Here is a 61,703-nt window from a genome sequence, read left to right as displayed (position 1 = left end):
AGCAGGAATCTAATCATGGACCAGGACTTCCTCAGTGCTATGTGTCCTCTAAACAGAGTGTGAAATTCCCCTGACGGCCCTATCTCAGAAAGCTTAGTCCAAGCATAACATGAGACTGCACCACTGTGTCAGCAGGGGTGGCAGGGTGGGATGGGACAGGGCAGAGCCATGCCAAAGAAACACCAAAATGCTGTAATGGAGGTAAACTGTTAGACAGTTGTGTAGTCTCTCTTGGTAGAGTTGAACTATTTTATGTTGTATTTTAGATAGAGCAGATTAGCAAAAATCCTTCACGGCTAAGTGTTACTTTGGTGTGGGTGAATGAAGGGACATTTTTATGGAGATGGCAGAATCCTCTTGGTGTTTTTTTTTCCAGCTCTCCCTTTAGTCATTGCAATCATTTGAGAAAATAAGGCTTAATTGCAGAATTGTCACAACTACAAAGATGACACTTTATCAGAACCTGATATTACTGTGCTACTACAATGAGTTATTAGTCCCTAATTAGTTGGGTTTGCTGACAAATACATGATGTGAACTATCATTGTGTTATTGGCATCTGAAACAGTTTTATCCTGTTAGCTAGAAGAAAGTATTGCTGTCAAGTGTGTAAGCCTGATTTTCCCACATTAGCACTACATGGTAGAAACTGAGTTATTTTCATTCCAAGGTGCAAATTAGCTAGTGTGTGAAGAATGCTGTTTATCCCATTTATGTAGAGATTTAGAGTGTAGTTAAAAAAAGACAGTGATATTTCTAGACTTCCTTTTCTACTGCTCTTCTTGCGAGTAATTAATATAACTATTTGTACATGTATCACGTTATCGAGAGTGTGATTTTTTTCAAAAATGCCCAATTCATGTCTGCTGCCATTACAATTAGTGGGAATCTTATTGGAAATTATAACAGTCAGCACAGAACACTTTTCTCTATTCCATTGGTTTTCTAGCCCATGAACAATACTAGCCAATGTCTTTCCTTTTCTCCCCATGTTCTCATTTCTAGTCTAAAATCTGGAAGCAGACATCCCCTCCAGTGGTCACTTATGATATTTTTAATAAGATCTCCATCTTGTCCTCTCACCTGTGTGACCTTTGTCATTGTGCAATGGGATGTCACCAATTCTGCTGTGTATGGATCTTCTGCAAGGAGAGATACAAGCCTTCTCTTTTGGGTGCATGTTTTTATCGAGAGTCTTGGTAGGATAAGACTAAGCTGGAGGAAGAAAAGCAGCAGTGAAGCCTACTGCACAGACTTAGTGAAGCTTTTACATTCTTTATTTCTGAGGAGAGATTTGAGCAGAGGAAGTGGCTGTGATTTTCTAGGGATCGAGATGCTGAAGAAAGGCTTACTGACTTGGAGAGTACTGGATTCAAATCACATTGATGCAGTATGGAGCTCATTAGACGATCTGAGCACAAGACATATTGTAAACATATTTAATTGCAGGATGGTGTAATCACTGTGGAGAATCCTTTCTATAGAGCTTGTTTCTTCTGTCTAGATTGAATCCTCTGTAGGAATTATTTACACAGAGACTTACTTAGTACAAGTGGTACAATTGCTTTCCAAGAAGTTCCTTTAATATAGAAGTTCCCTTCACACACTTCATGCAAGCAGCTTAACCTCTCATTGCTACCAGTGTGTGATATTAACAACAAACTTGGGTAGTTCATTCTTGAGCTTTTGCAAATCACTTCAGAAAAATTTGCATCAAAATTTTTTCAGATTTAAGTCTTGGCACAGCCCGCTGAAGTGCAGTGTACTCTGAAAAGACATGTAATTTAGCAAGATATGTTCTTAAAGACAGGTAGGAATCAAACATAGCTGATAGAACAGGCATAGTGTATAAATAGAAATGGAGTGACCATTCTCAGCAGCAGCCCTGCTCACCTTTTTGTAGCTCACGTGTCTGTTTTGGCATCCTTTGGCATCCAAACCTTTTTTTTCAGAAAGGATGTCTCCTCATGAAGCAGAAGAATTCTCTCATCAGAAAATAGCGTGAACTGTACTAGGGAGGAGAGAATTTTGAACACTTATGGTTTTTCTGACTAAAAAAATAGCATGGGCTTGATTAGCTAGTTAAGCTTGAGTACATAGGTAGCCACCCCATGATATTGGCATATATGCATGGGGACAGTGGAAGTGACACAGGACCTATGGAAGAGTTGCTGTCTTCTGGAGTGGCAACTGAAATATCCTTGGTGATTTTAAAGTGCATTCGATGCAGTTCAGCAACTGAATTGCTTACCTATGACTAAACAAGTGATAAGGACTCAATTTGGTTACCTGGATGTAGATATCTAGTGCTATTTCAGATGCCTTAGGGGACTTGGGGCATCCACAGAGTGTCACACATACAACAGCATCATGTTTCATATCTGACAGCCCTGCGCAGCTGCTGCACATTCTTCTGGAGCTGAGTGTAGAGGCCAGGTGAGATATTGCATATTAAATAGCACTAGGTATCTGCGTGTAAGCAACTAAATAGGGCCAAAGGTGTGCAAGAAGCTGGAAGAAAGGATATCTAAAACTAAAAAAAAAAAGTTTGTACAAAAATCCCTTACACAATTTACCATGAGTTGTAAAGCATACTTGGATGGATGGGTGGTTTTTTTTTTTTTTATACCTGTGGCTTGGCTTTCTGATTACAGAATTATCGTTTTTTTTTTCTACTCTCAGCATTAGTTCAGACTTTATGGAGACCTTTAGGATGTGGAAAAAATATATATGGTTTGCTTGTATTACCTTATTTTGTCCTGCTTCAGTACTTACTACACAGGCTAGAACAGTGTCCATACCACATCACAGAGAGATGAGCTAAAAAATTCCTGGAAATTTTATTTAATATGGAAAACTGTTTCTGAACAGGTGTGATTGTAGGGTTTACAGGTAGTGGAAGGAGATAAAGGGAGGGGTGGAGGCAAGACAAGAGAGGGATGATTTAAGAACCGTCTGCAGTAAATAAACCTCTTCATTGAGTAGTGATGCTTGTTGGACCAGTTCATCAAACTGTCTTGAAAATATCAGAGCCTCTTTTTCCTGAGTAAGGGAGGAACATAGGAATTTGGATTCAGGCTGTGATGTGCAAGAGCAGGTGCACGCGGGATACCTTCTCCTCTTTGTAAGTACCTCCCAGAACTAGAAAACTGGAATTACAGAACTTACCTTTCTTTAAATAAAGCCTATTCAGTGACCGATCCAGTCTCATACTAGGCTCCAGGATAGAGTTTAATGACTGAGACTTCCTGAAGTTTCCTTCAGGATGACCATCTAGAGGTGTTCTCTAGAAGCAAATAAATGACAAGGAAGAGGAATACATTCAGGACCTGGACTAAAACAAAAGCCATAAGTAAGGTTCTAAACATCAGACTGCATTGTAAGAGCTCCTTAAGAAGAGATGAGGATGGTTGTAGGTACCCAAACCTCCTCTAGCTCCTGCTAAGTACTGCTGGATGCCGTTATCGGATTAGGACAGGGTAAGATGGAAAGGGTGAAGTCACATAGGCAGATTTAAATACATCTTGATGCACAAGATGTGTGTGGTTTTTGTTGCTCTTTCCAATTTCTGGAAGAAGTATCATATCTGAGCAGGCAGGCACTAACTGCAGCTGCTCCAAGAAGGGAAAATAAAAACCTGCTTGCAAACTGGAATGAGAAACTTAACATAAATAATTTCTGTATGTGCTGTCAATTTGCTCATTTATCAAAAATTATTATTACATAATCAAAGTACCTATTTTTTTTTTTTTTTTAATTCTGTGTTTGATTTTCATACTTTTGTTAGACTGCTGTTCTGACTTTCCACCATTAGACAGCACTGGATTGAATATATTGATTGTTCCTTCTAAGCAGCTGTTTCAAATGCATCAGAATTCCTTCTCTTGGGTTTTTCAGATAAATACAGATTCTAATCAATTTGCTTAAACTCATTCTATACTACTTCAGACTTTGTCTTCATGAATCCAATACTTTTGTTTAAAAAAAAAGTCTCAAATATGTTGCTTAGAAATTTCACCAAACTATTTCTAAAAACAATTAACATGCTAGGAAATGAAATACAGTACTTCCAAACCAAAGTACAAATAGTACAAATGACATTACAGAAACTCTTTAATTGATTAATACAGAATACTGAAGCTATTGTCTGCTACTCTGCAGTTAGACTATTTTGTGATGTGCATTTACAAAGCAACAGGAACTAGCGTCACTATGTTGGTATGTTGTTTGACTGTGGCATAGCTCTTTTTCCTAATTAATTAAAATTGTTGAGGGACAATATATTGCTTCAGCCAAGAATTTTCCCAAAGCAAGGACTTAATTTCTGTGAAAATTTACATGCAGGTTAGAGAAAACAATTATCTTAAAAATGGGCGTAGGACTAAATACATGTATGTACAACCAAACTTTTGCCTACCAATTTGAAAGTCTCTTTGCTGTGTGACACAACACAGTATTATATATGATACAGTCCAAATGGCAAAGGCAGCAGTTGTGTATTCTAGCAGGCTGTAAATATAGTTCCATAAATACAGTCTATTATTGTCCCATTTTCTTAGGCAATAGTCACCCTATAATAATGAAATAGAAAATTTTTAACATCATCAGGTGATGTTAAGATCTCTGAAAACACTCAGCTACAGAATTGATTAATAGTTTAGAGGTGCCAGATAGATAGGAAATAAATTAATGTTTAACAATTGACCCTTTGGAATCAGCCAGCCTTCTCTTTGCTGCAACGTAGCGTTGCCAGCAGGTTGAGGGAGGTGATTAGAACTGCTGAGGCTGCACCTGGAATACTGCATCCAGTACAAGAGAGGCACAGACATACTGGAGAGAGTCCAGCAAAGCGCCACAAAGAACATGAAGGGACTGGAACATGTCTCACATGAGGAAAGTTTGAGGGAGTCAGGACTATTCAGCCTCGAGAAGAGAAGGCTTAGGGGAGATCCATCCATGTGCATAAATACCTGAACGGAAGATGTTAATGAGGCTGGAGCCAGGCTCTTTTCAGTGGTGCACAGTGACAGGAGCAGAGGCAACAGGCACAGACTGAAGCACAGGAAACACTTTTCCCTCTAAGCATCAGGAAACACTTTTTCACTTTTAGGGTGACCAAGCCCTGGCACAGGTTGTACAGAGAGGTTATGGAGTCTCCATCCTGGGAGATATTCAAAAGCTGCCTGGGCTTGGTCCTGGGCAACCAGCTGTAGGTGACCCTCCTTGATCAGGCGGTCACGGGGGCTGGACCAAATGACCTCTAACTTAAGCCATTCTGTGATTCTCTGTGGGCACAGCACCACTGGTGTCATCTTTTTATATATTTTTTTTTTTTTTTTTTCTGGAAAGCTTCCAGGCAACAGCTCTGCTGTATTCTTTCATCTGGTGAAACACAATGGAAATGACAGCAAAATGATCCCTCAGAGAGGTAATGCTTATCAGCTAAATGGAAAGCCGAACAAGTTCAGTATGAATATTCTGTTTAAGGTCTAGTCTATCTGAGTGAAGATGCATGATGTTTTTGCAGTATGCTGCTTCCAAGTACTCGCTCACTATTTTGAATCCCCTTAAGAGGACTGACCTTGGGATGTGCAGATCTCCAGTCTAGTCACTGTATTGTGCAGAACATAAATGTGAAGGGAGAAGGTAGCAGCATCTGTGTCTTGCAGATGGAAGTGCCTCCATGGTACTATCACTGAGCAAAACATCTCATAGGCACTACCTGTCATCTGACAGGACTCTTACTTGGTCAAGCTGTCTGCTGTAAACCCCATTTTTGGAGCCTCACTCTCCTTTATTTACAGACTGTAGTTACCCACTTTAGCACCAAACCTTAGAACACGACACCCGATTTTATATGACTTAGTCCTTCAAAATTCAGGAAAAAAACACTAAAGAAATTGTAAATGTGTAATATATATGTATGCTGTATATATATATGTATGTACATACATGTAAAGGGTAAACTTTTATTATGACCGATATGAATTGCAATATTTTAAACTATTTAGCATGCCTTTATGACCAGATTTACTGCATATACAATTAATATAATTGTATTCCTTTAGACTGTCGCCTTCAAAACGTAGTGTGCGTAAGAAGGCAATTTTGTTACTATATATCTCATATTTTGCACTGAAAAATCTAATGCAAAACATTCTTATGGACATATTTTTATTAAACATGAAATAAAACACATCCATCAATATTTTCAGCAGCTCTTAGATCGAATTTTGTATTTTTCCCTATAAATTAAAAAAGTTTACTAGTTAAACTACATTAATACACAGGCTACAGAACACTTTTCAGAATGAAGACTATAGCCCTAAATTTGCGCAAATTTGAATATCTTTTAGTCTTTTATTTTGATGTGCCAAAATTTAATTAACAATATGACTTCTGAAAGAGGAAAGACGAAACAAGAAAAGACAAATCTTCATAAAGGAGTAAGGCCACTGTGGCTAACTCTGTGTTACCAGAGTCAATACAGTAGTCACTTTCAATTTTCTAGTTGTCTTGAGGTTTGAAGTTGGTTCCACTAAGGCAAAAACATTTTTGGATGTCCAGAATGACCAGATGTCTTAGCTGCAAGACCAGTTCTTTTGAATGGACTTTTCAGATCGCCTTACTTCAGAGCGAGGTGACTCATAGCATCAGACACCTCTGTTGTGGCTTGTGCTGATGTACTAGCTGGTATAATGTTCAGGTAAATATCGTACTGTTGGTCCATGCCGAGGTAACTGTCGCTCATGAGATAGAGTGTGTAAATACACCTAAAATGTAAAAAGCAGAATCATTAGTTTGGAAATGAGGTCTTGACTACTTAGAAAAGATAATCATTACGAGAACTTAATTTGTAAATTTGTCATACTTTCCAGGAGTCTCTGGAGTATAAAAAGCAACAGAAACAGTATTTCGATTTCTGACATATCCAGTTCTTTTCAGGGCGATGAGTTCTTTTTTATCGACTTCTCCCAATATCAAAAACCATCCTTCATCTTTAACTTTGGGGAATCGAGGAGCCACTGCTTTACTGTCTTGCTTTCCCTGTTGGTGAAAAGAAACAGCTTAGTAAAACTAGAAATCACCTTTCCAAAATGCCATTCTTCCTTGAATGAAAAGCACCTCAGCACCACATTGTTGTGAATTGTTACATAAGACTATAATTTACCCACTAAATCTTACTAAAAGATTTTAATTTCTTTGCAGATTAAGGGTTTTTTAAAAAAATAAAATCACGGTCCCCATAAAAAACCCAGAATACGAGATATTATTCCACTTATTTTGTAAGCTATTAAAACTTGAATGGAAATACTGTTCCCTTTTTGTAATTTCATCTAATGTATTCCAAATGCTATTCTCTGCAGAAAGGTTAATTGAAAACCTTGTGTCTTTAAATAATGCTAAACAGTATTGTTCAAGATTAATATAAAGACAAAAACAGCACTTGAAGTCTTCATTTGAGGTTGATATAGCAAAAGGAAAGATTATTTCAGTGATTCTTTAAGATGGTGAATTTACTGCTGAAAGCTGAAGATATAGTGATGCACACTCAATCAGCATTCATTTTGTGTTCTGTAGATGGAAAGGTTTTACTGAAGATTTATACAGAAGAAAAAGTACCACCATAGCAATGAAGCTTCAGAAACAGTTTGATTCAGCTGTTTCTTACAAAAGAGGAACCTAGGAGAGGTTTATAAAACAGTGATCACTGCATGAAATGCTCCTGCTCCCTTCTTTTTGGTGGCTTCTGGTTAGGTAAGTCTCTGTCAGTACCTGGCCCAGCAAATAGAATGACTTATGGAGGAGCTTTGACCCTTTTTCATTCCTAAAAATGAGACTGTTTTCCCTTGAAGCTAGGGTGAACTTGCTGTACTCGGGAAAAAAAGTATTTTGTGAAAGAATACATTTCAAATGTAAGTCTTTAACTAATGTAAGTTAACTTCAGGATTTACAACAGAACATATCTATCTCCTTTATTATTTTTATCAAAATGAAGTTGTCTTAAGAGTCTCAGAACTAACATCGAAAACTGTTCTCTGCTTGTATCCTGAACTCTTTTTTTGTATCTGAACAAAAATGCTGGTAATTAACACTCTTAGTTGTTTGAAATGTTAGAGAAATTCATTAGCAAAATTATAATCATGGTGGTCCATATGCCACTCATAGTATTCAAATTATAAAAAAATGCATCTATAAGTCAATGATAGCTACAGTGTCAGCAGTGCCTGATTTGAATGCAGGAGGCATGGTCTTAACTCCTCCAAGAGCTGACAAACAGGTACAGTGGGTTACTGCTGCTCCAGGCAGAGCAGCTGGAAACCTGTGCTGGTGGTTCTGGTTTGGCACATGAAGATGGGCCCAGTGAGGTAACCAGCCCAAGAGGAAATGGGATCTGCTTTAACTGGGCAAAGGAGCGGGACTGGAATTTAAGTGTGGAAAAGAATTGTATGTAGAAGTTGTTCTAGGAGCTGTTCAAGAAAGCTTCACATGTAAAATATGAGGAAAATATCCTTAGTAAAGGCCTGAGGATGTGCTACAAGTAGAAACATAGGTACGGGTCTGGTATGCAGTTTGGAGCTACATGGGAATATAATAGGGAAGCTTATAAACTGGTTTGGGGAAGCAGGATAGGCAAGAGTATGAGTGGGAGGAGTTTGTGGCTGGTGGGTACTTAAGTACTGCCTGTGAAGTTATAATCTCTAATGTCACTGCTTATAGTACCCAAGCAAATGAACTTTACGAGTTTCTGGTTTGTAAAAAATAATGAGATCTTCTTCATTAACTTCAATTGGTCTAGGATTTTACCTTAAGAGTCTATTTACTATCCTACTGCAACCTGAAAAAAACCATTTGCTTCATTACTAACACAGAAAAGGCTTTGAAAGTGTTTATAATTTACATAATATTTAAACCATGAAACCTCCTGTTATGCAGTATAAAGGATTATTGATAATGTAAATTATTGGAAACTTGTGCACTTGGAAAGGGAATGATAAATTAATCTACCTGATACCCCATCTGGAGTCTCTGCAGATTTATTTGGAGCACATACTCTTGATCAGCATGTAATTTGATCCATCTTTTGTCATCTCGCATGTCAGTTGTCAAAGAAGGAACAGGCACTTCGTTCTGTGGCTGAACTGAGTCATCCCAACAGCCTTTAATGCTCAGGCTGACGTTTAGAATTGGCAAACGGCATAAGAAATTCCAAGCCTGTAGAAAAACAGATCCCTGTGGGTTACAAGACAATCTATACAACTCAGACCATTGTCACTGTAACAATAACAATTCAATGTGCAGTCTATGTATTTATTTAATATTAATAACATTTTATTATGTACTAGAAGATCATATACAATCGTATGACTCTCAGAATCATATGATACTTTTCATTAACCTCTTACTCTACTTTCTTCTAAGCAAATAAAACAGATGTGAAACTCCTCAAGCATGTTATACATGCCTCAATAAGATTACTGATGTCTGAACACAGGAAAAATTCCTTACCACTCCCGATTAGAGTATTTTTTCCCTATAAGCCACTTAAAAACTAGTATAATTAAGTTTTAAATTAAACTTCCTTAGCGTAATCCATAAAGAACAAGTCACTGTAGTGCTAATTAGCAATGGGCAAACCTCAGAGAGTTCAGAGGATCAGTTCAGATAATTAACCAAAAGTTCAGCTGCAGATCCAAAAGTTATGCCTAGGTTTTTTTTTTTTTTTTAAGGTTTTCTTGCATCAGTCTTCATGAACTCTCCTTATAGTCTTCCTGAGGAATCTTAAGTCTCTGTGGTTTCTCATGAACTGCAACAGGCCCTCAACTTTCTCTCATCCTTGTACAGAGAACTGTTGTTAGCAGCATGTAATCGGTGTAACTGAATATGACACACTCCTCAACCTTAAAGAGGCATCCTGAAAATGCAGCCCTATGTGTTTCTCATTTCAGTCTCTATCAGACAAGGAAAAGCAGCTCTGAGAAGCTGTGACAAAAATGGAGGGGAATAATGTAGGCTTTCATCTAGTAAAATCCAAACGTTCACTCTATAAAATTTGTTAGGAAGAAAAAATGGAAAAATGGGCTATGGAATGGAGGCAATGATTTGTGGTCTCATTGTGGCTGAAAAAGATAGATCAGTCTGGCCTTGGAAGGAAAAAACCAAAAAATGAAGAACCATGCTCTGCCCTGCCCTCCTTCCCCTCCATCCCCAAAAGTGAATAGGAATCAGCACTTCACCCATGATTTCAAAAAACACATATGAAAAGCTAGAGGGTAGGAAGAAGGAGGAAAGAAGACTATTGAACTTGGTGAAGAACCAGCAGATGTCAAAATGGGAACTTGTGGGAACAAAGAGAGTAGGCATAGTTGCATGGGCAATACTGGCATGGAACAGAAATGTTTCATCTGGAAAAAGACTAAAGTATATTTTATTTTTCATGTATTGGGTTTGACCCTCTTGTGTTTCAACAGAACCTATTTTCATTTAGATTGTGCTTCATGTGTCTCTGATTACTTTTTACTGTGCTGGAAGGCACAGAGCCCTAATAAAAGCTCTGTTTGTTTTTGAGAGACATCATTGCCATGATTCATACTGACAATAATGGTATATGTTAATACGTAATTAGGGATACAGCAGCTAAGGGAAGCAGACCTAAGATCGCACTGCTGTCGGAAAAGGTGGAGCTGCCGCTCTCTCCAACATCCTCCCTGCCAGTTAGCTGTCCCCCCCTTCATCCGCTAGATGTTGGCACTACCATGCTGTGATTGTGCAACTAGATGGACGAGCTTGCTAATCATTTTGGTGACAGCATGAACTTAGATCAGCTTAAAGCTGATTGTGGAAGCATATTCTCTAATCCTGTGAGCACTCTGAAAAAGCATGAGCCTTCAGTGCCACTGAAAGAAGTGGTCCAGCCTCCTCCCCTTCTGGCACAAGCATTCACATGGCCACTTGGCTACAGGCCATTTTGACTGTCAGCAAGAGGGTTGATGTGATCCCTCCTCCCCTCGTCCCCAGATGCTCGTTCCCATCTCCTCGCCCGAGCCATCCACAGCATTTGTGCAGCTGTGCTGTGAGCTAGGTCAGGAGAGGTGAAAATGGTACGAGGAGGGCAGGACTGCCCATTTCGGCTGCTGTGCAGACTTATGTTGGATTAAAATGGCTGCATTACCAGAGCCTGGCTGAACTAAATGAGAAAACTGATTTAGACTAAAGACTAATCTCTCTCTCTCTTCCCTCTTCTGTGTGCTGCATGAACAGCTGTGTCTGTTCAATGGAGAAGGTGGGGAGGGCCAGCTGTGAGCGCTCAGGAACTGCAGTGTAAAAGCAGGGCACAATGATAAGTGCACTGATGTTCTTAATAGCGCCTTAGCTAAGAAAGGATGGAAAAATTGTAACAGAAAATAAACAGCTAGAAAGAACATTAAGGGAAAAGATACCCCTCTTTGTCCCAGCTCTGAAAGGGAAAAAGGGGGAAAAAACCCGCACTACCTTGAAGGAGGAGAAAAACCACCACAGATAGTCTTAATTAATTACTTGTTGCCAAGATGTCACTACATTTACCACACAAGACACTACTGAAATCACCTCCAGCGGGTCACACTGGATGAGACAACTTCAGCAGTAATTTCTGTTGAATGTGAAGGTTTTTAAGACAAAGCTTACTGTAGGAACTGTACAGACCTACTGTGTGAGACTCCGTGCACCGAAGCAGGGTAGGTACTTCTGTTGCGTTCAGTAGAGACACCCTAATATATACCAACCTGGTGATCACCCCTCTGGTTATACTTTAGATATCCTTTACATGGAAAACTTCTATGTGTACTATCTTATAGGACACAGCCTGTTACAATTATGTAAGAACAAAGTTTAATTTGAACAGAGATCATAATGTATTAACTCCTTTAGTGGCGTTACCTGTCGCTCTGTTGAAGACTATGATTTGGTCTGGTTTTTACTGTACAACCCCAACATATTCTATTTGTCAAAGGCTGTCATGTCTTCATGTAGCTTTTACAGTGCAAACAGAAAAAAGTACCTCTGAGTAACTTTCTAATTAGATAAGAAAGTAGTTGTAATATGTCATTCTCCAGGCCTTGTGTATTTGAAAATTAAAGGCAAAGTTGTACTGCTTGATCATCGATACAGCAAGGACAGCAGACTGCATTTTATCATCCATGGAGAAAATGAAGACATACTTTCCAGAGTAAAAGCAGCTAGTACTACAGCAGGGATATTTTTTTCAGTCTTACGGTTTCTTTTTTCTCTTTCAAGAATATAAATATCAGCTTAGTATTTTAAAAGGTCACTACTGCCCAAGTGACTTAGAAACTGAAAAAGACTTGAAATATTTTTTGGTTTCTAAGAGATATGATTGAGAATATGAAAGAAATATGATTCAGAATGAATACTGAAACAAACATGGAGCTTAGGCCAAAGATCAGAGTTACAGTCTAAATAGTTTTTGAATTCAGACTGTTAGCATTTAAAGCCCCGTTAACTTTCAATGACATTTAGGATTATAACTAACTTTCGGAAAATTAAACTCAGGCTCCCACGTCTCTTAGGTATTTCTTGATAATTTTACTGTGTCTTTTGCTGTATAGGATAACATAAGCACATATTACCTCCTTTTAAATATATCAATGTGCCTAATGTGTGCATGTATATATACTATATATACATTTACCTACCAAACCCATAGATTCAAATCATAGTCACATGAGAAATTCTTCATGGACCTTTGATACCATCATTAGCATTTTTGCCAATAACCTGTCTCTCCAGGACTCAGCCTAATATTCCAAAGCCATGAGCAGCTTCAAGAGATGCTATTTAAAAATTAATTACCAGTCTGCTTAAAAGACATTTTCTTCTTTCTAAATGTGAAATTTCTTCCTTTTCCTGTCTGCCTCAAATTTATTTGAAGCTCAAGCTGTTTTTACCAGTTTCATGCTAGTAACAGTAAGATACAGGTTCAATATATTGTGAAAGAGATGTAAAAGGTCTGTTAGGAAAATAATGTTTTTGGCAGTTTAGTGGTGTACTTACTACTTTATTTCACTTTGTTCAGGTCTGGTGCCAGAATGCTAGGCTTAAACTCTGTAATTGTATTTTCTTTTGCTATAGGAAATACATCATAAAGATGCATTTTTTATTGAAGAATTTTTCTCTTGGTTAGCCCCTAAGTGTGGAATGAAAGACTTTACATATGAAGGCACTCAACAGGCAGTTTCAATATGGATTTTAATTCTCTACGAGGTATTTCTATAGTTTTTTTTCTGAAAAAAATGTTGTAAAGAATATAAAATGTTGGTATAAATGTTTCACATTTGCAATGACCTGCATAATACAGTCATGGCTTTGCTATACCCAATATGGCCATTTGCAACTCATGGAAATGAAACTTTCTCCTTGTATGATTCTAAGACATTATGTTTTTCCCTCTTATATGCATCTGTATTTACAAACAGACATATAGAGGTATAGAGTCACAGTGTGAACGTACGCACCACATACACACAAGCTATTTTTGAAGAAACTGCTAAGACATTTCAATACCAGCCAAACATATTTATCTGAGGATTAATCTTCATCTATTGAATCAGATGAGAACACTGCCATGCATACAATTATTTAATTAGCAGCCAAATCCTCTGCCAGTCAGCAGCCGTTCCAGGCATACTGATGGGGCAGTAGATGCAAATCTCACAGTAGTACTGCTTTTTCTCATTACTACTGCAATTAGCACTTAAATTGATGCTTTAAACATACTAATTTCTGGAATAATTCAGGATTTGTATGTTACCTGGGATCGCCTCACTGCAGAGACGACACCAGATTGCTACGCAAATTGAAGCACTTTTGAGCCAAATAACCATCATCATATCAGACAGAGCCAATTTGCATTTGCTTTTAAAGATAACAGAATGGCAATTTATGCAAATAAATTAAGTAAGTTTACTTCTGAGTTCTCCCTGAACTAATTATAACAATGTTCTAATTTTTTATCACATCTAAAAGTTGGACTGAAATCAATGTGTATTATGTTAGAAATCTGTTGTTAAAGGAAGGCTTGTTTTGATGTCAATACATTTTCTTAATTCAAAATTTTGATGTTAATTTAGTTACAAATGCAGATGTCTGTTATAGACATTTAAGTACTTTTCTTCTTGTTTGCATACCAGTAAAAGGTTTAACTGAAGCTGAACAGCCAAACACAGGACATATTGCTGTCCTTTTAAATATTCAAATACAACACATTTGAAGTATAGCTTTTGAAGTTTTCATCTTTCATACATTTATTTGAAATCAATAGGCTTAGCATGTAATGAATGCTATGGAATATAGCTGTCCTTTGCTTGAACAGCTTAAATATCGAACTGAAAATAAGACTCCAGCTTAACATTTTGGAATAGTATTTTTTTCTTCCTCCTGTGAAGTATGAAATGTTCATCTACTTTTTCAAATAGAAAAATGAGTGCTGGATCTTTTACAAAGAGAATTCTCAGAAAAAAATGATGTTTGACAGACCACTTCAGAAACCAGCTCCAATGACATTTGCAATGCATATAATTCTTAGTGCATAGCTGGCTATGATAAGGTGGATAACACTCAGCAGATTGAATGCCCTAGAGAAACATCTTTAGAGCAGCAATGTGGTAATATCAGCCATAAACCAGACTCTGTTACTGGTTAGAAGGGAATAAGTGAAAATAATATTAAGAAAACAGGCAGAGAAGAACCTCTGAAGAGTTAGCAGTACCTTGAAATTAGAGCAATGAATGTGTTGCACTTCATGCAGAATATCACATGATATTTGCAGAAGGGAGGTGACGAGAGTATGTCTTTTCCCAACTACTTGTCCTTTCCAATCACACTGATAATGATGATGGATAGAAAGTATTACCTGTGAAATGTGTGCTGTTTGCAATTCACTGTCCACAATGGAAGCAAAAACATTCTCTTTTCCTTCGCAGGCAGCCATTAGTTCGGGAAGACACTCAATAGGTCCTTGGTAACCTCCGTGCGCACTCTTCCTTTTGCCTTGGCTCCACTTTCTGATATGGAAAGCAAAACATATGCCCAGGGAGGGAAAGCAAACATTTGTTTTCAGTTGTTTTGGTGGTAAAACTTGATACTGGTTTCTGTTATTAAATGCTGGTCATTTATTTTTGGGTAGCATTAATTACTGCATCATCTAGGCAGCTATAGAGCTTAGCATTAGCCATGATATTAAGATATTAACATATTTTTATTATATATTAATATATATAAATGTATTTTTATAATGGATTAAAATAAAGAGATAATATACAGAGTTAGATTTGCTAGGACTTGGAACCCTTCCAGTGATCTCTTGTTAATTTGTCTGGAATCATGGTTCTGAAAATAATCTGTGGGGGTTAATTAATAAATTAATATTGAAAACAGAAACAGAAAGTCCATTTGGGAAAGCATCACTGTGAAGGAATAAGTTCTGCTTCTGGTGCATTAATGAGCATTCTTGGGCACAACAATGACATTCAAACACAATCAGCAGTCAGAGGTGGAATGAAATTGCAAACCTGTGAATGCTTAGAAGAATTACATACCGAAAAAGGTAAAGGTGTTGTAGCTCTATATTGGGCAAAGTAAGCAGGGAAGAGTCATGTATCCATCTACCCTGAACCACCATTTGCACCAGATTGGTTATATTCAGAGCAGTCACCAGCCAGCCATGATGTGCTGCAACATCCAGCATTGCCTTATCAAAGGAGAAATAAATATATAAAAAGACAGTTGAAGTATAATTGTGTACCTGGTTGATACAAGCAAGAACATTTATTAATGTTTAACATATACAGAATTTCTAGGCCTTCAACACAGGAATTTAGTTCAACCTCTACTGATGGCAGTAGGCACCTTTTGAATTAACCTTGAAAAAAGATGGATTAAATCCTCCATCATCATCATCATCAACTCATATTCTTGAAAAGGTAATTTACAGCATGTTTTGGGGCTAAGAGCAGAAGGTGGGATCTTTTCCTTACAAATAACTTCTCTTTTACATAATCCAACTCAGAATGAAAGGAATAAATCTCAAAGTTTACTGTAAAGGAAGAAGTAACTGCAGTATTGGTTTATATTTTGACATGAGAGCTTTGCCAGAATTGCATCATTATTCAAAAATCCTTGAGCTATTTAAGAACAACAACATATTTACATTTGTTCAACAATTAATACTAATGTCACTTACCAGTAGCAGTTATTATTCCCATTTAAACCTAAGGACTTAAAAAAATCTCTTGAATTGAACTAGATAAAACCCCTAAAATTTAGCTTAATGAGCATTCTCGAGGTTTTGTTCAACACTGACACCTAACTTGAAATCTTGAAGAAAGATTACAAAATAGCTAATAGTTTACCTAGGGTGAATAAGAGCAGTGAGAAATAACTTGGATTTCACCCTTTGCATTGTAAACAGTTGATTGTCTTGAGAATGAGGGATGCTTGGATGTCTCTCCTTTGGCATCTCTATCTTGAATCTGAAAAGCTTTCTCAAAGTACATAAAAAACCTCCAAGCAAACAAAACCCCCTGTCCAGCTACACACCACACTTCAAAGTGTTAGCCATCATCCTGCCTTCCATGTCTGGTGAGTTTCGGTTCCATTTCTACTTACTATGTTTTAGACAATACAAGTAAAATGTATACTATAAGTATCACTAGCATAAAGATCTAAATCTGCAAAATTCATTATGGATTGTGCATTACGAGTGGCCGTACTGACATGTAAAAATTGTTATGCTTGCTTTTTTCCTGACTGGACTTACATTCTGTTTGGGTAGTCTCAAAGAGAATTTAAGAGTTCTTCCAAAGGAGAAAGGACCAAACACGAACTTTTGGTTTAAACTTTTTTTTTTTTTTTTAATAGTAAATGTAGCTATTTGAATAGATGGTATACTTTTCACCCTGTCTAGAGTACATTAAAACAACTACTACAATTTATAGAAGCATTTCAGCTGGAAGACAATTATGCTATAATATTTTAGTTGTCTTGCTTATTTTCTTGCTTAATACATTCACAATCACAGTAAAATGTGTGTCTTCATACTACAACACTCTAATTCAGTAGAAAATAATGTATATAAAAGCTGTTTGCCATGTAGGAATTTTGGAGCTTGATTAAAATACTAGAAAATGTTTTTTAGGAAAGCAAGAAAAGTCTGGTATATTGAACAGTTTCAACACTTCTTTAAATACCATCTTCCTGAGATTAGGAAAGTTGCAGTTTGATTTTAGGACTAGGCTTAAGATGTTTCCAAGGGTTTTTCTTTTAAAGACAAATGATATTGTTTGATACTTCCTCAGACAGCAGATACCTGCATCATTTTAGCTTATTTTTCAGCCACTAGTGTAATGAGGAGAAGCTGTCTATGTAAGTCTTTACATTTAATCAAATGTTTTACAGACAAACAAAAGGCAGCATTTACTTAAGGCAAACTAAACAGTGAAATCTTCTTTAAACAAAGGAGTTGTTTACACACGCAGAGCTATTTCAATTAAATTACACTGATTCTGGAGAAATACTGAGTTTAAAGACACAAGTCAGTTTCAGTCCTGGCCAGTCACACAGTTTATTTTAGCAGTTTGCAATGCAATTTCAACAGGTTTTATTCCAGATGGGGGTGATAAGATCAGTGACACTTAGAAAAATATTTAAAGTGTTACCCTGTATTACACAAATGTTGTCTCATTTCTCATGCATTGTGGATAAAGTGCGTTTCACCTAATAAAGATCTAGATTTAACATTTAACTTGTCTTTTTTGATGGAAGAGCCATAGCACCCTGAAACACTCAAATAACATTCCTAGTGACCCTAGAAATAGTACCTCACAGCACAACATTAATGGTTTTCTTTTTCTGTCTTTTCACTTGGCTTGCCAAGGTGATTTCCAGCTGTGATTCTGTTTACCCAATAGATAATAAAATTATGTTAGAAGTCCCATTTGAAAGGAGCAGCTTCATGGCCTGTAGATTTATGTGTTGCTTCACAGGACTTTTAGTCAGATAAAGAGGGAATTGTTCTCAGCATCTATCAGAGCAAAGTTTGTCTTTTAAACTTGCTTACAGGGCAAGTTGCTCTTTACCTGTTTCAACATTTTAAAATACATTGAAGCCTAAACATAGAGTACAGTCCGTGTCTCTGAGCACGTTGCTCAGACAGTATGGTATCTCCTGTTCTCTACTACCTGATTCCTGTTCTTTCCTTTCTGCTATTCTGACATAGGCTGAAGCATCATGTTCCTCAATGACGAGACTGCTGCATATACGTGAAGAATAATGGGTGCATAGGTATCCTGCCTTTTCCATGAGCAGCAGGAAGAATAACAGTATGTTGTATTTTTAGTCAGCATGAAGCAGTGGTATTTTCACAAAATGCTTCTGAGGATACATGCATAACACTGTTTTCATTGTTTTCTTTCTTTCTTTCTTTTTTTCTTTTTAAAATCTATTCCTCTACCCCCACCCCTTTTAGCAGAGGCTTGAAAAGGGTAAAGGAAGAGAGAAGACGTAGGAGAAAGATAAATCTAAACCAAGCTATACACTGAAATTAACTGGAGGATCCTTTCACATAGAAAATCTCCTAGAAATTGACAGAGGCCTACAGATAGATATCCTGTAGGGAGCAAGGAAAGCCTGTGTGTGTGAGACTCTGTGTTCCACATTGTTATAAAGAATCCACATGGCAAATCCTCTTTTCCTCCTTATTTTCTGCTTCTTCACCCATAGAATTTATTCACAGCATCTCTATCTGGATGTGAAATCCAAGACAGTGACATTGTGAAAAAGTCAGAACAATGGTAAAGTTGGCTTGTTTTATCTGCTGCCTTGGAAACTTGCACATGTTTTATTTTCTGCTGTGCAAAACACACAGATGCTTGATACTTATGGTTATTGAAATTCCTTTAAACACTCATGGTAACAAACTGAGTCATTCCCCTGTCTCCAGATTAGCTACAGAAAATGTATCAACAAAATAAAGAAAATAATATAAAAGACAAAAGGAAAAATGGTAAGTATTTAATATTCATGTTATCTGATGAATAACATTTAGTCTCTCTAGCTTCTCCAGTTGATACTTGTTTGGTTTGTTGTTATTGTTTTTAAATACAAACCAGTATAACTTTTTAGAAATTTGTGGCTTCTTAACTTTAACTTTCATTTGGCAAATATAGCAAAAATATTTCTAAATATCTTATAGTTGATAAGATTGGCACAGATTATTATTCTAAACTGAGAAATGGCACAGATTTGTTATCTGCCTTTCTAGTCTTAGAATTTCATGCCAACACAGGATAATTTTATCACTGAGAAAAAAATTACAAGAGGACAGTGAGTGCAAGAAGTGAAAAAACGAAACTATAAAGATTCTTTTACTTCCAGAAAAAACATACATGTATTTTTTGGTAAACCAACAAGCTGAAAAAAAAATAAAAAGCCCTAACCCCATCACTTTTTAACCTGAAATAGAAAAGACGGTGTAAATAGATGAAGTCAAGGGAAATATTGCTTGTTATAATGAAAAATATGTTTACCATCATCTTATTTGGGCCTCTTTCTGCACTTATGAGAATAAAAGCAGTGGCCTATACTGAGATGGGTTTTAATGAAAGAATCAGGCGTTAGCTTTTAAGCCTTTCAAGTGTTACACTTGGACAACCACAAAGTAATAACAGCAATTATTGACACATCCTTTAACATTTTGTCTATCATTATCAAAAATAGCTTGGCTTGTACCAACATGGGAAGCAACAAGCTATGAACCATGGCAGGTGCAGGACAAAAATGCTGATGCTCAACAGCTGATTGATGTAGGTGTACCTGTCAGGTATGGCAAAGATTTTCATTTTGATGACATTCAAAATTGAATGTCAAAATGCTTGGATAAAAATCTTGCTATTTTTTTCTTCATTCCAGGGGCACATTAATATGAAACCGCCAGCATCTATTATCAGGTTTCCCTCTTCTTATTTTCAGGAGCAGTGGTTATCCTTAAGTACTTAATTAAACTGATCAAATTGTACCTTTTGGTCTAACAGGCACCTGAGATTTTACAGTCTGTCTCTTTTTAGCCAAAGTTACTACTAATGCTTGGAATTTAAGTTATGGGTTATAATTCCCTAGCTTGAGGGCAAGCAAAGATGGAGGCAGGATGTGGGAGAGGTGAGTGTGTGGCACACTCACTGATAGCAAAACATTGCTTTTCTCTAGTGTTCTTAAGCACTCTGAATATGTGCTGAAAATAACAGATACTAAATTGTTCCATAACGAACATATCCCACTCACTCCCCACCCATTTAGGAGATTTGTCTAGCAACTGAAATATCCTGATTGCAAAATCTTTTATTTTAGAAACTTTTTGCAAAGTTTTAACACTATTTTTGATATTACTTTCACAACCTTCATCTGAAAGCCAGATATTCTGGATCACTCTTCTATGACTGGGTAGGTGGCAGGGGAACAGAGACTGTACAACTATCAAAATTTCTGATCCACTCAAATGACTTAAATAGCTTTTTCCTTTAAGATGAGTTATTGAAGTGTTAAAATGAAACAGCTCGCATCTTATTAATAAAGACTTCATACTGCTTGGAATAATTTCCCCTTCTTTTCGAAGTTACCTGTCATATAACTCTGAATATACTAAGCATTTCTACTTAAATCCTGTAAATATAAATGTAAACATTGTAAATATTAATGTCAATGTTTTGTGCCTAAATTACATTTAAGGAAAGTAGCAATGAAGCTAAATGAACAATAATAACTGGTCTGGACAGAGTATAGCTAAGGAGACTATGGTAACATCAGAAGTGCCACTGGAGCTGAGAATTGCATCTATGATTACTCAGCTAGAAGTTGACTGCCTACATTGGTGCCATTGGTGGTAATGACTTGGTGGATGGGGGCTGAAACTTCAGGAGTACTCAGGCTGAGTTACATGGCTCAAAGTGATCCATGCTTAGAAGATTAATTTTATTTTTTGTATCCGTGGTTCATAGACTATGACACTTTCTTGAGCATCTTCATTTGGGAAGCTGAAGGTTGGTACCCTAATGTATACAGCCCTCTATGCAGAACAACATATGCAGAACAGCATTCACCTTAGACTTGAAAGTTTATGTAAAGTAAATCCAACGCATTCTTGGCCAGACATATGAGTCTCATTCTGCAGTGGTGCTTTGAGGAAGGAAACAATAATTTAAAACAAGTAAACTGTAAGACTAAAATACTTTAAAGAAGTGTTAATGCACAGTTACAGCCAAAAAGCAGAGTTAAGGCTGGTTGGATTTTGTACCTATTTTTGTATCTGAATTTATTGTGTATAGTATTCCAATATCAAATAACCAAAATATCCCCACTCTTGCCTTCACTGCATGCTAATATAAGTTCCGTTGTCTAGGATTAGACTTCTGTTAGAAATACTAGTTTAAATCTATAGATCTATTAAGATCATTAGAATGGTGCCTAATTACAGCTGTTCAGGACTGCAGAGCTTATATGACAATTATTTATAGATAATAATACACAAAAGTACCCATTTTCCTGAAAACTATGAATTCAGAAAAATAATAAATCTTTTTTGCACATGCTTCAAATGTAGGAAGCCTTCCAATATGTAATATTATATTATGATCCACATGTGACTTGAGATCACAGTAAATATGTATATCAAGTAAAATATTTTTCCAGATGTTAAAGCATGCCGTGTACTATAAGTTTCATGTTTTTATATAAATCATGATTATGATGCTTCACTTATATACCCCAGAAACAACAATGGAGTTGAAAAGTTGGAATTTATTTGAAGAAGTCTTACAGAGGATTTAAATTCACTACTTTTTGTATGTTATATATCGGTAAAACAGGTATCTACAGAACCTTTGCACTTCAGAGATCTAGTCCAAGACTGCTTTTTAGAAATGTATTAATTTGGGGAGGGGGAGGAGTTCTTTCAGATCAATTAATCAGACTCATCCAACTGTATAGTTTCAGCCTACAGACCACCCCCTCCTTGTACTTCATCAGAGGTATAGTGAATAAGATGTAATTAACCCTGTTTAGGAGGCACTGCTTTTATACTGCTCTCTGCATCCTCCTTCCCTTCCCTTTTTAACAAGCATATTCAGCTCCTTCTTCCATATACTCTGCTACCACCTGCGAGAAACTAATTCTTCGTTCTCCCATCATCGTAAAGGTCTCACTGACGTATGCAAATTCCGACCTTCCTAGCTGCTTTGTAAGATTCTTACCCCTGTATTCTTCCTTTAGCCTCCATAGTAACATTATCAATACCATCAGAACCAGGGAAAGGACAAATCATTTACTGTTCACATTTAGTGGAATGCAACCCTGGGGTTCTTACTGTTTTTTTTTTTTTTTTTTTTTTATAGTATTAGAGAGATAAAAGGAGCTATGGAATGTGATACCAGCAACACTAACTCGGCAGGGCATAATCCAGCACATTAAGGACTTGTTGAGTCCCAATATTAAATTTATTTTCAAATTATTAATTAATAAATTGATATTTTCTACCATGCTAGTGAACTGTAAATACAATAAAAAGTTTTTTATAAAAATCTCTTGGCAAGAAATCCCAGTTTGCTAACATAAACAATGTCTTAAAAACAGCATTTGTTCTGAATCTTACACAGATCTACCAAACCCATGAAAAATATACAGCATTCTTCTCATAATAAATCTGCCCTCTTTAGAGTTTAAAGTCAGTTAAAAAGTAGTAATGTAATATTTTGTCAATAATTAAAATTTTTTTCGTGCATTCACAAGAATCCTTTTCAACAGCAACAGTTATTCCCAGTAACTTTCTCCTGAACTTTTAGCCCCATAAGGTTAGCATTCAGGAAGCTCAGCTGCTTTCTAACAAACTTAATTAATCAAAAAGTCATTTCCGAGCTGTAACTATGAGTAAAAGTGCTTCAAGTGTGCTAGCAAGCCTACAAGTTAATCAAAATGCTAATGCAGTACAAATTAAAGTTGTGATTAACATTTCACAGTAGCTGCTTAAGTGAATTGATCACACAAATGGGTTAAGCATTACTCATTTCCTCCAGCCCCAACTGGGAAAAGGTTTGTCATGGGTGGGGGAGGGATTCTATATAGGCAGCACCAAATCATCATTAAACTGTCACCAAGATGTTTCCATACACCATTTCACCAATTATCCACAGTCACCAAAAACCCCAACACCACTGCCACAACGGTAACACTCCCTTCTCCCACATATACCCCTATAAAACACAGGCAGGCAGCAATTCCACCTCAACCTTTCCTACGCCCAGGTACTTTCACTACACAGCTATCCACTGCTGCTTAGTATCTATAAATGAGCATTACTGTCCAGCTATATGTGCTACAAATTTCTTTGATCATTCTATTATTTCCACTCTCTTAATGTGGAATAACAGCCATCCAACCACGAAAGCAGCCAGTATTTAAGTAAGATTGCAGATGTGGTGCTGTCACTGGTATATTGCTGGATACACAAAGAATACCTGTAGTAGCTAAAGAGATAAGGCCTCTGCTCCTCACTTGTTTCTGAATAATCCTCTGTGTTCTCAAGTTAATTTGATTTTCTTTCCCTCTTTCAGGAAAGCTGCCCATTTATTTATAGTTGCCAATGTGCCCATTAAACAAAGCAATTTTCTCTTTCACTGGGCAATTCTGGACCAATCTTACACACGCAACTGTCAAACAGGCCAGTGATGGGCACACCTGCACTAAGGAAAGACAACCCAGGAGCTCAAAATGCACTTTAAGAACTTCTCCATTTCCTCGTAGGCAGGAAAACAAATGATCCAAGGGATAGTTCTAGTGGCTGTTATGAACTGAGGAGGTCCCAGAGCTGAGGGACATTCTCATTCTTCTAGTCCAGGAACAACAGCTTGGGCACCTCTGCTGTTTGCAGCTGTGCTGATATGGCCAGAAAGTACCTTCTGAGTGAGAAGCAGTAGACACAGCCGCCACCATCAGCCAGAACAGCCTGCAGTTTCATAGACTAAGCATTTTGTACGTAACCTAGCTCTTAAAAGACAGCTGAATTGGGCAGCATGTTTGTGCAGTATTTGGTGACTCTGAACATATACCACAAAGATGATTCTCCTGAGCAGAACTGTAGCAAAAGCTGCAATTTAAATGAGCAGAAATAACCTATTTACTTGAACTATTTCAGAAAAGGTGAAGCGGTGCTATGTATGTAAACGTACATGTAAGGAAATGCAGTGCTTAACCCAAAGAGTTTTTTCTTTTCTGTCAAAATTAGATTCTCTGGAGGAGTACCACCATGGGGAAAGGCAGGCCATCAGTGACAGCATTACAAGGTCCTTGTTTCAGGGATGTGCATGTTTCTCATGCAAACTAGTCTTTATTCTGCAGTTTGGAATCTGACTTTATGTCCATCTTCTCTCAGTGCTACCCTACTGAGATGCGTTTAACACATCCATAGGTAAACACTCCTCAAAGGTTATGGCTCAGCTCCATGGCAGATCTACTCCTGGCAATATTAAAATATTTTATCAACGATTATACTACAAGTGGAGGCTTGTGGCCAATCCCAATGCAAAGCCAGCCACTGTCACATTATTTCTGAGAAGAGACTGCCCTGCTGAATCTGAAACTGACAGTATTACTGCCTCAATTATCCATTCCAATTAATGCAAATATAGGCGATAGAACAGCAGAGGAAGAACTGATCGCTGAATACACAGTCACAAAATAAAAGGCTTGATAAAAGAAGTAAAACAGAGATTAGATTTAGTCTGTTTCACATATTCTTAAATCAGAGATAGGAAAAAAGGTGGGGTATTTTCTTTCCAATAATAATTATAGTCTATAAAATATTAGACAAATAATTTCATTAGAATTTTTATTATTTGATGTTCTTCTGCAAGAAGTGGAGAAGTGTTTGATTTTGAGCAGCTAATGCAGAGCTCAGCACCATCTTACTGACACATCCACCTCGTCTCAGTAAAAATAATGCAGTGCTAGGCTTGAAGGGAATATGCAGTCCACTGTAATTGTATTAAAGGCAAGAGAGGCAAATAAAAACTAAATGACTTGGCCGAGGCGACACAAGAAGCCATGGGAACCTTCTGTGTTTTTTTTTATCTATGAGAGCCTGTCACTGATAACAAACTAGTTAGTTTTTGACTTGAGCTTTTCAATGTAGAGCTGGGACATTCCTTCAGTCTAGTCAAGGCCTCAGTGGCCATTCATTACAGAGATGGGTGTGGGCGCAGACAGGCGTTCACGTTCCAGAAGGTTACATATTGCTATGCCCCATATTTCTGCAGTAAAAGGGAAAGAATTCTGTAGTGCATCCTAGGTATACAGATACAAAATTTTATCTTACTATAATGAACTCCATCTATACCTAACAAATGCTAATTACAGGAAAACTGGAAGAAATACATTGTGTTACATTTTCTATGTTAACGATCACATTCCTCTACTGAGCCAGTACCACAACTCCTCAAATTCTGCTAAACGCTTATGACTTCTGTCTTTCATCATGAGTATAGATGAACAGAATTCTAACATGAACTCAAAACTTTTAAGTCATCTCAAGAAAATTAATTTAAGAGTGGTTGTATAATTACCTTATTAGAAGAGTGGAATCTTACCAGAAATCCATCAGCTACATTTATCTATCTGATGCTGTTAACATCGTTTTCTGATGGATCATTAACACTACTCAGCCTAAAGCCACTACTGAAAGAGGCCCAGAGGATGTTGGAGGAATGGGTGGGAGGACGCAACGGGTGGGATGTGAAAGGAAGTATGGGAGAGAAGGCTGACTCAGGTGAAAGACAGCACAGAAGAGTGGTGAAGTTCAGTGGCCTGCGATGGTAAGAGGCTTGCTTATGTGTCGTGGCTAGAGATGGAAAATCTGCTCTGCAGGGGACCTGGGATGGAGGCCTGCTGTATGTACCAAGATACAACCATTTGTAAAAGCTCTTTGAAAGATTTTCCTTTCTGGCAACAGAAAAGCAGTGCTGATATGGAAAGGCTGTCATTCACATGCTCACCAGCAAAAATAACAGTTTATGTTCAGGTCACAATTTGAAGGTTAGCTATACAACATTTACAGCTAAAGTGCTTTGTAAGTAAATAAACAAAAGTCCAACATAACTCAAAAACCAGTTCCTGTCTCACTGCTGAATTTTACGTTTGGTGGTGTGCGAGCGTGTGTTCACACACAGAGAGAACATCATCCACTGAATATGTTTATCAATGGATCCTTCCATGGTTCAGTTCCTTTTCTCACAACTAACATATTTTTTTTTCCACCTCTGTTGACCCAGGGTTCATCAGCAGGTCAGTGCTAAGGAAAAAGGTAACAACCAGTACTGAAAGTGTAACCCTGTCTATTGCTTAGATTCTGGGAACTTTAACCTCTGTTTGGAAAGCGTGACTAATAAGATGGAACAAATATTCTCCCAAGAGATGTAAACCATGCACCAACTTCAAAATACAAAAATGCTTGCATGTTCTTTCTTTTTTTTAAAAAAAAGAGAGGAAATTTTCTTTTTTTTTTTTTTTTTTTTAAAGATGCCTGTATATGTAACATTATGCAGTAAGGCCAGAGTGCTGAGGCACAGTATGGAATGGTGTTCTTCTGAACTCTACTTCAGTTTAAAGGAACTGTTGAATATTTTAGGGTTTTTTCTTCTGAGTGATTATTGTTCTGAAATACCTATTATGCAGTAAAATGATTAGAAATACATTTCTTAACATAGTAGGATAAATATTGAGCAAAATAATTATTGAAAAGAATCTTTAGCTTTTCCAAATATGTAATTAACCCCCCAAATACTAATTCCACAGATGTCTAAATGAACTTTAAGTATGTGTTTTCTTAGAAACTACAGTGAATTTTCTCACTTGAGCAAGTGATGTTGTTCTCTGTTAATAGCTGTGTATTATGAATAATAACTGTTCATATATTGAAGCTTTCAGCACCACGATTTTATTGATTTGAAATATTTGGAGTAGACTTGCATGCAGGCACTGCTGGTTGCCAAGTTTAAGACTGCGTAGCAATAACATCCGTGGTGTTATTTGCGTCTTACTTTCCTTTTCTTCATTATAGTTTTGCTTTGTTCAAAATCAGTATTACAAACTTGCAGTTTTTTGCTAGTGTAAGGTTGAGACCCACCCATATCACTGGACAATGAATTGCCCATGGTATTTTGTCTGTCTAGAGCATTGCTTCATACTTTCTTACAGAGTGGTTTTACAAACTGGTAGGCTTCACACAGCAATGTTTGCAGTTACCGTATTTGCCAACAGGCTTCAAACAAGGTCATTCTGATAGCTGATGTGTTGATCACTGAAGATATTAAAATTTGAGTAAACAAAAACTGTAGGAAGAAAGAATTACTGTCCCTCTTTTACAGATACAAAACCGAGGAAGATAAAAAGAATAATTTGTTAAAGGCTACCTGATCTTCAGGACCCTGTGAATGAGTCCTTGTCCAGTTTTGCTAAAGAGAATATTATTCCTTTCCAGCAGAATCAGAGGGGTGACTGTTCTCTGCGTCAACTAGAGCTCACCCTTCCTGCTGTAACTGTAACTGCACTTTCAGATACCGCAGCCCTCTATTCCAAACTCAAATTGCTGCTTCAAAATTCTTTTAAGGCATGCAGCTGTGCATGTGATCACTTGTCAGCAGTACTCTCCATAGTCAGTTTAGTTTCTGGGGGTTGCAACTCCAGTACAATGGCAAGTCACAAGCCTCCAGATTGAATTTAAGATCTGTGTGTAAAAGCATGCTCTTTGACTCTGTGATAACTGGGAAATAGAAGACATCTTTTCACAAGCTAGAGAAAAACCCAGTACCTTGTCCCAAATCACATTTCGAAACATGTTTTATTTATGCTTGTCAGTGACTACAGTGCTTTTGGCTGCTATAAAAGTAGAAGTACCCATGGGAGAGAGGTTCTTGGGGGTCAGCATAACAATCTGCAGGGAGCACACCCATGCAGGAATGACTTATGTGTGACATACCACAATACACAGATAGAAAGCTGTTGCATATGAAAGAGATGAGCCCTATAGCAACAGACGCCTCCAACCAGAGTACCAGATTTTTACCAGAAGTTTACCTCCAGTTCTGTAAAGTGGGCATCTTTATGGGCATCTAGGTCCTCCCTAAAAAGAGTGGTGTCACACTGTGTGGTACCAGTTCTCCACAAGACTGCAAGAAATCTTCATATTTTTCTATATTCAAAATACTACAACACACTGACAACGAATAGTAAAACAACAAGAGATAAATATTGAAATGCATTACTATACCTGACATATTCTAATTGCTTGGTCCAGCACTGTCTTTGTATCAGTTGCATAATCTGGACAAGGCAGCATGGCATGACTGAAGTGGGCTTGCAGCAGGAGGTGTGTTTTTGTGTGTGAACTGTCAAATGAATGGGGATTGACTTCAATTGGAAGATGTTTTGCCAGTTCACTGTTCATCTGATCTTCATTGTGTCTCACAGGCAGATCTGTGTACTCCTCAGCATTCTTAAAAAAAAAATATTAATCATTGTAATTAACCTCAGAATAGTCATTCTTCCTTATTGAGACATTAAAAGTATATGCATTTAATTTACTAAAGTTAGATTTCATTGTTAAAATAGCAGCATTTCAATGTTTAGAAAGCATACTCATTTATCAAAATCACGTGTGTGGGAAAAAACAGCTAGTAAAATATCCCCAAATATTCACACAATTGTAGGTATTGATTTTTTTTTTTTTTCACATAGCTGATTGTAACACTAGAGAACAAGAAAAGAAAAGCAGTGAAATAAATACATTCATTGGATGCACTCAGTACTTGAGATCACCTTCAACAGATACCCCACCCTGGATGGCTCACAAAACCATTGTAAGTTTGGCTATAAAGAAGTCAATAATTCACATTTTCAGTTTTCAGGATTTCTACTTTTCTCTTTGCATTCAAAACACAGTGAGTTTGAAATAGCTCTACAGTTCTTTTGAAATATATTTTCAGTATTTTGAGCAGTCAGTGTCTAAGCAACAGATGATCAGCGATCAAAGCAAAGAGCAAAATTGTAAGTAGCTACTGAAAACTATCCTCTGTGCTCCAGAGTGGGACTAATACCATTCATGCCAAAATGAAAACTAAGAACTTTCTCACTGTTGCAAAAGGGAGCTGCACACCAAGAGGTAATCTAAGTGCAGTTATGAGTAGCAACATCCTTGGGGCTGAGAGGAACAAGTGTGACTATTCTAAGAGCCAGAGCAGAGATGTTCATTCTCCTGCTAGGGAAATCCACTGTCTCTAAAGAAAGAAAATTCAACAGAAGTATCCTAAGAACTATAATTTAGGCTGAAGAGTCAGTTCTGTGACTTAATTGGTAATTCTTTTTCCTCCACAAAATCCTCTTGTGCATGTATGCGTACATATTCTTGTTTGGAATGAGAATGATCTTTCTAAAGTATAAAACTTGCAAGTTAGAGTTTTATAATATGTGATATCTTTTCCATCTGTAATTTAAGAAAGTGTATTTCTTTCATCATGAAACAAAAAGTCATTTGGGTAGCCCGAAGGGCAATGTCTTCTGAACTATGGGCATAGCAGAGACCACTAAATTAAAGTGTTCAGGGTTTTGTATTCCTCTTAAACTATAGATTTGATATTATGCATTTTAGTCTTCAATCTCTAGTCAGACTTTCTGCAAATCCAAACTAGTGAAATATTCACAACAGTAACCGATGCAGAGTGAGGTAAAGAAAAATGGCAATTTTAGAACATCTAATAGAAGCACCTAATTGACTTGCAAAGTACCATATCCACTCATTAACATCCTAACAAATAGAATCTTCCTGACAATTCCTAAAAGCAGTTATATAGCTGTTTTTCACCCCCTTGAAAACTGACAGCACAAAATTTTCTATTTTCTTTAATGGCACAATGAAACTACACCTAAACCGTGATATAAATGTAAAAGGAAAGGTATTAGACAATTCAAGATTTGGAAAGAAAATCAGAATGTCATTAATTTATTTCATATCTCGACTGCAGATTAGAAGTGAAGACTGACTAAAGACAACTGCTGCTTAATCCTGGATGTCTGCTAGATCTCTTGTGAAAACTGTGGTCATTTATTCTCTGAACTTAAGGTCACAATCTTTTTAAGCCCTATAGAAGGCTGCATGTTTGCTTCACTCTTTTTATTTAACTGGCTTCTCCTTCAAAGATATTTTAAAGAATATTTACCAAGGAGATTTTTTACTTAGTTTTGCTTTGCAGTTTAAAGTAGCAGAAAGAAGAAGGGTCAGCCAAGTCACTCCAGACCAACTGGTACTCCTGAAAACGCGTTTTCCCTAATTCTTGCCCAGCACATGTTTTATTTACCTCCAAAACACTCCTCTTATTTTAAACAACTTGCCTACTTAATTTCCTGTTTGTGATCATTGACTGTAAGTAAGTGAGGTTCATTTTCTTATCTGCATCATGTAGGTAATTAAAGGAAATTGAGAATGGGTAGTGAAGCTTTTATACAACTGAGAATGAAGCTGAATGGAGGGCACCGAGGTCAGCAGAGTCCATTATATTTTTATGCGAGAGGCCAGTATGTCTGCCCTGTCCTTGTTTGCTTAGTGTAGGCTGGACAGACTACTAACTGCAAATCTGTTTCTCTGATTTGCCCAGCTGTCCTTGAATAAAGACATCTTCCATTGCAAAATGTTAAATGACAGTGATTGACAACTCTGTGATGAACTTTGCTTGTAACCCCCTGCTACTGTTTTCAGGTTGCACAAGAAAAGACAGAATAAAGAAACATCCTTTGTAATCACCTCAAATGGGCCCTGCTGTTCACTCAATATTTTTTCATTTTGGTTTTCCTTTTCATTGTGAATCTCAATCTGTTCTGCAAAGGCTATAGCTTCAACTATTCCACACAACTTATAATACATATTATTTGAGTACAGTGTATCTGTATACCGTTCTTACTTCCATGGGTGAGGAAACAGATCAAATTATGTACCAATCATTAATCTTCATTCTAAAGTCAAGAAACTTAATACAAACTTTATAGTTAAACCACAAAGCACTGCTGTGCATTTTTCACTTTCCCTTTTTGTTTTGTTAAATCAGGACTATTGCAGCCCATGTGCAAATGATATGTTTACAAGCATATGTCTGAATAATATATTTACAAGTTAAGCATAACTTGGAGTATACCAGGAGACAACCATGAATTTTAGCTGTGGGTTCTGCAATCGTGCATTTAGTAGTTGTGTCCCATCTCTCTTTTCTACAGGTCTGTGATGGACTTTCCCAATAACGTCTTCTTTTGGGCATTAGAGGCTGCTGCATCATTTCAAGGGTGTAAGATTCCTCTCAAACCGACATTTCAACCCACATGCAATGCAGGGTCATATAGGAGACGGTAAGTTGCTTTGCCAGTGAGGAATGTCACCTGTAGACCTGCATAAACTTGATAGTTACATTTTACAAGGCCAAAGGGCTATTCCGATAATTGAATTCTGTTTCCTGCATTAATACCAGCTACAGAATCATCTTAGAGTCCTGTCTGCAACATCGTGTTCCAGATATGCAACTTATCATTGCCCTTTATTTGACTTGTTAGAATTGTTCTAAAAGTAAATAACTCACCCCATTTTAAAATATATGTTTTGCAGTTTTCTGGTACTATGAGGTCTTTGAGAAGTCAAACTCAACTAAAATTTAAATACAGTATCCAGCATGGTGAGTACTATGCACCACAGTGTCCATAGGGTTAAAAAAAAATCAGATTTTCTTTCTACCCACAAAAGGTGTAAGTTTGGCTGAAATTACTGATTTATAGTGAGAGCTGAACTACAAACTTATACCACATGTAAACCTTCTGAAATCTTTTAAATCTCAAGTAACTACATCTTGCCATCTGTCTACAAGAAAGAAGAGGATACTTGTGGAGCACAGACAGAAATGGGATCCAGGTGAGCAACTAAAGTAAACCTGAACATTTTAAGTTAAGTTCAGTCATGGGAACAGTAAAACTTATAAAGTTAATCAGTTCTAGACTTTAAAGAGCAGTTGATTAATTTGTAACAATGAGGGTCTAAAACAAACCAAAAATAGTTTCTCACATGCCAGAGTCGAACCAGTAGTCTTTGCTTTAGCAATGCTGTTACTGAAACTACCTTAGAATTGACTGAATGCTTGTATGTTCCTTTTGTTTTTTCTACCTATGGTACAGAGAACCAAAACACACCATATTTTCAATTATAATAAACCTGCAATGTGTTTTGCTCTCTTTCAAGTTTCTAATGTAGAATGAAACAAGTGAAAAGCATTCTTAGAAAATTTGATACCAAAACTAAGAGTCATTAAGCTAAAATATTAAAAAATCTTGCAGTAACCTAGGACTAAAAGTAGCTACCCCACTAACAAAAAAGGAGAAAAGATGAGGATAATTTTTAGCAAATATAATGATTTTTACCTGAACCTTGATTTAAATTGCATGAACTTCTGGCAGTCTGAGAACATGCGGAAGGACTGCAAAAATCGTACATTTGTGCATAGAATGAAAAATAAAAAATAAGCTGCAATAAATAAATAAATAATAGTGCGGGGGTTTTACAGCTGTTCTACTATTAACAGTAATAATACGTTATGAAGTAACTTGTAGATCTCTGCTATCCAAAGTTCAAAGGTATGCCACTATGCAATTAATTTTTCCAAGTGAGAACATCCTATTTTGATCTTTAAGTAACTGGACAGGCAAATATAAGCTCAACAATAGTATTATTATATAGTTGGCTTTTGTCTTTTATTCTATTGTACAAAGTGCTACTGGCTATTTTAGTGCAACATCCTGACCTGTCCTTTCACATAGTGCTACGGTGTATAGGAAGCAGCTGGACTCCAATCTCTAAAGCAGTCTGTAACTGCCCTCATTTGGGTGATACCTGTGTTACCCTTAGTATAGGATAGGGAAAAGCAGCATGGTCAAAATACAGAAATAACAAGCACTGATAGTTTATGAATAACTAGGTAACTGGATAATAAAGTCTTTTAACAGATTCACAAATTCTAAATTTTTGAGGATACTTGAACTTCTGTACTTAAAAACATCTGAAATTATTTCAGTTTTTTATATATACATATTTATCTCTCCATTCATGTGCTGATAAAAGTCTCACTTGACCCTGTTATTATAAGGGAAATTAAAAAAATAATTAAAGTTCCCAGGTTAATCTGCCTTAGCCCATGTTCTTCCCAAGAGCACAAGACCATATTATGTGACACAATAATGACACAAGTATATTATGAAAATTATTTAAATTACCCAACATATTTATACTGTATTTTATTGTCACATTTTCAAGTGTGAGTTTGATTTATAAGGAAAGACATTAAATTGACATAGATGTATCCTGGAAGACAGCTGGAATATAATCAAACTTACATTTATTTTCAGAAAACAAATAAATGTGAGAAAACATGCACTTAAAAAAAAAAAAAAAAGAGAAAAAAGAAAAAAAAAGCCCAAACTGACCATATACTTTAAAGTTGTTTTTCCATTGATACCAAAAATTAGATTGAAAAATGGAATTGGAGAAGTACTTGCTAGAAATACTGCTCTGAAAATTATATCTGTGTTAGTGATTCCATTATAAACTCCTATTTTAAGGAGTTTATTGGTAGCCTATAAACATATATGCTTTGGTCTCAGTTTTATGGGGCATAATTCAAACTTCCAAAGTTTAAAATGTTTGGGTGTTTTTTCATTCTTAGATATAAAAGGTCTAGGACAATATCCGAGTTAAAGACAGCTATAAACATATATTACTAGTTATAAGTTTTAAGAACAAACATGATGCATGTTTTCAAGATTCATATTACAGCCAAAAAGAAAAATAAAAACTAATGTCTACCAGCTTGTTGAAGCCCCTGCATAACACAGGGATATTTAGATTGGAAGCCCTCTTTTAGACAGCAGACACTTGAACAAAGAGGTTCCTCACTCTGTTTTACACATGTAAATATACACTTTTAAGACTAACTTTGCAGAAGTGATGTTCCAGGCTTTTAGGGAAGCCTGGCAGGCTCCACTAAGCAACAGAGCAGCCTGAAGTTTTGTAGAGATCTTGGAGTGGCTAACACGATGCAAAAGAAGACAACAAAAATTACCAGGCAAGATTAGAATATATCTACTACGTGATACTGTAATTCATCACAGAGACCATTTCTAAATAAGCTTCTTGCCTCCATAACATGTAACATCTCTCCCTGTCAACTGCATGTGTATGTGGCAGTGCAACCAAATGGCACCCAGGATACTAGAGCCAATCCTGCAGTGCAGTTCCTTTCCCATGGGGGCTTTCCCATCTCTTCCTTCCAGGGTTGGTGGCTGGCAGGCAGGAAAGGCAGAAAGCAAAGCCCTGTGCCACCCCCTGTGCTGAGGGAGGTGTAAGAGAGCAACATCCAAGGGCTGCTCAGCATCTTTCTGAAACAAATACTAACTTTTAATTTGTTATTTAATTAGTGGTTAATGCATTTTTACAGATAAAAGATAAGTGTAAAAAAAAAAATCATACCTATAGAATTAAAATTGTAAAGTTAACCCAATTAACTAGGTTAATAATGAGGCTGAGCTACTCTGGGCTCTGCCTCTAGATTTAAGACTTACCAGAGAGGGTATTGGATATTTCCAGTTGAGCATGAGAAGTTGAAGAGATAAAGTTGTAAAACCCATCACCGTGCAATTATGTAAATCTATTGTTTTTTAAAAATTAATTTATAACTATCTTTCAGGATTTAAAATGGGAACGTTTCAGTACTGGGACCTACAAATACAGTTCATAAGAACATACAAGTTCTTACAATTCATATAAAGTTCTCACATTAGTGATCAGAGAAATCATATATTCTCAGACTTCTCACTTTAAACAGACAAATGTTTGACTTTTGCTTTTAAATAGCTGCATATGATCAACACCACAAATTTTACAATTACAGACATCATAAAAAGTACAAGCTAGGGCACTGAAACAGTTGAGTGATCACTTAAAAACACCCTGAAGGGCTTAGATTTCACAAGTTCACCTCTTACTTAAAACATCCAAACTACAAACTACTGATGACATTCCTGATGACCAGGGGTCACGAGTCTGAAAGACCTTTGCCACTGCGCACAGAGCAATAGGAGGTCAGCAATATTAGCTACCAGTAGCAGTGACCTGGCAGATCTGGGAACTTCTAAAGTACAAAGTTAAATTACAGACCTCTGCTTCAGCAGCCAGTTGCTAAAAGAAAATTCAAGCATGCTAGCACATGTGAGAGGGAAGATTATATAAAATAACACTAATTTGACAGGGGAAAAAAGTTGTTAGGACTTCCAGACTAACTTGAAAGTCTGTTTCCCCTTTTTTTTTTTTTAAAGTTTCCTAACGATACTAGAGAAGCTAGGTCTCAGTGTACAGGAAGATACAGGAATAGACAATACAGTCATTGTAATTGGTTTACCAAATGGTAAAAAATATACTTATAGAACCATTCTGTTTCAAAAGAATTTATTTTTAAATTGCATACTTTACTAAAACATTAAAACAAGGAATGAATTCATGATTTTAAGTCTTAACTCTCACAATCCATATTTCATGAAGTTTATGATCACAACTGTAATTCAGTGCTACTTTTTTGTCCAGTCCTGATAAAAAACATTCTTACAATACATTCATTTTTCCCCAAACATATAGGTACTGTCATAGTATTAAGCCTGTCCAACTTTCACAGAGGTGGCTTTAGTTTACTCTCAGGTTTTTAAGTTATTGATTACAAGTAAGCTTGTAACACTTGCAGAGTTTAAGGAAAAATAAATGCAAATGAAGACTAAAGTAGGACAAAAATAAGAGCAAACATTTAAAACTAGTATGGCATACACATTATTCACCTAGAATAAGTTACGTTGACCATAGCAAAAAAATATAAATGGAATGGTATAAATTCCATTTATAAAGTGAATTATAGTGATTTGAGAGAATTATTACATTTTATCACTGGAAATGGTATATCTGAGATTTTCTCCTCTCCAAGATGCCTGACTTTTCCTATTACTTTTCATGAGAACGCTTTGAACCTGCACATTCTGAATGCATTATCATCACCCTATTTTTTTTTAATCTTAATATCTAGATGAGGCAGTGACCCACAACTTTCTTCCCCTGTAATCTCAAGTCATATTATAGGAAAGATTTAAAACATCCTGTTTTTGGCTGTATTGAAACTAATGGTATTGCACTAACACAGAAAAGCTTTCCAGTACATGATCTCAGTAATGTGCTAACACAAAACTGAGAAAATCTCTCTGAGTATACATTCAAAAGTCTGATTGTCATGAGAAATCTACTTCAGTTCCATTTGGACGTTTGTCCATGTTTTGAAGCTGAGCTTGGCTGAATCAGCTGGCTCAACTACTGATTGAGATGATGATAGCAATAAAAATTGTAATAGCAAATCTTGGCATGCAGCTTTCCCTGGGAAAGCGATCAGTCATTCTCCATCTTTGGCTTTGATCCTCCATTGGGATCTTCCAGTGCACTGCCCAGACTCAGGGAAGAAGTTAACAGATCTCTGCATTGAGTTAATGCTACTCTGCATGGAGACAGGAGTAAGTGCTACTAATTCTTTATGTGAAATGGGGCCCGTACATACTGTATATGTTAATGGCAAGCTGTAAAAGCTCTGTGTGTTGAAAACCAGATTTCAGATCTGCTGACCTGTGGCAGCTCCCCTAGTGGGGAGCCACAAATGCACACTGCTGCATTTTTGTACTGGATTAAATTCCGGATCTAGACTACTATGTGACCAGAGACAAAAGAGAATAAAATGTTCATAGGCGTGAATACCTGTCATCATGTGGTGAAATGCCTAGCAGCCTCTGTTCAAGAAAGGCTCAAGCCCAGAATAATAGGAGAACAATATGAACTGGCAGAAATATATGGGAAACTTGGAAGGTGCCTACATGCACAATGTCTTTTCAGCAAGCCTGGGCTACTGGTCTCACTCTGAGTACTTTTAAATGAAAACAGTTTAATATAATAATAAAAAAACACAACTACAAGAAGAAGTGACAGCTGCTGCAAGTAAATTTCAATAAGGATAGTTCCCTGCTGATAAAAACTGGCACATCTCCACTCATTTCAGTGTAACTATGTGGATTAACATTGCTTGAAAATCTGACCCAATGTTTTGAAGAACTCAAGAGCTACAAAGTAATGCAGAGATGGAAGACGCTAATCATTACAAGGGTGGGGAAAAGGGATAATCACAACAACAAAAAACAGTAAAAGGAAAACTATCTGAAGTCTATTAAACAAACGGACAATCTGTCAGTATTTTGGTGCGCTTGATTTGAGGAACTTCTGTCAACACTTCTGTCATGAACGACCAGAGGTCTCACACAGTGAGTAACATGGCAAAAATGCCCTTGTACCACATATGACCTTGACAGAACATCCCATTACCTGAATGGGATGTACCATGCATTGCTAGGGCAGATCTAACACTTTTTAGATGGCAAATGATAATTTTTCTTGGTGATGTATTCCTACACAGACTTATACTGTGTCATTTGTACCTGTAAATAAAGGCACTCATCTAAAGTACATTGTAAGACCTATATTAAAAAAAAAAAAAAAAAAAAGGAAAGATAACTGACAATTGCACATATTTTGCCTCTGGTATAAACTTTTAAGAACTTATTTTAAAAGACAAAGAAAACAGAGATTTTCAGTACCAGATGTCTTAGAAGATCCCATTTGGATTTGAGCTACTTAAATTTGCAATCATGTATTTATACATATAACAGAGCTTCTGTTTCCCCTAGAATCTGAAAATTAACTAGCTTTGTAGCATCTTCCTTGATCTGCCACCCGTGCCCTGAGGATTAGAGACTCCACCTGAGCTTGTTTTACAAGCATAACAGAAAAAATTAATCTCTGCTGGCAGCCATCCCACTGGGATACTGATGAATAATGATATCCCTCTCTTGCTGCCCTCTCAGTCCACTAGAAAAGCCACTCTAACCCAGCAACGTGGAAACCGCTGAAACCATTCCAGCTGTGGATTAGCAGGCAGTCAAGCATCCATCTGTTCTGTGTGAATCAAGAGAAAGCAAACACGCATTCTTATATAGCTAAAGATGTATTCAAAATTAGCATCTTATATTACTGCATATAGTAAATAATAAGACAATCATATACAAATGAAAAAAAATCTATTATCTCCACCTCATGTTTTTTAGATTTTTCTGCTGCCTTAAGCAAATGATAAACCCGTTGGAATTAGTCTCATTAATCTACAGAATATTGTGCATTTAATGACTTAGTATGTTTAAGAGATTAATATCGTATGCATCAGTTGTACCTAAAAATATTTTGTAAGTAGACATGCATACACGCACTAAATAAATCTAAGTGAACATAGTAGCATGCCTTCACTTCGACAGGAGAAGGATTTAAGAGACCTGTTGTGAAAGGGATTTTAGCCACTTTCTCACCCTGTAAGGTGAGAGGAATAGGCTTGAGATATTTTCTCTTTCTGAAAACTCATAGTTTGAATAATGTCTGATGGCTTGCTAGTCTTTTCCACTGGAAGACATAAAAGGAAAGGCAGTGGGAAGTTGGCATGTGGGCAACCCAATCAAATTGGTGATGTCTGATTTGACTCTTCCATGGGAAACAGGACAATGATGTACTATAAATTAAGGAAAGCTATATTCAAGCATCATCCCAGAAAAAAATACTTAGAGAAGTGCATAATTTGACAGTTTTCACATACAGCAATTCCACCTGGCCCACATTCATTAAGCTGCAGAGGTGAAGAAAATCTGCAACTGTTCTCTAAAAGCAAGCTTACTATGCTATACCAAATTTACAAAAATATATACTAACTCTTTCAAATGCTATGAAAAGTTTTGACCTTTTGGTAGCAAAAATCCCTCTGCAATTTCTTCTAACATTATGGGTAGCATAAGCTACCTAAGTAACTATGAAATAAGGAGCCGTTTAAATACTAGGCAAATAACATAAGAGGCTGATTTCTTAAAAGCTCATCTGTGATAATGCATAACATCAAGATTTAAAATAAAATTAAACCTCCTGAAGCTAGCCAGGTTCCATCAGGAAAAAAAAAAAGAATGAGACAAAGAAAGAATCTAAATGTAAATAGGAAAATACAAGTGTCAGATACTTCATTAAGGACTGATCAGTAATCCTCTTACATCCTTTTTTTTTGAAATGCTGTGCTAAAGGAACAATATAGGCTGGATACCAATAATTGTTTCAGCCAAACAAATCCTTATCCTGAAATTTCAGTTCCAATCAGAGAACAGGCTACAAAATGCCATCTTCTTTCTTAGCAGTTTTACAAATCTGAGCAATAACTTCTTTGCTGACAGAGAAAAACATTTCTGTGCCTTTAAACAGCAGTCAGTAAGGTTGAGCTGGTGTCACTAAGTGAACTGAATTCTATGAAAACAAGTTCATCAGCAATATAATTGTAACTGCTATAAGGTATAGTACAATGGTATAATTCTATCAAAAGCAAAGCCAATAACTAGAAACCAGTGAAGACAGAAGAACTGCAGGCTGCAGAAGGACTAAATTTGCCTGTCACAATTTAATTACAAACTGTGAGCCACCAAGTAGGTAGAACTTGTACTGACCTGCTAAAGGCACACCGAGCCTGTGAGACTGCCTTCTGGAGTACTTGGGACATGAGAACCCACAGCCATTTATCAAAGCAGTACTGCAAATTATAAAATGTTCAGCTTTTCCTTAGTAAAGATGCCGTTTAGAACTTTAGCTTTTTTTTTTTTTTAACAAATACAAACATTATTTCAACCAATATATTGTATATTTGAAATAGAGCCATCATGTCATGACTGCTGAAAAGAAGCCATTTCATTTTCATCATGAATACTTTGCAAAGTATAGGCTGCACGTACACATCTATGCATAGTTCGAAACCTCTCACAGTGACGATGGCTACAATGCCAACTGCTAAGTGGTAAGTAAAAGATTTTGTGTTACAATAAATATATAAATAACTAAATGGTGCCTGGTTGCATTGCCTGCAGCTTTAAGCAGTCAGCTAAACCAAGCTTCCTATCAGTGAGCTTCCTTCTAGCATCCATACCAAGGACAAGCACTGATTTGCCACAGACGGCAGCTAACGTTCACGTTGTAAGGGTACCACCAGGACAGTACTCCTACCTACGCCAGCAGACACAAGTGCTCATCAAAGTAGTTTTCACTGGTATACATCAGTGTTTCGCTGCTATAACTGCATCTATAGCTCCTGTTAAAGGAATTTATTCCTTCATTTTTCTGACAGAAAGAGTTGCTAAAGCAGCTGTTTGAAAGGGGGACAGAGCCTGAGACTAGTGGCTTCCACTACCACAGCTATGTACACTTGTGTAAGTTCTTCCCTTGGAGGCTGCACTGCAATCAAAACAAAACAAAACAAAAAAAAAAAAGAAAAACATTAAAGATACTATATTATTTCCAAGATAACTACTGTTGTCTTACAGCCTACCTCATGGGAAATGTATGTCAGAAACCTTTAACTTAAACTTTAAAATAGGTTTTATTTTAACTTTCCTGAGTATTGATTCAGTTTTTTAAACTGGCAAGTAATGACAGAAATTAAGTAAGAAGATTAGAGGGGAAAAAAAGGAAATCTGTTAATCAGAGATGGGCAAGTCATGTGTATTGGAGATGGGAAGGTTTTATATTTTCTGGTTTTGAATGTAATTCTTATTGATGACATAAAAATGAAAGACATGCCATGTTCAGTGAGCTGTCAGTGCTTTTCTGGGAAGGCAGGGAGCACATGATGCTTTCAAATGAAAAATCAAACAATAATTTAGAAAAAAAAAAAAAATCATTGTGTCATAGTGTTAGAAAAAAATTACTATGTTCAAGTTCTACACCAACATTCAAAACTGCTCCATCTACTGGGACAAAAGAAAAAAATCAAGACAAGTTTAATGTGTGAGTATTCATGTATCTAAGTACTCTTCCTGTTAAGTACAAGATATTTTGGATATACTGGATATCGATGATGAAATTTTGATGCTATTAAAATTCACTGCAGCTTTCTGTTTTATTTTCGTGAGCCGTGTTCCTATTTGTAGGGTGGCCACAGCAGTCATGTTCATATTGTTGAGAATTCATGATATATATATATATATATGTGAAATCAAATACATAAGTTCTTTAAAAATTAGCATGTAATTGCTTTTCATTTGATACAAAGTTCACATAATAAAGTATTTCTATTCTTGACACTGAAATGCCATATTTGAAGTAATACCATAATGAATACAGTCTTGCTGTATTTTTATGCCTTGAAGAAAATCAAAGTAGCACCTTTATTTCCTTCTAAATTCATTGTGAATGTAAATTTAAACTAGAAACTGACAGACTTAGGAAGAGTGATCTGATTTTTTAGAGATGGCTCATAGAACAGAAAACCAGTTTTACATAATATCTTAAAAATAACAAAAGCAATGTTTCTGCCACGGTTTTTCCGCAGAGAAAATATACAAAACAGCTGACATTAACTTGTTCTTAGACAATGATTTTGTAACTTATTAATTCCTCCTTCCCTGGCATCTAACAGGAGACCAGTGGAAAAGATGGCTTATCACTGAGTCAAAAACCTGTGGCCCCTTCATGGGAGACTGACTCAACAGCTTTAAGATAGTATCCTGCTAAGGAAATAAAATTATTTTAGACTGAGAGTGTAAATATTCACACAGACTCAGATATTTCCCTGGTTAGAATATGATGTGCCAATGACAATGAACTGAAAATAAAGCAATAGGTTAATTCAGTTACCTAGAATTTCATAGTAAAAATACCTAACGGGTAATGAAAGACAGATAAGGAGTTAATAAATTTACTCTTTTGTTATCTATGTATCTAGGATGGAGAGTGCCTGTTTCATGAATGTTCTCCTTCTAGTTTCCAAATCTGCTACTCCAGCAATGCCAGATTTTCTGCTGAGTTCCAAAATACTTAGTCTAAAACAAGCCATGTGCTACAAAACCATGTCAAATATTAGAGAGAAATATAGGGAAGAGCTAATATGGATTCCAAATTCAGAAGTCCATGTTTATATCTCAGAAAGATGGATATGTATCCCCCAGTATAACACAAATACCATGCTGTTTTGTCCCTGAATTCCCCAGTCAGAGAGAAATCCAGTTCTCACAACCAACGTACATGAAAGACATCAGTAGGAAGAAAAAAAACCAACCAGTTCTCTCTTGTAGGTAGAATTCAAAAACAGAAATAAAGGACAACATGCAGATAAAACAAGGGCTGAAAGATGGTTCTCCCCTTCACTGTCCACTATGAACAAATATAACAAAGTATTTGCCCTGTAAATAAGCATACTAACCAAATAATCACATAAGAGTAGTAACAAATCACCAAAAATCACGAAGCTAGTGGATATAGCCATCACAATCCTGATCAATCATCAAGACACATCTCCTTTCCTCAAGGTACAACAAACCTACATTTGATTTTAAAAAGATTTGTGGTGACTGCTGATTTAGTATAGAAAATGACAAAAATTACCCCCAAGTATCTCTCACTGTTTTTTACCCAGACCTCTGTTCTAATCTCTGCACATAACTTACAGAATAAAAGGAAACGGTCTTTCGGTACCTCAGGGAAATTCAGCCTGTCAGTAATAATTCACGAACACTTTCTTGTCAATAATACTTAATGCGTACCTCAGGGAAATTCAGCCTGTCAGTAACAATTCACGAACACTTTCTCGTCAATAATACTTAATGGAAGAAGCATCATAATGCAACAGTGATTATGCTCATTTGGATTACTGCTGTCTGAAGCACGGTTAGGAAAGTTTTAAAGAAAGCTCTATGGAAAAGCATCAAAATTTCCTCTCAGAAAAATTACAGGTTGTCTATGGTTAGTGTTGGAAAGGACCTTAAAGATCATCTAGTTCCAACCCCCCTGCCATGGGCAGGGACACCCTCCACTAGCCCAGGTTGCTCAAAGCCTCATCCAGCCTGGCCTTGAACACCTCCAGGGATGGGGCATCCACAGCTTCTCTGGGCAACCTGTTCCAGTGCCTCACCACCCCCACAGTGAAAAACTTCTCGAGTGCAGATTAACTGAGAGGAAAAGGGAAAGCATGAGGGGACTGTACCCCACCTATTTTTATCACTCATTACTGTATACTTCCAACATGACTGCAGGGCTGTTCCTAAGTGCCATGTTCCTGTTCATGTTATGGATACTTCAACCCCTAAACGATACTGAAAAAAAAGGCATTTGATCTTGCAAAATGCTGGCAGATGATCAAATGAAAAGTTACAATAAAAAGAGAGAAAAGAACAGATACTGGAGAAGACTATGAATGGTATTGACTACTAAGTGGAAACAAACCTTGCTATTAAGTGACTCTTTTGAGAGACCCATCAGCACTAGAAACAGGATGACTCAAAACTACTTTCTCATGTGAGTTGCAAAGATTCATTGATAATTCTTTGATGAATGATCCTGAATTCTGAACACTTCCATCAGCATTGCAAAATATCAATCTGAACCTCTAAATCCCTTAATCAAACTCAGATTTAAGACCCTTAATGCAATCATAGATTTCTGAATTCCTGAATGCAATCTTGCTTTTCTGTTTTGTTTTAAAGAAACTTTTGCTCCTTTTCAAGTTACACATAGACAGTTTGGTAAAAACTTGAATATATCCCATTTCAAGCCAACAACATCAGTATTTTCTTGGTTACAATTGTACACTTTGGCCTTTCTGATATACATCAGACAACTTGTAAATGTCTAAAGGTTTGCAAGATTATGAACAATGCCAACAGAAAAAAGACCCATATGTCACATCTACAAAATCTTGCAAATGCATTTGAGAAATGTTTTGGATGGTTATTCTTAAATAACACAGCCCAAATCTCAAAACTTTAAAACTGAGTGATCAGCAGAATAATCACAATTATAATTATGTTTTCCAATGATAACAGGCCTTTTTGTACTACAGCTACAGCTTTCAGTTCCAGCATCATTAAGACATTCTTCAAATTACTTTTTAAATATCCTTTTCCCTCAGGATTTTCACTTATACCTAATTAGACTACTTACCCCATGCCATGTAATTCCCCATTGCCAAAACTGCTAAATGCTTCAATAAGAAGGAGGAGGGCACCAGAGGAGCAAGGCAGATGTAATGTCATTGGTTAACAATAGAGGTGTGAAGCAACTGCCGTAATTATAAAACTCATTAATTCACAGTGTTTAGGGGAAAAAAAAATCCTTGGCAATAACTCTGCTGAAATGGCAATTCTTTTCAACACTACATCAGACTGAAAAAAAATCTTTCAATCTACACCTTCAACAAGACAGAATAGTAATTCCAATAGTAATTATGAAAATCAGCATCTGCATAAAAAGTAAGGAAAAACTGTCAGCTATAATGGCATCCAGCATTTATACATCCTTTTCATCTTTCAAATTGACACATGGCACATTTTGACCCCTAATCGCTTTTATTTTTAGTCTCATTCTTCTTAAGACTGTAAATGGACAACTTCCAAGACTATATTTCCGGAAAAAAAAAAAAAAAGAGAGAATTTGAAAGAATTTAAACAAGATTAATCAATTTTAAATTTTACAGTCTCTGCCCAACAGTAGGGTCCTAGGTTTCATCTACAACAGGAATATTTGCCATTTACCTTTGCACTTCATGGATGCAAGCTGTTTAAATAGATGAGGAGCCCTGACATAAGACAGACAGCGCTAGGTTCTGCTTCCATGCTTCCATCATTCATCTTCCATATGCTGCTTGCTAGCTTAGGCAGTGTCATGAAATGTCCCCCATCTCTGCTAATCCTACTCTCAAACTTTCCCTGTCCCAATTTGTCTGAAAAAAATTCTGAAGCTTCTAGGTGGAGAAAATATTTGACAGAGAGAAGAGATTTTAAAGAGACAGCAGCTGGAGTACAGCTCTCACCTTGAATACTCAACATTATATTATTTAACTTCTGTTCACTAGTGGCTATTTCTTTTTAAAATTTCAGTTATTTTTATATACAGTATATATAGGAATTGTGGTTGATTACCATTTTGAATTCAGCTGAATACACTGAATTTCATTTCATATAATTTGCAATGTCTTCTGACAACAGAACAACAGATATTGCAGGGTCAGTGATAGCAATTCCCCTATTTAGGCTGTCTAACACTTTCCATTATAAAAGATTACTGTGGCCTTTATTTCTGAGCTGTAACACTCCGAATGTTTGCAGCAGGTGATTTAAATTTATCAGAAAGAAAGTCTCTGTACTAGTAAAGTGTCTTTCTAGTGTCATAAAATGCTGATCAGGTTTTGTTGAGATGCAAACTGTTGAATAGCACTATATTTTTCTTGTATTTCTCTTCAGAGAAATTTTGGCAGCATGTCAAAACAATAATGAATATAAAAGTAATGTATACAAATACTTACAAGATGGGACTCTAGATTTTGAAGTTAACATTTGGAAATCAGAATATTAAAGACATTGGGCCACTTGTATAGTGTATATAAGAGACTATAATAATAAGTAGGCAGAAATAAGTTTTCCTGGATAACATTCAAGCACTTCTTGTTTTCAAATATGTGTGTACAGGTGGAGTTATTTTGAAAAAGAAGATTTTGTAGATAAAATTACTTAAGTACGTAAAAAGGAAAATGTACTAAAACCTGATTCTTTTATGATGAGAATGTAATACTATCATGCTGCATTGTACACAGTGTCTCCAGACTTGTACCCTAAAATCTTTGGCCTTGCATTGCACTTCTCTACTAAACAGTCACCAGACCAACTGTATGAGCTGGCACTACTGCAGGTTATGACCTCAGGGTTCGTGAGGTGGCTGAGAGAAGGAAAAGAAGGCATTTTAGGAAACAGGTCTTCCCCATATGTCTCCCCTACTTCTTAAAGCTGCTGTAACTTCCAGATTGTCCCAGTGCAAAGTGATGGTTCTTGTACAGATTTAGGATGTTGATATGCAGTTATTATTCCAGCATTTTAGTATTATACCTAACTTACTTAGAAAAAGACAAATATCAGTTTTGCATAGATCCTGAACATTATAAAGGGACATAAGAAGAGAAAGAGGTGCTTACAGTAATTTTGATGTAGTGATTAGATGAAACACTTGAAACATCAAAAATGATTCAGGTATACTACTCAAAACAACAACAAATTAAATTACAGATCAGGGAAGAAAGGCTTTTCTTAATTTCGGGATGTTTTTTCATACACAGGTGTCTCTAAAAGTCACAAGTTACATACGTTTAAGTTGTGATTAGATGAAACACTTGAAACATCAAAAATGATTCAGGCATACTACTCAAAACAACAACAAATTAAATTACAGATCAGGGAAGAAAGGCTTTTCTTAATTTTGGGATGTTTTTTCATACACGTGTCTCTAAAAGTCACAAGTTACATATGTTTAAGTTAAGAAAACACCAGCACTTACTGTCAGAATGAAAAGCAATTCTTCAACGTTGCTTTCAGGTTTCAACTGATCTTTGAACATCCCAATAGTTGGATGCTTCAAATAGTAATAGGAAGCAATGCGGCCATATGTCAGAGGTTCAATGCTGCGATTATCCTGTTAGAAGAGGAATAAAATATACACGGTTCCTGCATGGTTCAATATAAACGGTTCCTACAAAACTGTAAAATACTTTTAAGACTACTTTATAAGAGAGAACAGCAAAAATGATCTAGCATCATAATTTAGCTGCAACCCCAATTAAGCTCAGTTTTCAATGTAAGTCTCGCAAACAGCTCCATAGACAAACTCTAATATCTCAAAGCTGGAGCATGTTACATATCTTGCTGTTCTCAACTTTTAGGAGGAGGTATCTTACTGAATCTTGTAAGGCACAGATTAGTCTTACCTCCCCAATTTCAATACAGTAGGAGCATTCCAAATCAAAGAGGGATTTCTCAACAAGGCTTGAGAGGTACTTATTCATACTGTCATGGCTCACGTCGTCCAAGTTATAGTAACTAGATGAATGGAAAACAGATGCATTTCATGAATGCTTTTTACACTCTGAAGATTTTTAACAATAATGTCTTGTAGGAAAGCTTACAACACTGCTATAATACTCACACATACTTGGAACAGCAAATATCCACATTAAACAATTAAACATAGAACTATTCCCTTATATAGTCTAACAAGAAATTCATGATTCTTAAATGGTTTGTGGGAGTAACCAAAATAATACAAGCATGTACATATGGAAAGATGGTAATTTATCTCTCTATTAATAGAAAGGTTGATAGAAACAGAACTGGACTGCCTATATTTTGTTAGTGGGAACATTTTCCTGATTGCAGAAGTATATTTTCCTGATTACGTATCAAAGTGAACAAGCAATTCTAACGCAAGTAACTATTTTAACTTTAAGAGAAAGGAAAGAAACCCACCAAACATCCTGAAACTCTGAAAATAAAAACTAGGCATGTAGTGACATCTCTTGAAAAAGTAACCTTACACCAATCCAAATATTGGTGCTTGTTGTTATATTTCTGTGCCATTTTATTTTCAAGGCAAACTGCTAAAAAAAAGGAATAGGGTATTTGTGAGTGTGGTTACTACACATGTTCATTTTCAGGTAAAATTGTTTAGGCAAACTATATACAGTAACAATGGTTCCTAGTTATCTGTATGAAGGAAAAATGTTTATAAAGTGTGCCGAAACACATTGCTATGCTAGCACATAAAAAAGACTCAGTGACTGAAGTTTGCACACCTTAACTGTAGAACTTAAGCTGTATTGCAAGATTCCTATACAAAATAACATAATTTCAGGGAGAGCTTTTACGTAGAAGACCCCAGATAAAAATGTAGTAAGAACTTTTGTCCTGGATTCAATGAAGGCGCTGATTCAGAAGGCAACAATTCAGTTCAATAAGCAGTAAAGAAAAACTGAGTATGCTTAGAAAGTTTAAAAATTCTGAATACAAGCAGAGCAATTAATTCATGCCATTTCAATGTGGAAATCAAACAAACAAAAAAATTTGATGGTTTACTGAAATGTTTAAAAGCACAGTAAAAAATGTTGTCCCTGCTCATTTAATTCTTTAAAATACTGTCACACAAAAAGACTATTGAGATTGCTGTCACGATGAAAGATGCTTCTTTGTTCATACTATCTGCTTTACGAAAATTTCCTACTGTTAACGATGTACTCAGCATCCCCACAGGAAACAATACCACATGCTGTAAGGAAAGTAGGTTCTTTCAGCGTTATTTTGTGCAGGTGAACAATAGACTGCAAAACAATGTGTTGAGATTAATTTTATCTCATTTTACATAGTTACAGCTACACCTGAGTTAGTCTTTTTAATTCCCTTTACTGCCAATGGAGAGAAATGTGTGCTTGCAGAATGCTATTCATCCAAAGTATTTTACATCTCTGCTATAGGATGAGGTGAAATGTAATCACTGACTAAAAAACAGAACTTTAGGCAATCATCTCTGTTATTGATACTATATTTGGGCAGACGAATCCCATTCTCTGATTTAAGCTCTATTTGTTTTACTGTAATGTTGCTGTTAACAAATTTCAAAAGATGGAATTGCTTTTTTATATACTACAAGCATCCTTCCATGACTGTTTTATTAGGAGAATCTGATTTGCATTATTATTTTCTTAAACAGAGTTTTTAAATATTTATCTTTTTGAATAGCAATAGCATAAATGAAAAAAGCCTGCATGCTGAATAGCAGTACAGTCATTTCCAGATTTTTTCCCCTTGTTATTAATCCCAAATTATGGGGTTATTCTCTGATGCTTTGAATGTTCACTTATAATTGGGTAAAGATAGAGTAAAACACTACTGCTCTAAGACAAAGATTTAAAAAAATCTGTTCTGATACCAGGAAACAGTCATTTACATTAGACAACAACAAAGTGTATATATATGGCAGTGGAGTATTCAACTCTGTGACATTTTATATGGGTTCATGTTGAGATATCTCAAATATTTAAAACATAGCTATTGTCCAAAAGAAAACAAGCCAAATAAATATTTATATTGATTTAAAAGTTTTATATGGTAGACAGTCTTATGCAAAGAAAACTTATTTGTAACAAAAGTGCTCTAATATTGTTTTCAGTGCAACATAATTTTCATGAGAGTTCCCTGTTAAATTTACTGAAGTAACATAGTAATGATAAAAAACAGTCAATATTTCCATCTGCACCTTTTATCTGCCTGACATCTTATCACTGAATACATCTAGATTCTGCTTATTAGCATAAATTACTTTATAACATTTTGTTTACCTTCTGAAAATAACCGAGCAAATTAACTACATAAGTTGTTTAAGGATGTAAAAAGAGTTTTCTATTTTATACATCTAAACCACTAATGATTCATTAGTATTTTTCACTAAATTGAAGATAACACTACTGAAATGATTATAATTAAGGCACTTTGTTGTCACAGTATTCACTTTCACCATGTCATTTCAGCTCTGTTCTTTGCAGTACTACAACACCGATGATGAATACTGATAAAACAAAGGAAGAGATATGGGCAATACATTGAAATTAGCTTTTGAGACTGTAATTTAAGACACTAATTCAAACAGATTTTATCCTGTGCCCTGCCTAATTAGCAGTATTTCACTCTAAAGTTGTAATCATAAAAGGCATTATAATGCCTTTGAAAAATTATGTGAATTTTACATTTGCTGATTATTATTATTTTTTTTTTTTTGTCAGAGGAACAAATATCTAGCGGCCTTGTGCAAATAAAACAACGTAAAGAAAAATCTTAAATGGTTTGTAATCTTCAGTGAAGTACCAGTGTGTTTTAACTACTATCTATAATGGGGTAAATATAATTTTGAGCACACCCACAGGAGCTTCTTGGTCACTCAGCACATTTTCCCCTAGTAAAAAGCAAAGCCATTCATCTAGAAAGCCTATGTTAAAATCATTAGCAAAAACAGAGGTATCATGACATTAGACAGTACATTGAATGCGCAGGCATAAATGCAAGTTGAATTTTGCATGTTGGTATGCTCCAAGTATAAAAACTGCATCGTATGTGAGTTCCTCTATGAAGCTATATTACCTAACTATTTAATTACAGATAAAGAATAAAAACAATGCAGTTTCATGCTCACTGCATTGAATCATCTAGTCATTATTTTCCCTTTGCTATAAACAGACAGCCTACCTTTTTATCAGCACACCATTTCATTTATTTCACAGTGAAGCCCAGTTTCACAATAATTGACTTGTCAGAAGCTCTAATTTATGAGGCTGGGCTCTGTAAGCCTTCTCCTATATTGGACTCAACCTGCACACAAGCAGGGTTGAATATTTACAATGCTGTTAACAGGTGCTGAGTTGTTTAATGATTCTAATAGCCAGAAGCGTACTGAGAAAGCCAGCGGGATCACAATTACAGGCTGTTTGAACACAACAATTACTCGTCCCCTGAGAGGTGTGAAAGTCAAAGGCAGTTTTATCCTAACAGCATCTAGCACATGGGCTAGACAGGCTAACTTCCATTAGTAGTCCATTGGGAAAAAGCAATAACAAACCCCTAGGTATCATAAAAATTTACAAAGTATGTAAAATTTAAACAATCAAAAACTGAAGGAACTTTTAATTGTCTTTTAAAGAATATATTTTAAATTCCAAACCTTGTAGAGCTTAGCAAGAACAACAAACCGTGAAACATAAACTTATTTCTCTAATCTAAGGAAGTGTGGAATTTCATCAGCCAAGAAAGACAGAGAGACGTGCAGGAACATAAAATGTAGATGAAGTTACACAAAACATTTAGGATTTAACGTGAATGGTGGCAATCATTTCCTGTTTAGCTTATGTAAACCTGACGTGAGATCTCTCTGGGAAATTTTTTATCAGCCTTGAAATGGTCCTGCTATAACTGTCAATGCTGTGAAGTCATTTGTTACAGGACCATGTTTTTTATGTTCAGATTATACGGTAGTAATAGTGACACACAGAATGAAAATCGGTGGCAGAGTCAGCCAAAAATATTAGAAGACAAAACTTGCTAGCTGGAGAGCCTTTTGAAACAAATGCACAAAAAAAGATGAATCTACAGCATTCACCTGATAGCAAGAAAGTGTGCTTTCTGAGATTTTACAGTCCTGAAAGCAGAATTTTGTTATGAACAAGTATGGGGGAAGCACAGGTAGCCATTTTTGTAAATCACTTTACTGCAGTCATCAATTAGGTTTATTTTCATCAGCCTGTGGCCTTCAGCAGCTGCCATCTTCAAATGGTACCATGGAAATGGTACCGAGCATACAGCACAATTGATGGACCTTCATAGCCAGAGAGCGATGAACCAATGTACCAACTCACTTCTGTTGTTGGGGCATCACTGACTCTGGAGTCCGTGACTGGCTTGCTAAAATGCATTACAGCATACACAAATGCTGCAGCAGTAATCTCTACCTGTATTTCACTTGTATTGTATGTTGTTGCATTCATATATTTGCTTTTGTCAGGTATAAGAAATAGATACATTGATATTTTTAGTAAGTTTTTAGTATATTGTACATTGTGGTTATTTAAGAAGATCAAAAAAGAGACCAGTTTATTTGACATCAGCAAGGTATTTGCCTCCACATCAGTGCTGCTAATTAAAATATTTCCAAGAAAGTTTACTGCCTAAGATGCATTCATAAGATGAGAAAGCAGAGGCACTTGGCACATGTAAATTTGCTTACATATTAATTGGGCATTTGTTTTTCCTGATATATTCCAACAGATAACTTGTACAAGTAAATCACATCCAACAGTAGTAAGACAATTAGGTGAATTTGCTTTCTGAATGGGGAGATGCCGGGTCTTCAGCTTTGCATTCCCACCTAAGAGGGCAGCAGACAGGGGAACAGGGGGTGGTTTGAATACTCAGCAGCCTGGGGCTTCCCAGTCTGAGAGAATCAGAAAAACTCTATTCATGTGAATAGTTTGGTAAAAGCATAACATGAACTACATACACTGTGACCCTAATGACTTAAAAGAACAAGTTCTTGTTATGAAATTCGTAGCAATGCCTATAGCTATTATTTATGAAGTATATATACATGTGCACAGATCTAAATGTGATTATAAAAGAAAGAATCCGCTCTGAGAAATATCTGTTTACCAACTCAGAAAATGGATATGGGTAATTACTGCAGTGTAACATACCTGCACCTTCTTAGCTTCTGTTCTTAGTAGCTACTGCCAAACTTTTCCCTTTTATCTCTTAATCTCAGTTAAATTTAACTTTCTTCAATGATTCCCCGTTCTGATATGATTCCAAACTAGCCCTAAAATTCTGAATAATGTGATTTTGTCACTGAAATACATATTATTCTATCCTGACTGGCTGATATTAGCTGTCACCTCACTACCAGACACTGTACTGGAACAGTATATAATCATAATTTTTATTCAGATGTTTTGTTCACATGTTATTAGACATGGTCAGCTAATCATACTGAGAAAAGGAAATTTAAAGTAAAATATAAGTGTATGATGATAAGAGCATCAGTCTGAGACAATTTAATTATAATTTATATAATATATACTTGACTGATACCAAGTGAAAAAAACCCCTTAATAATAAATCTCAGAATAAATTAAAAATACAATTATTTCAGGTCTTCACAAGGAATTTATACAGAAATGTGGTTTTATAAGTGTCTATGTATACACACATACAGTATCATATGTATCTATAAATGCATTAAAAACCACACACATTTTAACAGTGATGTGATGTGTGCTCTCAGAATATCTAAAAATTAACTTTCCAAATGAAAGCTGATTCTGCTTAACTTTACACATGTTGTAAATTTCTATTTCTGCACATGTATCTGGATAATATCATATAGTGACTTACAGAAAATGTTTCCCATAGCCATTTCTCTTTTGTAGAAAACTGCAGATTATAATCTTTTATAAGGGTAAAAGAATGGAATAGTCAAGGAATTTCAGCCAAGGAAAGGAGATAGACGAGCCTCTCAAAATAGCCCCTTTCAAAGAACAGGACACTTTACTGATCTGTCTTGTGTGATCTTGACTAAGTAAAGAATTAGAATTGTATGTGGAAAGGAGAACACATTGCAGTACTTGACTGAAGAGGCACAGAAACTTTGACTTAATGTGCAGATTCAAAAACATCTACATTGAGGAATAATTGCTTTGGGGGAAGGAAAGAACAGGGAAGAAACTCTGGATATTGAGACTGATACGCTTTGATAAACAGTTTTATTTGGACCACTCCTCTCCTTTGCACATCATTCTCTTGAACAACAGGCACATGACTAGTCAGTATGCCTCCGAACGAAACTAGCACTCAGTTACTCCACTCCCCCAAATCAACAGCTCAATTACTCCTCTTAACTAGACAGTTAAAACCCATTTCACAGATTTCAAGACACAAGTGCTCCTCAAACAAGAAAATTAAAATGGTTTGATGAAAAGTATTTTAACATGTAAAGGTTTTCAGCATCACCATTAAAAAAGACACTATTAAAAGTCTAACAAGTTATCCCAAGTGTGCTAGAAAAACTTCCATAAAGACTGCATGTTTAGAAGAAACTGGGATACTTAGAGCAAAAGAATACTTTGATCTCTATCTCACAACACATACAGATTAACATTACTTAAATAGTACAAATTACAGGCATTCAGTAAGGCATTTTATCACACTGGATTGGAATAGAATGATCCTATATTTGTTTATGCAGCTTTAATAGACAAGTATCTAAAACTGGCAATAAATTAGAATATAAATCTTCTGCATATTACCTAAGCCCATTATTTTGGGGATTTACAGCATCACATGCAATGACTTTTATGCCAACGATTCCCAAGGCAATTTACCAATCATGCATACGGGAATTACTTATTCACCACTAAGGTACAATCACCTGCTGGCTGGAAAATAGTTCTTGTTTCATAGTGGAGAGAAAGTCAACAAAATTGCTTCAGGGCAGGACATGATAAAGAACACTGTATCAAGTGACACTGAGTAGGTACTGTGTAACTACCCGAACCAAAATTCAGCCATTGTGCTCCTACTCTCATGAAAAAAATAAACCCTAAAGCCTTTGAATTATTAAGGGCCACAAATAGTTCTTTTTTGGTACCATCAATCACTTCATATGCTCATCTATGGCACAGTAAGCTCCATTACTATATTGCAATTCTTCACAATTATCTCAACTGTCACTGACTTCTCTACATGAAACTCAGTTTTCAGTTTTCCTTTGACGTATCTCATTCAAACACTGATCATGCTGGAAACTGCTTGGCTTGTAGGCTTGTACGCGGTCTGAAAATACCACAGATAGTAGGTTCAGGAACTCGACTAACTGCCTAGTTTAGTAACTTTGGATGAAACTCAATATAATTTATTATCATGTCAAAGAATGGAAAACATGCACATCCATTGCATTTGCACTTGGTATCTAGAAGTGCCCTCTTTGACACAGTCAATAATGTCCTTCATTTTTCTCCCTGCATGACCGAGTACAGAAGGAATGCTGAGTACTTCTGTGTGGATGAGACAGGGGATAAAGCAATACAACTCGTACTGCATGTCTTTCCAGTGAAAGACTCCAATTTCATTAGAAACTTCAACATGCATTCCTATCCTGCCATTATGGACATGACTAGTCAAGATCTGTTCATCTTGTTTCTCACTACAGAGACTCTGCATCTCACTATGAAATATAGTGGGTTTTTTACTTTTTTTTCCTCCCCCACAATCCTCTCAGAATAGCAGAACTTTTGCCTAAAAGTTGATATTATAATGACTTTAGATGTAGCTTTCCATGACACGGCACATTAAATAAACTTCTGAGAAAAAAGGACCATCAGTAAACATGCCAACCTCATACTCCAGTGGGAACCTTCTTCTATATTGGGAAGAGCTTGCCTATTAAATCAAACAACTACTTTTCTACATTATACACTTACCTTTTGGCTATATGTTGTGTCTTAAAAATCTACCTACCACAGATACCACGCGATCAAAGCTTGCCAAAGACAAATCAACAAAATCACTTTAACACAGCAATTCAAGAGCAAGACCTTTTAATAATGTCATATGTAAATTCCAAAGTCATACAACTAAACACAACTTTACCCACATCTAACCTAGACAAAACCAGAATTTGGCTGTTTGCCACTCTCAGGGAAGAAATACTTTCTATATAAATATATTCCTTTTGTTAGTTATGGAGCGAGAACTGAATATGTTTTCTTTAGCTTACAGTTCTAACATTCAGAATTTTTTACATCCCAAGAAGATTAGATGGATATTCTGTTTTGTGGGAGGTTCTCAGCATAGGACTGGATGCAGAATGCAAAAATAATGAAGACTAAAAAAGAATTAAAGGAAATTATTTTATCACCTGCAGGCTCCCACCAGCAGTTCCCCATAAAGAACCCAAATGCCCAAAAATTCAGCCAAATGTTAAGGACATTAACATGATCTCAGAAGTTCCTATACAACACTCTGGAGTACATCAAGAAATATTTAGTTTTATAAATGCCTAATTCTTTGTTTGCCACATTATTTTGGTGAATGAATGATCACATGATACGTAACATACCATTTACCCAAAACAATGTTGTGGCAAAGGCAGGCTTCATTGCTGGAACAGCTCAGAATGATCTGCATACCAGCTGGAGCTAGGCAGGATGATAACAATCACTGAAAATATTGCACACATGGTTTCACCAGGATACCCTAATGAAAGTGAACTTTATCACAGAGAAACAGCTGATAGCTATTCTCTCATTTATTAGGAAAATCCAGGTCTTTATACATTTTCTATAGAAAACTGGGCAGAACATATCAATGTTGTAGCTAAAAAAAACCCAACCACATTATAAATACCATACCTAAAGGAATGTGATAATCTGCAGTTTTATTTTAGGGATGCTGATGTAGCCCTCTCAATAAGGCTACTTTATAGTTGTCACTAAACTGTAAAGTTATCTGCCAAGAAATGCATTTATATTTAGAGAAAAAAATTATTAAAAAAATGTGTACACAAGTTTTATTCCACGTGTGGGCCAGTAATGCTCCTGCATTGGAGCCTGCTAAGTATTCTAGGCTCCACCAGCAGTGGTATCACCTTTGGATCAACTCTACCCTCAATTTACCTTTAGATTAAATTGCATTTGTATTTTCTACTCACGTTGGGTTCATTATAAGTCGACGGAAGAAATAAGTCCAAGTGATATAATCCATTGCATCCTGCTTAGACGTAATAGTTCCAGCAGCAATTTCAGCATTCAGGTGGTCAGCCAGCACTTCTAACAAGCTGAAGAACAGGTAACAAGAGGATTTAGCTGACTTTACAATCACAAAGACAGGTAATATGTTTTGTAGAGTTGTGCATTAAAAGGTTTATTACTTTTAATCCTGAAAATATTATATATTTATCTTCCAGTAAAAGAGAAGAGGGGAAGAAGGGGGAACGTAATTGCAAGGTCAGTCATCTTCTTTACATGATAGGGGAATGAAGCTCAAATTATTTTTTCATTGGACCAAGAATGCACAAGTTTAAGTCATTCATGGAATGTATTCAGATGGAGCTACTCAGTGGTAACTTCTGAATAATGTATGTTGACCACATGAACATGCTGGTTTAATCCAATAGAGAATCATATGGAAAGACAAACAGGAAATGAAACAGTGGCAATAGCTTAGCTAATACTTGACAAATACTTGAGGGCTATTAAAATGACATCAAAACTGCTTCCCCCAGATTTTGCCTCATCTTCATCCAATGTAAAAAGAAAAAAAAAAAAAAAGCTTGTACTTTTACCCAGAAAGATCTAAATTCAGAAGAACAGAGGAACAAATGCAGTTAAAAATTATCCTTACAAAGTAAAATACTGTTTACTGTCATTAAATGGAACAAAGACCTCCATTAGGGCATCCAATGAGATCATGCCTGGCTAGAGTTCAATCAGGGAATGGCAAATATTCTTAAGGATCAACCTAGTTTTTCTTGTATTATAATAGTTTTTCTTATCTTACTGTTCTTTTCCTATTGCTAAAAGTAAAGAATAATTTGGTATGAGTAGCTGTTCTACTGCTTTATACCACTGATCACATGCTTCTGAAGGTTAAGAACTACAGATGTTCTACCCAGATTGGCCAACAGAAACTGGACAGATGATTCAATAGCTATTCCATAATAAAGAGTGCTTTCTCTTTTGCTTCTAATGTGCTGTATTTCAGACTCATGATCAGTGAGAGCATAAGGCCTGCCATAGGAGTTATGTACTCAAGTCTTACAATTAATACATAGACAATGGTTTTCAGAAAAAAACTTTAATCAAAAAAATATAAGTTTAATTCTACAAATTGGAAATACTACACCAAGTTGATAAACCTGCTCTTTGGTAGAACAGATATGGAAGCATGCTAAAACTAAAAAACCTCCAAAAACCCCCAAACAGTTTATCTTTGAAGCTATGAAGCCTCTTCAAATACTTGATCATAAAAGAGACCAAGGCAACTCTAAGTTAATTGGATCACAACCCACATTGAACGTCACGAGATTGCTATCAGTATGTGAATCTTAATGTGAAAATTTATCAAACATTTGTTTATAGTAAAAGATGGACTATCTCAAACTACAAAGCAAATATATACACACAAAATGAGCTACTAGAAACACAGAATATTTATAGCATTCCAAACAGGAACAAGGTGCGATTACTACTGTTATACTGAAGACACGATTTCTTTATTTAGAAACACCACCTACCAACGAATAGAAAGATTTCCTAGTTTATGCTAGTGCCATACAGTCTGGATGTATCATCAACATTTTAACAGACTGTTCTTTTGACTTATTACCTATCATTTTGGAGGGGTTCAAGTCCTAGCCTTTTGTGCTAAGTGCAATTAAATGTTAAAAAAAGAAAAGTGCGGTTTCCTAAGGAAATGAAACGCATGTCTCCACATTCTTTGTTTGCAAAAATTGTATGTCTGTCTGTGCACCACAGAAATTAACCTTCAAATACACCAGCCCATTTCAACTACATTTCACAGGTGGATAGTACTCTCAAGCTCCTACAAATTTCCTGACCAGACAGAGGTCCCATTAATGCTTATGTTGAGGGATGAAGTTTCCTTAGGAGAACGATACCGTGAATTCTTCATCACTGAGAAAAGCTTTCAATAATGCTCATGCTTTATTAGATGTCTGAGAATCCCTCCATGAAACATGCACCTACAGGAGAGCGATGTAACTAGTTCTGCTTCTCAGGGAACCACTCAGTACATCATAAATACCAAAACCAAGGCATGAGTTACATTATGCTGGACAGCAAACTTTGTACCAGTGAAGTTCAGAGAGACTGCAAAAAGGTTGTGTTTCCACATTTCTGACAAAAATATTGCAATTTTGAAGTGAAAGATGTGTTAAAAGTGTATTAGTAACAGTATACGTAATTGTATATGTAATATAACATACATAGTAATACACCATGCAGATTTTTTTGAGTTTGTGAGATTACGAAGAATGTGGTATCTATAATGGTACAAGTATTCTAGGTAAAAAATGCTAGAAACTGACCTACTTTTTTTTCTTATTAGGAATTTGTCACGGAATTTCAGAGAGGGTTCTGAGGACCAGTTGTACTGCACGCTGGTCTTGAAGAACAGTTTGTGTTCTCATTCAAATCACAGAATCACAGAATGTTAGAGATTGGAAGGGACCTCGAAAGATCATCTGGTCCAATCCCCCTGCTGGAGCAGGAACACCTAGATCAGATCACACAGGAATGTATCCAGGCGGGCTTTGAATGTCTCCAGAGAAGGAGACTCCACAACCTCTCTGGGCAGCCTGTTCCAGTGCTCTGTCACCCTCACCGTGAAGAAGTTTTTTCTCATATTCAAGTGGAACCTCCTATGTTCCAGCTTGAACCCATTGCCCCTTGTCCTATCACTGGATGTCACAGAGAAGAGCCTGGCTCCATCCTCCTGACACTCACCCTTCACGTATTTATAAACATTAATTAGGTCACCCCTCAGTCTCCTCTTTTCCAGGCTAAAGAGACCCAGCTCCCTCAGCCTTTCCTCATAAGGGAGATGCTCCATTCCCTTCATCATCTTTGTGGCTCTGCGCTGGACTCTCTCTGAGACAACACTCAGAAGCAGAGAAGCATTTGTACTGCTATCTGGGAGTGGACTAAATAGCTCAACAGTGCTTCAAAACTCATGGAGGAAAGGATTTTTCTACATAAACATGGATTTTTTTTTTGAAAATTATTTTCCTCTAGGACACCAATATTTAGGAGATATTCAGCACAGGAATTTTGTTTCACTTTTCTCTATCCCTCATTTGTAATATTGTTGATAGTTTGATCAACTTTTCTAATTGCTTTATCTTTACCTTGATTCCACTGGGAAAGGTTCATAAAGGAATTTTTTGTAGAAGTCTTTCTTAATATCATGAACTAGGATTACAGCTTTTCCTTGGTCATCAAACTGTGGTCTGCCAGCACGTCCCATCATCTGAAGTACATCTGCCAAAGAGACAATAATGCATAAAACAAATTTATTCATTTAAATGTATAAATAAATGTATTTACGTCTGTACAATGTGCAATACAGGATTTTTGGATTTCTTTGGATTTAGTATGCCCTATTGGTTTTGACACATCTAATTTTTTTTTTCCATTTCAGATAAATTTACGATTAATTTCTTTCTGGCAGAGACTATCTTCCTGCATACTTGAAGACCACCCACTGCAATAGAATTCAAGCTTACATCTAATATAAATTTCCTCCTCTCTCTTTCCAGTCCACATCCACCCCTTGTTTGATCACATGCAATTAAAGAAGACAAGTAAGAGAACTCATGAAGCCTACAATGGCAACTGTCTATTATTTCCCAGTTTTAAAGCATTTGACCTAACAATAAGAAAAGTGCCTTTTATAAGCTTTTCTGCTATATGTAATTTCATAGGTTTTTAATATTTTAGAGGAAAAAAGGTAAAGGCAGATTCTAATTACTGACAACTATGATCTTTACCACTCAAGCTTCAGGACAAGCTATATGAGTTATTAGCACTGGAGTGGAGATGGTTTTGTATCATATGTTGTCCCTGTATCAGATCACCATATACAAATTTAAAAGCAGGTACAGTTAAATCTTACCTCTACTACTCTGCCTACAAATCATTACTTGCAAATACTAGTTAGTGATTTCTATAAACACTGACAATACTAGTTTATACAAAACACACTCGCTACCTGGCCACTAAGACAAGTATGCTTATCACCTATTTGTTTGTGTCTTCTTGTAATCTGAGAAGTGCATCTGCATAGGTTGTTTTGTGTCTTGCTCAACAGAGCTCTGATTCTTTTTTGGTGCCTCCAACTGCTATTTAACTTTGAAGAAACAATGGAAAGCAATTCACAAGTAAGTTTTACAAATTTATTTTAAAACTTTTATTGTTCTGTGTATTCTCTGGGAACTTTATCATATCTGCACAATGTATGTCTTGCAGTACCTGGCATTTTGAAAAGCGATTTCTTTGGCTTCAGAATCAATAAGCTTTTGGCCCCACTGGGCAGTTGGGGAAGGAAAATCCAGAGGGTGTAGAATGGGATACAGCAATGGACAATGATAGGAGAAACAGCCCAATGACAAGAAACAGTTTTTAGCAATGCATTTTCACTTGCAAATGCACAAGCTATATAGACAGACAGGTTTTTTATCAGTTTATTCCTTTCATTAATTTAGGAGTGACATGAAAATGCAAAATGAAACTAGTTTGACAATGATGTTTCTGAATAGGTATGTGCACAGGAAGGTGATGAAACAACTTCTTGCTGTTCTAATGTGGTGAATTAAATTGTGCATAATACCATATAGGAAATGGATTTACCAAAAAGTGTCAGGAAATTATTTTTGCCAATATCCACTATGTAATTATCCAAACCCAATATTTTCTTTACTGACTATATGCTGCTTGGCTGCTTTTAATCACTGGACTAAACTCCTGAATGTTAAATATGATCCAACTGCCTGACTAAATGTCTGGTAACAGAAAAAAGGCCCTCCCCAAAACCTCTGACTTCACTCAAAGAAGCATTTTTACTTATTTTGAAATTACTGAACAGTCCAGAATGATTCATTCGCCCTCAGCTGCTTCCTTGGAGCCAAATGCATTCCTGATATAGATAGGTAACTTCAGCAGGGAGAAACCGAGTTATACCATGATGGAACAGTGAAGACATTACTTGAAGGCAGCATTAAAGACAGCATTGTGAAATTTTGGAAGTATTTCAGAAAGAAACTCATTACATTTTCATTTTATTGCTGCTGCAAAACTGTACTACCTATCCACAGAACTTCCAGATGCATAAATATTCTCTAGAAAGTTAAAAATAAAAATGCTCTAAGCAAACCACACCACATGTTTCTTCATAAAGTAAGGAATCTGCACTTTCTGTGGCAGTGCAGACAACAAAATCCAAATGCTTCCATCACAGATGGTGGT

At 36.2% G+C, this 61,703-nt stretch overlaps 1 protein-coding gene across 1 annotated transcript; it reads right to left on the bottom strand.

The window, feature by feature from the left end:
- Positions 1-6,389: 6,389 nt before the first annotated feature.
- Positions 6,390-59,720, bottom strand: LOC104467282 (activating signal cointegrator 1 complex subunit 3-like; the record flags this gene model as incomplete). The annotated part of the gene is made up of 10 exons (XM_010081010.1): positions 6,390-6,773; positions 6,872-7,047; positions 9,010-9,216; positions 14,912-15,062; positions 15,597-15,748; positions 28,364-28,588; positions 46,634-46,768; positions 47,061-47,172; positions 56,372-56,497; positions 59,588-59,720. Coding segments are annotated over 10 exons (1,565 nt in total), but the record flags the coding sequence as incomplete, so codon positions are not given.
- Positions 59,721-61,703: the final 1,983 nt, after the last annotated feature.

Source organism: Pterocles gutturalis, unplaced genomic scaffold, assembly GCF_000699245.1.
Source record: "Pterocles gutturalis isolate BGI_N339 unplaced genomic scaffold, ASM69924v1 scaffold1094, whole genome shotgun sequence".
Lineage (NCBI taxonomy): Eukaryota > Metazoa > Chordata > Aves > Pterocliformes > Pteroclidae > Pterocles > Pterocles gutturalis.
The sequence above is the reverse complement of the archived record's forward strand: the minus strand, read 5'-3'. Positions and strand labels throughout refer to the sequence as shown.